Here is a 53794-nt window from a genome sequence, read left to right as displayed (position 1 = left end):
CTAACCCACAAATAGTGAGATTTATCTTAATTTTCTATAATATCTAGGATAGACTTTTTGCATCGCCTTTATTAAAAGGGCTTGCAAGCTGAAAGTTGCCTTTATTCCGAGGTCATGGGAAAATGACTTGATGGCATGGAATTTTCTATAAGAAAGATTTTATCCTGTGTAATAACAAATTGTATCAGACAAAATATGTTTTAATCTTATAAACTTCTACCTAAATACATAAAAGAAAAGTACAATAATCATGAGCATGCTTGTACAGATGGCTAACCAATTACAAGTTCCCTTTGAGGAAGGACATTAAAGGGACAGGACCACAACTATCTTGGAATGTGATGTGCAAATTTCAAGCAATGATTTGATCCTGTCATTGTGCTGTCCAGAGTACACTGATGTTGAACGCCAAATACTATTTTGTACACGTACAGATAAGAATTCAGATTTTCTACAGCCAACAATCCCAAGCACTCATGTCGTCGGTACATTGGTAGTCGTTGAATTGAAATAAGATAGTGTAGATTTCAAACTCGGTACTTTAGATTTTTTTTTTTTTTTAAAATCAAATATGAATTGAAATTTGGACCGTCAAATTTCAATCCGACGTACAAAGTATGGTGAATGTGTGGGGGATTGTTGACCACTGATATCCATATTCTATAGATATAGACACAACCTTCTCTCAAATGATCTTTAATTACTAATAAATCAGACGTTTATGTAACCACTTCCACTTGTTGTTGTACAAGTGGCTCCACAAGATTCAATTGTGCATGCAACATGGCATGCTTATGGACTTTGTCATGTGAATATGGTACCACAGTATCAAATTCGAATACTGTCAAAAAATTAAATCTTAGTTCCTATACACTTTTTTTATAGGTAATTGGCAATCTATAAAGCACGGATGCACGGATACGGACAGACATTGGACACGACACGGACACTGACACGCAGACACCGCTGATAATTTGAGAAAATCACATAATACAGTGTAATCATACGTGTCGATGTCATGTTGTTGTTGGACACCGGGACATACCTAATCTGAAGGGTGTTCTTGCTTCATAGCTGGCAATGGACTAATGAGTACGTTGACTTCTTACATTGAGGGTGTGTTAGCTAATTTACAGTTTATTTGATCTTATTTAGAAGTTTATGACAAACGCTAGTGTAAATATTTAGAAGTTATGAAAATAGTTTGTGCATGTTCTTGAACTCTTTTTTCAGCTTATTTCGATAAACTCTTCATAATTGTTTATGAAAACAGCTTATAATTTATATTAAATAGTTTTAACTATAATGTGAACACTTATTCAGTAAGTGTGTTTAACGTGCCCTAAGAATAGATAGCACTTGTATTGGAGATTAAATTTGGAATTGCATTCTTTATCAAGTATCAACTGGTGTTACTAAAAAGATATTCTGCTTTTTGCATTAAGATAAGGATTCAAAGTAGAATTGCCACAAACCAGTAACTAAAGCATGGATGCCTTTTAGTTCTACCACTTCCACTTATGATTTTTTTTCGTCATCACTGGAAAAAAAAATAAAGATCGAATATTAGATTCATTCGATACATTTCCGGTCTATTCTAGGAAAATGGTTGGTTCTCATTTAGTCCTCTCTCTTAATGCCTTATCCTAATATAGCAATATACATACAAATGATCCATTGATGTGATTTGATTAGTGAGTATAGCTTTCAACATTTTCTGTGACTCTAAATTTCATAGTTGTGTGGTTTTCCATCCTCCTGACATTTCACAAAAATGCCATCAATGGGTCTATTTTTGTGGACCTTGATTGATTCCTCCAAAATCAACCATACAGTATTGATTATTTCTTTTAAGTTTGTAAAGTTTTAATTTCACTATCATGGCCCAATAAAAAAAGGTTCCACTCAAAATTAAACACCTAGCATAGTATATTACCAACTTAGCTATGTAAGAACATGTCAAACTTATTGTGAATGAAGGAATCAGATTTCATTACAATGGTAGTGTGATCATAATATTGATATTATTGAAAAACAGATAAGTTTTTTTCTTTTGATAGAATAAGAAACAAATATATAAGTTAAACAAACACAGGAAATATAGAAAACATACTGAAATGAATCACTTCAGAGAATTCCCTTAGAAATTTGCAACCTTATACTTTAAACAAACTTACAAAGGCACAGTTTGAAAATATCAATTTACAATTCAGTGCTTCTTTCACCGCCAAGCTTCGACTCGGTCTGATCTTGTATCTGTGCTGCTCAAAGTCCTCATTCCCTTTTTCTCGACCGACACTTTTCCATTGATCACAGGTTGTTGTCCTCTTGTCTTTTTGGACCCTTTTCTAGCATTTGAACTACTTGATTGACCAGACTTGTTATTCTTCCCCACGTTTCTTTTCGGAGGAAACTCACAATACAATTCCTCATTGCAAATTAGATTCTCAGAAGTGCTTATCAAACTGCCAGATTTTCTTTCAGTTGAGGAGTTTTTTTCGAGTGATTCGGATGTACATTCTAAGACAGTTTTTTCTGTAACAAAAATTTCTTTAGCCTCTTCATTGTCTGCTGCTGCAGCATCTTCTTTCTGAAATGACTCGAAAAGTCTACGGTGTACATTCTCATCAGAAGGTTCTAAATTCAATCTTGGATTAGATTCGACGATAGAATCCTTTCTTTCTCGTAGCGTCCTTAATATAAGCATTTTCAAGAAATTCATCACTTGAACTGCGTACATCAATGCAGTGAATGGATCTGCCATCTGCAATCAGAAAAGCCAAATACTGTGATTAACTTGAACCTAAGGTATAAGTACTATCAGAATAACCATGAACTAATAATAGTTTAGCAAATACTTCATAGCCAAAATAAAAAAAAGTTTAATTGGAACAGACCTGAGTCATGTTTGGCGCAAAAACCATGGCAATGTTGCGCGCGTTCATCTTATTGAGATTTTCGTGTTCGACTACATCAGCCATTAGATTGATGGCCCAATCCAAGAGTGCAGCTTCAGCATGAGGTAGATGCCTCACTAGTTCAATACAGTCTTCCTCAGTTTGGCATTGCATTACTTGCTCTTGTGATAATGAGTCCAGAACGCCGCTAGGAAGTTCCCGAAACCAAGCCTTGAAAAGTACAAGAATATCAATACTAAATCATCATAGTATATAGTATAAAAGCATTAATGAAAAAGGAAAATATAGAACTGTTTATCTGAATTTTCAAAGATGAAAATGCATGGTGACAATGAAATTCTTGTCAAATACACATGACATTAGCATCATAAGACTTCTGCTTTGTGCAAGATCATAAAACTTTACATATAGGGTAAAGGAGTTGAAGAAGTTAAAGGACCAGTGTTCAAACTCCGGTGAAGGAGAAAAAACGAACATAACATCTAACATACTAACATTTTTCTATAATTAAAAAAAAAATGTCCATTCATAACTACAGGATATATCAGATTCCCAATTTACCATCCTAAATATTGCATGGTGTAGCTAATAGTATTAATTTGATGAAATTAGCCAATGTGTCTTGCAAATGATGTTTTGTTTGTCTCATTTATTAGACTTGGACTGACAACTGTTTAAATTGATAATGTCCTTTCTCCAATCAGTTACATGATGAATCAATTTTCTGCATCACATGATTCTATCATTAGTCAGATCTATAGTAATTTATTTTTAACAGATTTAGATCCTTTTTAAAAACGTAAAAAAAAATCTTGAAAAACATAAATTCTCCTATAGCAAAACTATTCAACATTCAGATCACAAAAGAGACTCAATTCTCGCAATATCACCATTCAGATCAATTCACGAAACAAACATTCACAAACACATCAACATGAACAGAAGAACTAGATGCAATCATCTAGCCATGTCATACCTTAATTAGTCCTGCCAGACAATGTACATCAATGTCTTCAGGAACCAATCCTAAGTTCAATTGATTCCTAACATGTTCCTCTTGACTATTGTCTGCATTAATTCTGAAAATCCCTTCCACCTATACATGTACAAATTCAACTTTAAAACCAAGCAATATAATTGAACTAGTCATTTGAAAATTGAACATGCGCTTATAGCATAAGCACTTATCATATAACTGATTAACCTGCAACCCTTCTTGAACATACAAATGCCTTTGCATTAACAGAAGAATTGTTGGCACACTGTTCCCTCTTGAATCATAAGATAACTGCATAGATTCTGTTGAAACTCCAAAAACAGTTGCACTACATGTGAAAATCAAACAAAAAAAGAGAGGAAAAAGTAAAACAAAAAGGACATATTAGATCAAATGAAAATGATTCGTTCGCTAATTAAAGGCGGCATCTAAAAAAATTAGCCTATGCTTTTCTTAGCATAGTTTAAAACATTTTATAACCAAAATCTTAGATAGCTTTTGAAAGAAATAAACAAATCTTCTCTTGAAATTAATCAAAACCAAGCATCCAATTTAGTAATGCATTGTCACCCTTATTCAATCCAAATTATGACATATAAATGGTAAAGAAGTAAAGTATGTTTTGTAATAATAAAAAATGTAATAGAACATCATAACCATGAATTATATACACACTACTAAAAAAAATTGAATTATTAACAAAAATCAGATATGGAAAAAAATAAAACTGGTCTCAAATTTTGACAAGGAAATTTGAGACAAATTTCATTTTTTTCTGTCGCGAATTCGTGTTGCATATACCTAGCACTAGGAGGCCTTCTGGGAAAATCAGGTTCAAACTCATCAGGCAAACCCAAGAAACCATTGAACCTATCAAAAGTAACGTGTGCGACATGGCGCACGTTTGTTGGAGGACTTATGTCCATGTTGCAAAGGTCTTTGTTGCCACTACTCTTGAAAGGAAATAATGATTTTCTGAAAAGAGTTACTAGTAGCTCAAAAAGTGGAAAATGTGGTTGTGAAGGAGGTTGAAAAATGGCATGGCAAGAGAATGAAGAGAGAGGAGAAGAAGAAGTTGAAGTTGAAGTTGAAGGTGTTGGTGTTGTAGTTGTTGATGATGAAGTAAAATGAGGTGGAGAATGGAGAACTTCTGTCATGGTGGCAATGAAAAAGGCTTTAACTTGTAATATACAAAAAAAATATAAAAAAGAAAGGAATGTTTAGAGATATTTTCTGAATTAAGAAAGTGGTGAAATGCAAGATTTGTTGAGAAAATAGTTTAAGAAATGAGAAATAGTAAGACTTGGTTTTGAGTATTGTGTTGAGCTGGAGTTAGAATGAAGAAAAGTGTGGGACGTGAGAATCATGAAGTGAGTATTTTAAGGTTTTATATATTATTTTGTTGCGTGTTTTGGAGAGTTGAACAAGCAAATGAAATGAAACTTGTTTTGTGTGTTAGATAGAGTGAGTGGAGAGAGAAAGACACCAACAACAACATGTTACACAACAACATTGAAAGGGAAACAAAAAGGAAGAGTAGAGCTAAAGGACCCTCAAAGTGGTGGGAAATAAACTCAAAGTGAAATCTTACAACTTATCTTTAAAGAGCAATAATAAGGTGCCAAAGTGGTTCATATTAACGTTGACTTAGGTTTAAGATGAGGTTCTCTTAATTTTTACTCCCTCCGTTTCAAAATGAGTGTAGCCAATTGCACACATATTAAGAAATGGAATAAAGTAGTCAAATGTCATGGAAATTTTACCAAATTATCCTAATCAACTATTGGTTTGTTTTTCATTAAAGAAAAAATAATGGGGAAGTAGTCACTTTAGTCCCTGAATAGGAAATGAGTAGTCACTTTAGTCCCTGAATGCAGAGAAATTGCAAAACAGTAACTGAATGTAGACTATGTTGGTCAATTTCAGGGATTAAAGTGACTAACGGAGTCTACATTCAGGGACTAAATTGACTAACGTAGTCTGCATTCAGAGATTAAATTGACTAACAGAGTCTACATTAAGGGACTATTTTGCAATTTATCTGCATTCAGGGACTAAAGTGACGACTCATTTCCTATTCAGGGACTAAAGTGACTGATTCCCCAAAAAATAATACTTTGGAAGTAGTGTAAGATAATATTAATTGAAGGGTACAATTGAAAAGAAAAAGTTATTATTGCATTGAAAACTGAAAGTGACATTCATTATGAAACAATTTTTTTTGGCTAAAACGACACTCATTTTAAAACGGATGGAGTACTAAATTTATGATCACATATTTACAGCAATCCATTTTCATTAAATTTTGATTATAGGGGTGATGATTGTAGTTTTGCATCAAACAAGATAAGTATTTGTATCGTCTCCACAGGGATTAGTGCGCTATCAATGACAGTTTAACATCAAATATCATTCCAAGTATTAAGAGTACTTGTTTGTTTGAATTCTAACTAGCTAAACTAAATTGCAAAAAGTAAAAGCTGAGATAAATAAGGATTGAAACTTGTTAGGAGTAGAGTTCCTTAACCAAGCGTCACAAATAGCCTAATGATCCATACGAATTCTAGCTTTATAACCAATATTATCACAATCAATTCTAGACTATCCTTCGTGTCCAAAGCGATATAATTGACTCTAAGGTATCGTTTAAACATTCGTGTCCAAATCCCTTAAACGATCACAAAGACGATCGGATCACTTAATCGATCGTGTCCAGCCTGACTAAGTGTCCGAAAGCATTAAACTCTTGATTATAGTGATTATCAAAGATTAACAAAGATGTCAAGTAAGTTTAACCTAAGATATATTGCTACTCTAGCTCTAGATTCAAGAGTTCGTGTCCAAATCATCTTGAATCTCATTGAAAGCATTAACACAAGAATAACAACAATATTGAATATAAATTGCTAGAACCATATATTGCAAGATCAAAAGATTACATGTTAGCAAGGATTAAGTACCTCTCATCCCAACAAAGAATATTTAGCTACACATCATCATGGAAACCTTGCAAGGATGGATTGAAAAGGAAGGGTTCATTCACCTTGTGATGTCTCAACAAAGGAAGAAAGATCCAACTTCCAAAATCACTCTCACTCTATATGATCTACCCTATTTTATCTCTCTAAGAATGTAGAAAATATCTAATAAAACAGTCTATATCTCATTATCTCTCCAAAGAGAGGTAAAAGTTCTATTTAAATGGGCTGAGTTTTTACACCTACGCTAATAGCAAAATATACGCTATTAGCGAAGTAGGTCGGCCTAAGTTGTGGCCAATGAAATTGTGCCACGTTGGTCCTTTTGCCCTGCTTCGCCCAAATCACGCTAATAGCGTAGTCCCCTGGAGCATTTACGCTAATAGCGTAGATCACGCTAATAGCGTGTTTCTTGACAACCAGCTCCTGCTTCGCTCCAGGTACGCTATTAGCGTAGTTGTCTGGAGCTCTTACGCTAATAGCGTAGATGTCGCTAATAGCGACTTTCTACCAAACCACGCCCCAGATACGCTAATAACGTATCTCTCTGTACAGCTTTCTGCCATTTTGCACTTTTTCATGATTTTTGGTCTTTGCTCAGTGTCTTGGGGTAAATTCCTGCATAAAAGGATAGAGTAAGATATATAAAGCGTAATAAGGCATTTAACGCTAATTTCTCGGCTTTTCCTTCAATAACTTGCAAAACAAGTAACAAAAAGTGCTTAAAATATAACATGAAATTAACATTTTTTAGCACTTATCAAGGGGTTAATTTACTTTAGAAGCACTAGTGTTAGTTTATGATCACATATTTACAGCAATCCATTTTCATTAAATTTTGATTATAGGGGTTAATTTACTTTAGAAGCACTAGTGTTAGTTTGAAGTTATAAGTAAACCCCATCCTAAACTAATGCTAGTAGAGTGCTATAATTCTTTTATTAATTTTTTTTAGGGAATTCTTTTATTAAATTTGTATATTGTTTATTACAGCTGTTTACAGTATTCACACCTCATGATGGTTTTGGTAATGACATGCAAACTAACAAATATAATTAACATTTTTGTTTATGTTAAAAATACTTTGATTTTGTAATACGTTAAGATTACAATATACTCCCTCCGTATCTATATCTAAAGACCTATTTGACTTTATTTTTGTCCCTAATTGTAAACCTCTTTTCAAATTGTCAGATGCATTTATTATTATTTTTCTTAAACATACCCCTAATTAATACTACTAATTTGTCTTGAAATATGAAAAGTTAAATTTAATACACATACAAACAAAGGATAATTTGGTAATATTAACACACAAAACAGACAAATTAATTACACTGACAACTTTTCTTAAGTAATGTGAAAAATGCAAAGTGGGTTTACATATAGGGACGGAGGGAGTAATTGATTGGTATAATAAGAGATTAATTTTCAAATAGTTTAAAACTTTTACAAGCCGAAAAATCACAATCATTAATGTATGTGACTTTAGAAGTATGTAGTTATGATTAAAGTCAAATGTGTTTAATAATTTGATAGTTATGATTAGCTGACACTGTTAAAAGAGTACTACCAACAATGTACATAAATTAAATCGCACTAATGATAATGCTAGAAATGATTGAGTCAAATAAAAACTTAGTAAATTCTCTATATCACAATAACTTATATGTTTCTTAGGAATTTTATTTCTAATTAATGGTCCTTCATTAATTTATTAAACATCGGTTGAATGGTATTTTAACGGATTCTAAAATATCTGATCAATGAATATTGCACATCACATAATAAGTTTGGTTGAGTAGTGTAGTTTATAGTTAAGTAGAACCATGTTAACTTTTGATGGAAGGACATGATTTGATACTTACGCCTTTTTGTTTTTTTAATGGCAAATCTTAGTAATCAGTTGCTATGTTAGTTTTTTTTTGGGGAATTAGTCACTTTAGTCCCTGAATGGGGAACGATTCGTCAATTTAGTCCCTGAATGCAGATAAATTGCAAAATAGTCCCTGAATGTAGACTTTGTTAGTCAATTTAGTCCCTGAATGCAGACTCCGTTAGTCAATTTAGTCCCTGAATGTAGACTTCGTTAGTCACTTTAGTCCCTGAAATTGACCATGCAGGGACTGTTTTGCATATTATCTGCATTCAGGGACTAAATTGACGAATCGTTCCCCATTCAGGGACTAAAATGACTAATTCCCCTTTTTTTTTTTTCCTCTCATAAGGGGTTTGAATTCAAGACCTCCAACTCCTTATCCAAATATCAAAGGGTATCTAGCAAATACACCATCCGGTCACTATTATAAGCAAAATTTTGCATTTTAGATTCATTCATTTAATGATGTATATAGACTTTATTGTAGACCACATACATTATTTAATGAATGAATTTAAAATACAAAGTTTTGCTTATAATAGTGACCGGAGGGTGTACAAAAGAACCTTAGGACCTCTAAATATGACCGAATATAAAAGAGCGCATGACTCTCATATAGTCAACATTTCCCATATTTACTCATTTAGGACATTAGTGGTCGTTGATTAAGATCGAAGAATCAATGTTCAAACTTGATATTTTAAAATATAAAAATTTTATTAAAATATGAAATTTTTATATCTGCAAGATTCGACAACCACCAATATCTCTATAACCACGGAAAATTGGGTTCCCGTGATCGTAGTGAATACAAATTTTTTGAAAGGTTGTGTTACCTTTCCATTTCCCGATAAATGTATGTCTTACAGCATATGAACAATAACTCTAAGAACTCTTAACTCTCGTAAAAAACTTATATACTTGTAATCACCCCATCAAAAACTGAAAAACAAGAAGAGGAGTATCATATTTGATAATCATTTAAAAGAGAGATTCAACAGCATCAAATCAACATTAAGAAAACGTCTTCAAGAGATAGTAATTCTCATTCTTATTGTCATTATGTATAGTGTTCTAAATTCGTGCAGCTATATCCATAATAATTTAATCATTATTTTTCTTAATCCATTAGAATTTGTCAAATACGACGATTATTGTAGAGTATAGAAGGATTTTTTTTTAATAAGTTAAACTCAGACTTTTAATTACGTTTGCTTAGATAAACGAGTCAAGTCATCTATTTTGAAATAACGCAATATCAAAGTTTACACTAGTTTATTTCTCAAATCATCCTATTGTGTATGTTGTGCTACTGCTGAAAATGCATCTCTTCTCTTATTCCTTAAAGTTATTAGGTATGCAACCATTTAACCCTAAAGATTTGGAGCCAAATTAGCAGCAATTAATGCTAATGAGTTAACCCTAAAATAATTTGGCTCCAAGGTATTTGGCTGTTTGAATTCAAAATAAAACTTTAGGTGCACACTGCTCAAGTATTCCACCACACAATTGACCAATCAGGTTTGAGATATCCTCTCCTCCCAATTAGTATAGATTATAGAGAATACACGCTTCACCAGACAAAATCATCTCCTCCCAATAGTTCAGTCGTCATCTTTCTCTTTCTCTTTCTCTTCCCATCTCCTAATTTTTTGAAATAAAAAAATGCTGTGAAAACAGAAGAAACACAACCATTCCTTCTGGTTCGTTTCTGTACATCTATCACCATCTTGATCTTTTTCTCTTCCACCGGCGACCACCTCCCTCCTCATTTGTATGACAGTCATTTTATGACATCTTCGCCACCGCCACCGTCATCATCGTCGGAACCGGCATCGGAGTTAGGCTGTTGTTTTTCGTTTCAATGAGCTCTTCTTTCATCACCGCCGCCGCTGGATCCGTCAACTCCAATGGAGATAAATTAATGTTGTCGGTGTTGTTTTCTTCGCTGAAACCATCGCCGCTAATTAAAGTACAATCAAAACCCAGATGAAAAAAACGGAAAAGATTTCAAATTTACGAAATTCGTGGACGGCGGCGGACAGTAGAGAAAACAGCTGATGATGGTCGGCGGACAGCAGAGAAGAAGGATGATGATTGCAGCAGTGAAGGTTCCGCCGACATGGTTCAATTTTTTCACAGGTAATATTTACATTCATTACTAATACACACAGTCAAACAGTTGAATCTGTTTTTTTTTTTTACAAACCATGATTTTAACTTATTTATTGGGTGAATTTTAGTGATGGCACTGGCTCGATTGATTGAGCAACTCCTGAAACAAGGGAAGTCGTGTGCTGATTCAATTCAAAACTGCTTCACTTCACTAATGGAGATGAAGTAGAGGATGAAGACGGCGAGGATGAGGATAGTGACGATGATGACTCCGAAGATTACGATGAGGTTAATCTTTACAGTTTCTTCATGTATATCAGTTTTTAGTGTTTTCGTAGACTTATATCTCCTTTTGTCTACAAGGTTCTGTGATTAACATGTTCTCTTGCTGACTATGTTTATTAATATTTAACAGTTCTTAATCCTGTGGGTTTGTTTAAATTAGGACTCTGAGGTTGAAGAATATGAAGAAACGGAAGAAGAATTTCTTGGTATGCTAAAGCTGACGGGGCATTGGAAGATAGTTCAGTTATTATTAAAGAGGGGGATGTCGAAGATCAAGAACTGGATATGGAATTAGGTAAGCATGTTCCTATTTTTAATATTTGGTACTTGCATCAATTTTATTAGTTGTATATTGGTTTGGTGTAATTTAACTTAAGGTTGTTGAATCTCAGCATTCAGAATAGTTTATTTTTTAGTATCATTTTCAGAAAATTAACGATGTTGAGAAAATGATTATGTTTGGATTTTCAGTTCCAACTTTACTTGCTGTCTCCCAGGTTTAGTTTAAGGTTGCTTATTGATAACTTGATCATAGACTAAAAATGTGTGATTTTTCAATATTTTAGAGAGGGGTGCTTTCTATTAAGGATATTGAAGAAAATTCACCGTCATTTTAAGAAAGAAACTTTTGTAAACATATGCAATTTGTCATTTCTGCAATAGTTAGGAATTAGACTTGAAGTGTGAGTTTATTTAGTTCTAATTTGTGCTTTTTTGTTTCATCATCCCTCATTCTCTTTCATTTTTAATCCTTATTTATAATCTTCTTTTTCCTTTTTGCAAGAGAGTTGCTGCAACATAGCATACTGCTTAAGTTAATAAGGAGGTTCAAGCAGAGGCAGTAGGTTGAATGTTTCTGATTGTGAGGAGTGCCTTTTGGTATCTTTGTATGTTACTTGCACAAATCAAGGTAATTGTTCTTCACATATAGATTTATTGACGGTTTTTGCGGTGATTGCCTGCCGTGGCTTGAATCCTGATTTAGATTGAGTTGTTTCCTTCTTCCAAGCATTTAGTTTTATTGAAACATCTTTTATTTATGTTTTTTAGCGTTACATACTTCTCCTGTTACATGTTTGCTATTGGATTTCACTTTCGTCTTTCATGTCTTTTAGTGCTACAAGTGCGTGCTTTTAGATTTGAAATTTTCTTCATTCCTGTTATATTATTCAATGCCTAAATGTATGTTTTGAAAATTAGTTCATTCACAAGTCTAAATCCAACAAGTAATTTTTATCCACAAGAATATGCTCACTTGAGTAATTTTAGAATATGCATCAACAAGTCTCTTCCTACAACCAGTGATACAAAAGCTGTCATAACAAGCTTTAACTTCATTTTATGATTAAGAAATGGTAATTGAAATAATAACTATTTGTGGAGCAGCTTTTATTCTACTATTTGTTTTGTTCTGCAAGTGCTTTAGTACAAAATACAAGTTTTTAATTTATGTTTATGTTGGTTGTTGCATTGAATTCTTTTGCTTTTTGGTTTTTCTAACAGTTTGGTGATGTGTTGAAAGTTCAGATTTTCGTGTGGAAGCTCCTGCAGAAGAGGCTGCCGAAAATGTTGAATTTAATCACAAGAAACATTAGGCCTGCAGATCATAATTCATTCTTTGTATTCTGTTCCGACAATAATTAGAGCGAGGAACATCTATTCCTCTGCTGTCAATGAAGTGTTGTGGTTTGGTTGAAGGTTTATCAGTGGATTGGAGTGTCAATTGTAACTCATGTAGATCCTGTGGTACATTTGTTGCAGCATAATGTGTATTTGTGGGGAGTGAAAAACAAAAGGCTCAGTCTGTTGTTGTTGGGAGAGATTGTTTGGTCTCTATAGATTGCTAGAAATAATATATGAACCTCCTATTATACTCCTGATAAAAGTCATGCATTTGATTCAAACTAATTTTTTTCCCTCCTATTCTATTCAATATTTGAATTTCAAAAATCTTAAGAATAAGGTTTTTTGGTCACCGTGTTTTATTGCCCTTTGAGTTTCATATCAATTTGAATTTCAAATCTTCCATGCTTGAAAAACTAATTACAATTAATATTGTCCATTGGTAAACCACATGGGAAAAATACATTTCTCCACTCAGCACAACCAAAAGCGATTTCCCATGCATATCAGTCTACTTAACTATTCACTATCCTAACTATATTTATACATGGAATACATAATGGAACCATATCAGCTTGGTTGTTTAACACCATCAGCCGTTTCCAATGCATTGCTCTCTACCCTCCTATATATACATGCCAATAATACTGGAACTATACTCATCCTTCATTCATCCATCTTAGAAATGTCTGGACATAACATTGAAACAGATACCCACACATCCCACTTAAGTCTGTTTCCAACGCTTGGTTCTCTACACCCATATATACATGCCAATCATGTTGTAACTAAACTCATCCTTATTTTCTCCTTCGTAAATCCATCTTTCAAATTCACATATCCGTCTTGCAAATGTCTGGACGTACCTTTGAAACCTTGCTTGCATACCACTGCTTAACTGGTATATATCTCACCAAATACATGTTGATCTTTTTTATGTGGTTATTTTGTACGTAACATGTTGTTTGGTTACATAACATGTCCTTTGATGAATAATCATGTTTGTAAGATTGACGAGGTTGTCAACAAGCTGCGTTTGAAAATCAGCTCCATCCTTTAGAGAAAAAAAAAAAAAGAACCATTAATCCTCTCAACACAAACTTCAAACTGATTTTGTACGTAATGCACATTTTGTTTCTGTGACTTTTACTTGCGTAGGTACTGAAATATGAAGGTCGATGTGAGCAGATTCTGGACAGGGCGGCCACAACCCTGAAAATGGTGGATGATTGTGGAAACATTCGGGATTGTGTTTTGCTTTTTGGCTCTAACTCCGTATATGCACTGCAAGATAGGTGGCCAATGTAAGCGTTTTGTTGATGCTCGCAAACTTTATGAAGGTGTGAGGATGAGGATTGGTGCGCCGGTGGATGGAAGCAACCACACTATCTATGTTACTGTGATTGGCAATTAAGCAGAAATTAGATCGCGTAGTTTTCAAGTGTCTTTTGAGTTTTGTTTCCTGCTGTTTTCATTTAGTTGTTTTGGCCTTCTTGGGGATCTTTTTGGCTTGATATTTCAATTTTTGGCAATTATCAGTGTATTGAAGCATCAATTTTTGTTATTAGCCATATGCAATATTATTTTCCAGTATTGGTGATCACATGATTCTTAAGTTAAATCCTTTATCAATGAAGTGAATTATCAGTTTAAGTTATAAGCCAATGATTTACTTTGTTTAGGGATCAAATATTGTGCAAATTGCTTTTGTGATTATGTGCAAACACGGACTGAATCAGACACATTTGATTACAAAGTTAAAAAAAGTAGGCGAATAAGCATGCTACAATATCATAAATTAAAATGTTAGCCTCCAACCTATATAAGCATGGACTGCTCATAACAATTGTTCCAAATTGTAAGAATTTAACAATCTATCGCATATAATATACTCCTGATAAAAGTCATGCATTTGATTCAAATATTAAACAGTCATAAGTTACGTATTCAAACTAATTAACTTTAAAAATATTTGGTTCACTAGATTTTTTCCAAAAAAGAAACGTTTTGCAGTGGTCTGACCCAACGTGATTTATATTAGTTCATTAAGATATGTTATTAGTGCCACATTGGTTAGTTGTGATTGTTCATGGTAGGCAAATGTATTTGTTGTTCAATTTTCTAACTGAGTGCGCATATACGTGGAAATTAGTAGAAGAAGTTGAAGTGATTGTTGTTGACGGTGATAAATACAATGGATAAAACAATGAAGAAGCAATGGAAATTACAATGGCAATCATTATATATAGTTTTAGTTTCTATTGATGATTTTAAAAACAATGGAAAAAAATAGTTTTAATTCTTTATAAATAATTAGACTGATATTTATTCAATTTTGGGTCAGACGGCTGTTTGCTTCCCAAGGGCATTAATTTACGTTGTAGACAAAAACATAGTGTGGTGAAACATTTGTTAGCCTTCCTCTCACTGATTATTGATACAGACTTATTGTATTAATAGCTCTTCGTTAGGTGGGAATTCTCTTACTTAGGTTCATTGTTTGTTTAAAAGCATATTAGTTTACCAATGTGCATACGGATGAAGGGCTGACGATACTGATAACTAACGAAGACGACGAAGATACGGAATTATATACGAATTCGTTCAGCTTATAAGACCCGTGCGGCGCACGGGTCGGCAATCTAGTTTATCTTAATCTTAATAAGTTTACACATCAATCGTTAATTTAGTTCCCTATCTTCATTGCTTTATTATAAAGTCACAGCATCCCCAATTCAGCTTTGTTACAAAAGTACTAAAAAAGATTCAGCTTTGTTATAAAAAGTTACAACCAACATCCCCAATTCATGCCATCGCAAATACCATAATGTCATTTGTCGAAGGAGCATAGTTCCTAATTGTTGGGGTCTCGCGGAAACATAGAAAGCACGGCAAAATTCGCATATAAGGTTAATGTTAACAACACATATTTTTTTATGTCAAAAAAAAACAACACATATTTTTAGTGCATATTTTTTTAAATTTATATAAATCTCGCATAACTTAGTGAGACTCACTTAAATTTTAAACAATAAAAAAGGATAATGCTAACTTGTGCTCCTTGTATAATTTAAGGGCACAAGTTAATAAGTTAAAAAAAAGACAAATTTCATATTGAAAAGATAATTTTTCACAAGTTTTAAGATATTGAATATACAATTCCAATAAAATATTTTTTAATTTAGTTTTTTTTAACCTGTGTCCTTAGTATTTTTCATAAAACAATATGTATTAATAAGTAAATTGCAACATTGAGACACCAACCAAAAAGAGGGTTTGGATCCTCTCCAATCACATAAGAGCATCTACAATGGAGACACTCAATTTTGAGGTCTTAAACAGGTCTCCCGTATACACATCACTCTTTTATAATTTTTTAATAACAGTATCTAATAAGCACTCAATCACTCTAATAGTGACCCTCGAACAAAAAGTCTAAATGGGTCTCACCAATAACTCTTTATCATTTACATTTTAACAAAAGTAACAATACAATGATTATTTTAATATAATGTATTGTGGGGTCCACTTAAGAATGAGGGTCTTAAGTGAGATCCTAGGTCTTACAAGATCCCCAAAAAAGTTTTCCACAATGGAGGTACCTATTAAGTATCGGGTCTTAAGATAAATACTAGTGCGTATTTTCTATAAAAAAATAAAATAAAAAAAATACTAGCGTGTACTATACTAATTGGTGTAAGTTGGTTGTAGACCAACTTAATTAACTTTTCATTTTAGGGTCAAAATAGATTTTTTTGATAAAATGATTTTTCTAAAAATCCTAAACAAAATAAAATAGAAAGTGATTTTTTTAAGGAAAAAATAGATTTTTTTTTGGAAAAAATCTAAAACAAACGGGACCTTATAGTCGCAACACCATCTTGGACTGTAACTACAATCAAATACAACATGTAAAATGAACCAAACTTGTCAAAAATGAACCACAAACCGTCTGAATCTTGCTTGTAACATCACAATCCAATTTTTGTATTCATTAGAATTATATCATCTAAACACGCACCGAATATTCGTTCAGATTATATAATCTGAAATTGTAGAGGTTGTGCTAAAAGTTGTGATTCGGGAGGTTTGTCACGTTTCAGATTATATATTCAAATTGTGTTCAAAACACAGGAAATAATAAAATCTGTCATTAAACCAAATTCTACAACAACGTAAAACGACATAATTAAACATCTACAAAAAAAAAGCAAAATTAAACACAAATAAGATCATGGATCAACCAAAAGAAATTCTTCATCTCGTTTATTCATACAAGCTTTAATTTCTTCGTAGGTCATGGATATCAAACTTTCCCGAATATCATGAAAAGATCTTACCAATATTGAAGCGTCTAACTCGATCGATTCATCCGAATTATGTTGTCTAAATATAGAGAACATGATTCTCACGTCGTCGTTCTAGAGCTTAATCTGGGTGACTAGAACACACCATCTTAGTCGATTGACGAACGACAATAATCAACATTGTCGTCCCTTCTTGTGCCTCTATGGTCTAAACAACTATTAATTTGATCAGTATGCATTTTTAGATGTATCAACTATTTTAATCTTGGGAAATTGGTCCTTTCCTTTTCAAAATTACTCTTTCCCACCCCAAAATTCACATATTAACCCCAACACAAGTTAAATGTCATTCGATACCAACGATACTTAAATCACGTTGGGTACGAGCGACACTTAACTCTCGAGCGCAAGTTAACTGTCGCTGGTGCTCAAGATAGTTTAACTGTCGTTGGTACCGAGCGGCATTTAACTTGTATTGGGGTTAATATGAAAATTTGGGGGTAAGAATGAGCAATTTTAAAAAGGAGAAGAGCAATTTTTTTAAGGGTCATGTTAACCAGTGCCCCCGGGCACTGGTTAAGGAAGCCAAAAGAGGAAATTTTAAATAAAAAAAAATACTTTTCAGCTTTTAATGCACTGATTACACACCTCTCATTGCAAATGTTACTATATTTGATCCCTTAACCAATGCCCCTTCCTTTTTTTAATTATGTGGTGTTCAACTCATGTGGTTGATATTAAATACCCTTTGAAGCCCTAATAATATTTGTATTTTTTTTAGCTTTTTTACTTTTCACCAATAACATTACAAAGATACAATTAAGCATACTTTCTTGTTTGCATGTTTTTTTTTATTAAAAAAGTCAAGGAATAAAATATATCAATATAATTGACTTCCTTAAAAAAAATCAATATAATTGACTAAAATCGCACCATTTTTTTTTACAAAACTAAACTAAAATCGCACATGGTATGCTGAGAAAAACTGAAGGAAATTGAATTCAATTCAAGGAGTCACTTATTTAAATGTAGTCTAGTCATAGTAGAAATAATCAAATATATTGTTGATGATTCGAAAATTAGTCTTATAATAGGTCTAAATGACCTAAGACGTGAGAATATTTTGAGATGTTTAATGAGGGATAAGTAGGGGTGTTCGCGGTCCGGTTTGGATCGGTTTTGAGGTAAAAAATCAACCGATCCAAAATAAAAAACACGTGCGGTTCGGTTCGGTTTGGATGATTATGTTAAAAAAATCCGAACCGATCCGATCCAAATATATGCGGTTTAATTTGGATCGGTTTTTGGACATCCAAAGTGTAACATGTAATTTTTTTATTAATATTAATTACTCATACATTGTACCAAAAAAAAAAATATCACTCATACACAATAAAATAGTAGGTTTGATACAAAATATGACACAGATTTATTAAAAAAGTTAACATTACACAATGAAAATGATTGATTATATTTGAAATAGATGAAGTAGTAATAATATAGATTAAATTAATGCAATATATAAGATTAAAAATCAATAAGCAATATATTAATGCAATATATAATACTAATAAAATAATAAATAAGTATAAAAATTTACTTTTGCGGTTCGGTTTGGTTCGGTTCGGTTTTGAAAAGGCAATCCGAAAACCGATCCGATCATAGCGGTTTTTCCAAAACAACATCCAAACACATCCAAAAATATTCGGTTTTTTGCGGTTTTCGGTTTTTTTGGATCGGTTTGCGGTTTTATTTTGGATCGGTTTGGATTTGAACACCCCTAGGGATAAGATCCTAATCACGACGAATTAGAATGAAGAAAAAACACTTTTGTATTGATCAAGTGGTTAAATAACTTAGAGGAATAGTAGTTTTTTTTTTTAAGGTAATGTGCCTCCATGTGAAACAAATTTATTGAAAACTAGACCATCGACCCGTGCTAAAGCACGGGTCATATGGAAGGTAATATTTGACGGTAATTGGTAACAAAATAGTTTTGAATGTTATGATTGTCATATAGTATTTCATAATATTAAGAAGCATAGACGTTGGTACTGTACCATAACATAATCTTCCAAGACATCGTCCTTGATACCGTAACGTAACATTATAGGTTAAGTACAGGGACGAAGCTAGGTACTAATGAAAAGGGGCAGCTGCCACCCATGAAATATATAGGACCCCTATAGGACTGATGTGTATATTAACCGTTCGCCACCCATGCTTTCATATCCACTTGGTTCACTTATACTAAATTTTATTTTTTTAATTAAAAGTCCACTCATGTTCTCTTTTTCTTACCATCCACTCATATTTTTTATAATAATAAATATAGCATATTAAATTGATCAGTCTATTAAGTTTTATACCTATTTCCAAGTAGAAGCCAACAACGTTTGGGAAATTAAATTAGGGGTGATAGAGATACCCTAAATCATACATTCAAGAACAATTATATTCTAAAGTTCCAATTTCTAAAAATTTCAAGTAAAAGTATGCATATAATTTAGCTTAAAATTAGGGCAACAGTTAGCGTCCGGGTCAACTTTAATAAATATAGACTTTACACCTGTGCTGCCGCACGGGTCATATACAATGTAAATGTAGTAGGGAAAAGCAAAATTACATTGTATAGTTCCAACTTAATATTCAAATGTCGTAACTTTTCAATAGTAATTAAAGTTTTTAGTGTCTACGCATTTCGGATAATTTCTTTAAACACTACATTCGAAGAAATATCAATGCAAACACCGTCTTCGTCTATTAACAAAGTTTTGAGACCGTTTCTTTAGGTAGCCCTTGATATTGCTACATAAAGTTGACCATGTGATAACACTGGTTGTGGAAAGTATATATGAACTTGATTTAGTGACTGCGCTTGACTTTTGTTAATGGTCATTACAAAGCATAGATATATATGAAACTGTCTACATTAAATTGAAAAGAAATTCTTGTATCGGATGGTGCCAAGAATAGTATAGGTATATACACCTTATCACCAATGTTGCTTCCTGTTATCACATTTCCTTCCAGAACATATCACCCCCATCTTTGTGATTATTAACCTAGTTCCATTACATAGGCATGTAGTTGGGTCCATATTTCTCATTAACATCACAGAAACTCCAACTTTTAGTCTTATTTTGTGATTTGAGATACCAGAAGCATTAATTGTGTTCAAAAGGTGTTCCAAAAAAAAAGATACAATGAAATAAAATGCATCAAAAAAGACACAATGACATAAAAATGTTCAAAAAAAGCGTCAAATAAAGATACAATGATATAAAAATGTTCAAAAAAGATATGGATTTCAATAATAAAATGATTTATACCCAATCACAAATTAAACAAAAAATAATAATTCTATGTCCTCATCATGAAAAGTAGTAGATGAAGAAATTAAACTCGAAGTCCACCCAAAATTCTTTAACACTCAACAAATTCAAAGTATCCCACAGTGAAAGACTTTTGATCATGATATGGCAAGTTAAAAATGACATTCATAATACAAAAGAACATGAGATGTTGCATCTTTAATCTATATATTTTATAACAACTATTGCTTCTATAGAAAATATGGATTAGGACATGAAAGATTACAACGTGTAGCTTGTACACAATATATAGATTAGAACATCAGCAACAGAACACAAACTTTAGCTGCATCATACCAAAACAGGCGTCGAAATTTGCTTCTGAGACCATAAAAATGTGAGTTGATTCGGCAATAGAACTACACCAGAAGCGGAAAAAATGGCCCAAAAACTCTACAACAGCAAGTTAGCAAAACATGACATAGCAGCAGACATCTCAAATGAAAAAAGTGCACATGTACTCCATGAAAATTCTCCAATTCCTAAAAAAGAGTAGGACTCTCTTAATGTGCACTTTTGAGCATTCATAATTTCAATTTTGGGGATGATTTTATATTGACCTACATAATTTCAATTTTAAATGCCTAAGATTTATAACAATATAATCAAGTAATAATCACATTCACGAACGTCTAAAGTCAAGAAAGAGAAGGAAAGTAATGTATCAGAACCTTGCCATTTTCCTTTCAGGTTTAACCTCCGCTAATCACATTTTCCTTTCAGCTTAACCCGCCTCTACCTTGCCTTCTCCTATCGTTGTAAAATTCAATTGTAGAAATAGTTTAATACATGTCCATAAGCACTTGTGAGAGAAATTATAGAAAATTTTCCTCACCTTATTTTTGTTACAACGATAGCTTAATTAGGTAACTTATCCAATCAAGGTGCTTCATTTAAAAAATTCATCTTACGAACACTTAATACCTAAAAAAATGCGAGGGAAAAATCACAAAAATACTATTGTGCTTGTAACTATTAAGCCAAAAATAAGAGTACACAACTTAACAAAATAACTAATAAGTACTCCCAATTCATTTTCAATTTCAATTCTAAGAATCTGCAAAATCTAACTGGTTGAATGAATGTGAGTATGAGTGAACAATAGAATGAGAAGGAAGACTACCGACGTTAAGATAATGTCAATATATTGGGCTAGACTTCTGATATACATGGTTTTCGTCTTTGAAGAACTAAGCTCCCATCATCAGAGCAGTTTCCAATATATTTCCCTTTTATGTCAAAGCTAAGATCATAAACAACAATATCATGAGCAGAGAATCATTTCATATGCGATAAAACAAAGTCGCTTAATCAAAAGCAAGAGATTGGGCATAGCATTACAACATCTACAGCTGTTTAGCAATATATACATTCAGACTTTTATAAAGTATTTGTTATATAATGTAATAAACTCCGATTTTTATAACAACCACTCATTTGAAGAAGATGTCAAGCAGTTCAAATTATTTTAGTAACAACAAAAAGCTAAATCAATGTCATTTCTAAACATTATACTTCATAGAAATAACCTATGTACAAAATATCAATCAAAAAACTAAACCAAAATAGAATAGAAAGCTTAACCTATGCATTCAGTGGTTGTTGCTTGTCCTCATGATAATTTCCCAAGGCTGAAACGAACAAAAAATGGAACATATATTAAATAGCAGCAGTTTTAGCAGCAGACAGAACTGCCGCACCCCACACCTAAAAAACAGCATCTGCAACACCATAACAGCAAAACAGCAGCAGAGGGTTGTTGTCAAGCAACCATAAAAAAAAAAAACAACTAATGCATGTTTTCCTTCACTCTTGAGCATCTATTAGCAGCAGAGGGTTTCTATCAAGCATCCATAATGGATCCTCTATCAACAATTTACTTTGTAGATCTCAATATCAATAACTCCTAAAAAATTCGATACTATAATTTACTTCCCATTCAAATTGACGTATGTCATTTATCGAATAAGAGATGTAACTTTTCAGTATGCCCAAAAATAACTATCAGCGCACCAAAAAAAATATGAAGAAAAAAAGGTATAACAAAAAACATGTCAAAATCAATAAGTTGAAAGTATATATGTATCGTCGAGAATCTCATCTAACATAACTTGTCGCGTCATTTTTCGGACGGTCAAAAGACCCCTTTTTGATTTCACGACTGAACATTTAATTCTTTTCAAAAGAAAGTGGAAAAAGGTTCAAATACCACGTTTTTTAGGGATTAAGGGTTCGGGGGTCGGTTATATTTAGGGAAGGTGTTAGGCACCCTAAATATTCGTAGTATTCTACGAGAGCCTCTTGATTTTATTTAATTTTTGTGCTATAAACTTGCTTGCTTTTTAAAAAATGGAATTTGAAATGATAAAAGAAAAGAGAGACCTAATTATCTATATTTTATTGATTTGAAAGGACGAGTGTCCTCTGCCTACGTACCCGTGAGGGATCAAAACCTCGTAGTTCGGGGTTGAAATTGACGTTTGATTTGTTTTGTGTTTTTTATAGTTTTTTGAAAAAAGGTTTTAAAATGAAAAGCCAAATGGCAAATGAGAATTTGTTTATGTTTTTTTTAATTGAAAGAAAAATAGACTCGAAATAGAATTAGAATTGATTGATGATTTGATTAAGAAATTAATAAAATGAACGATCACTTGATTTAAGATCAAGGTTTGTTTATGAAAATATTTTTGTGATTTTGACATGTTTGCATGTTTTTGTTGTTTTTGAACATTAATTGAAAATTAAACTTAACGGAGCAATAAAAATAAAAGCGGGTGGACTTGTAGTGACGTTGGATCACTACATAGTCCCTAACCTAATCTTTTTGCATTTTTTAATATGTAAAGCTGTAAAGAAATAAAAGACCCACACACGCACGCTATTTTTCGTTTATGTTTACATTGGCCCTAATTACATGTTAAATTTTGCAATAAAATAAGTAACAATAATTTAAATGCATGCGATAAAAAAAATAAAAATAAATAAGATGAGATGAGATACGAACAAGAAATAAAATAGAAATGCATGAGAACGAAAATAAAAATGCTAGAGAAATTAAAATGCGTGAAAGAAAATAGATTTAGGACCAGAGCACTCTGGATTAATTTAATTAACAAGGACCAGATTGTTCTGGAGAATGAAATAATATTAATAGTTAAATTAGGACCAGAGCATTCTGGATTGATTTATATTTAATGACAAAATTTAAATATGCATACGATAATAGTAGATAATAGAATGTAATGCGAAAATAAAATAAAAATGAATGCGAAAATAAAAATGGACCAGAGCACTCTGGATTGATTTGTATTTAATGACAAAATTTAAATATGCGTGATGATATAATAAACATAAAGTAAAGGAATAAAGTGCAAAAGAAAAAAAATATGAAAATGCAAGAGAATGTTAAAATGCATGCAAAATAAATAGAGTTAGATGCTGGGGGGGGGGGTATGCAAGCAGTAAAGGGGGTGCAGGAATTAAAAAAAGCTGAATTGGGCTAAGGCTGGTGGGGCGCGCAGATGGGCTTTTATGGGTTTGGTTCAGACCGGTCCGGTTTAAGAGAACCGGACCGGTTCAGTGAGTAATATAAATACATGAAGGGTGGTTTTTATCATTTTTATCTTTTCCTTCTCTCTCTAACATGTTTCTAGAGAGAGAGACTCCCTCCTCTCTCTTATCTTCTTCTCTCGCCGGTGAAGGCAGGTGGTGGTGGTCGGAGGTGGCTCCGACGAGGCGGCCGGCGAGCCATCGCGGCGGCGCCGCCGCGTCGGAGCCCAAAGTGTTTTTTTTTTTTTTTATTTTTTTTCGTTTCTTGCTTATTTCTTCTTCTCTTCCTTATTCTAAACTCTATTTTTTAAAAATGGGTCTGTAACACCCCAGATCTAACAACACAGAATAAAAAATTACCCCTTTTGTACCTTTTGAATTGATTCAGTTTTTAGAGCTGTGGGTGTTTGGATCGGTGATGTTCACGTGTTTGTCGTGTGGGTTTATGGTTATGGTCGATTGTGTATGGTTGTTTTGTGATGAGGGTTTGTTGTTGTGATGATATGCGATTTGAATGCTTGGTTGAGGGATGTTTACGTGACTGTATTGTGGCTTTGTGAGGTTATGTGTTGATGATGTTATGGTTGTTTGTTCGATGATGATGATGGTTTTGAATTGGATATTTCTTGCTGTTGTTTCTTTGTTGGAAAACTCTTGTCTGTCGAAAAATTCCTTTCTTTTGCTGGAAATTTTTCTCTATCTTTGTTGGTTGCAGGTGTGTTTGTATTTATAGACTTGATTGAGACATTTGGTCCCTTAAGCAGCGACACAAACTGCCCTTGTTTAGGGTTTGAAGGACCTGACAGCCTGTTGAGCTATGGTAGATATTTTGGACAAAATTTTGGACTAAAAAAAATAAATGAATAATAATAATAATAATAATAATAATAATAATAATAATAACACTAATAATAATAATAATAATAATAATAATAATAATAATAATAATAATAAATAAAAAATGAGAGAAGAGGGCCCGACTCGGAACCAAATATGAGGTATTTTAAAATACCTCTCTGCCGAATTTTTCGCTGAAAAGTCAAAGACTGATCAGGGTTCGAGGACACGTGTCTGTAATATCTTGGGTCAAAAATTGGGGTATGACAGATGCCCCTATTTAAGATGATATGTCCGGCGATTTGAAGATGAAATATTTGATTTGACGGGCCGAAGAGACTTAAATACCGAAAGTGCACCAATTTTGACCTAAGATGTTATGAATGCAATGCTTATGAATATCATGGTATGTATGTATGCGATGCAATTATGAATGCAACAAAGATGAACGTATGCCGACTGAGGGACAAAACGGATAATGATTGTTGGGGAGGAGAGAATGCCAATTACCTTTGAAGTGGTAACAGTGAACATTACGAGGAAAGAAACCGTCTATTACTTTTGAAGTAGTAAAGACGAACGCAACACTGTCTATTACTTTTGAATTAGTAAAGACGAACGTAACACTGTCTATTACTTTTGAATTAGTAAAGACGAACGTAACGAGCAATAAAAGTGTCTATTACTTTTGAAGTAGTAAAAGACAAAGTTCGTTACCTTTGAACTGGTAAAGACGAACATGACAGGAAATAAAATTGTCAATTACTTTTGAATTAGTAAAGGACAATGTCTGTTACCCTTGAACCGGTAAAGACGAACAAGAACTAAATTTGTCTATTACTTTTGAATTAGTAAAGGACAATGTTTGTTACCTTTGAACTGGTAAAGACGAGCAAGAAATAAATTTGTCAATTACTTTTGAATTAGTAAAGGACAATGTCTGTTACCTTTGAACTGGTAAAGACGACCAAGAAATAAATATGTCAATTACTTTTGAAGTAGTAAAGACGCGTCTGTCACCGTGAATTAGGTGAAGACACACAATGCAGGAGAGAAACTGTCTATTACTTTTGAAGTAGTAAAGACGTGTCTGTTACCTTTGAACTGGTAAAGACGAACAAGAACTAAATTTGTCTATTACTTTTGAAGTAGTAAAGATGTGTCTGTTACCTTTGAACTGGTAAAGACGCATCATTAAGAAATAAAATCGTCTATTACTTTTGAAGTAGTAAAGATGTGTCTGTCACTGTGAATTACTAGAGATAAGATTTTGAACAAACACTGGGGAAATTTGGATAGACACTGGTAAAGATGAGTTTTTGGTGGGACCTGCCACTTGAAACGAATTTTGATTGGTGACACTCTTTGAATCAGTCCTATTGGGGATGACACTATTGAAATTGAATTGTGATTCCAAACTGTTCATTAGTTGGAACTGGCCGTTTGAAACATGATGAAAGTAAACCTGATCGGTCCGTTGGTGGACTTGGTGACTTGAAACAAGATAAAAAGGTAAACCCAAACGTTCGTTGGTGAATTTTGTGACTTGAAACAAAATAAAAGAAAAGTAAACTCAAGCGTTCGTTGGTGAACTGACAGCTTGACGTGATTGATATGTGAAGTGTTAATCTTTGTTCATTACCATGAGGTGATTTATCTGTGTGTACCGTTCGAGCCTTCCAGCGTCTAAATAAACGGTTATATTCCCCCTTTTAATGGTCATGAATAGTGAAAAGTAACCCCTTTTTCTTTCCCCCTAACGGCTACATTCCTCCCTCCTTCTATAAATACTTCACATTCATCTCTTATTTTTTCACAACCTCCATCCTCATTCTTTCTTAAAATGACTATATTCCTTCTCATTGTCATCACTCTCCTTGCATTCGTTCTTCTACTCATCGACATCTTCCATTATGAAGAAATAGATGAAGAAATGGCGTTTCTAAGAGAGATTGAAGTCGCAATAGCGGTATTGCTTGGTTTACCGTTACTGATCCTGGCTTGGACTATGGAGATTTGTTCTCGTAGAAATCGCGGTTAGAATAATAATCTCTGCTATGAAATGTATTTTTTCTTTTTTTTCTCTTTTTTTTTTTTTGGTGTGGCTGCTGGAATTTGCGAGAATCCACCCAGCTTGGTAAGAGTTCGCCGGAATCCAACGGGCTCATGACGAGTGACATCTCTGGACCAGACACACTGGGGATAACACTTTTGATGACAAGAAGGTAAATGCAAGATGTTCATTTATAGAAACTTGCGGCTTGACACCATGATAAGTAAAGACCGGACTGAGGAGACACGACCGAAATGAGATTCTAGGTGACTGATGTAGTTATGTATGAATGATGTTGTATACGTGTTATGTATGCATGAATAAATGAATGTATGAATATGTATGAGACTCATGATTGTAAGATTGATGAGACACAGCTGGGCAGGTCCAAAAGAAAATGGCCCGACATCACGCTACAATCGTTCAACACTCTTCATTGGAGATAACATTACTTGGGGATGAATCAAACATTGTCGGGGTAAGGCCCCCTTGAATAAATACTGGCAGAAGTCGCCGTTTCTAAATCGAGGCACTTTCTCAAATTCATGCTTCAAATAGTCATTGCTTCTTTTTTTTTTTATATATTTCTTTTCCATTTTTTTTGAAATCCCTAACTTTTGCCTGGATCGGCCTTTCGGGTTTTCAATCCACCGGGAAGCTCATTTTTGCCTAGGTCGCCCTTTCGGGTTTTTAAACTTAGCGAGCTCTCTGTTTTTTTTTTTTTTTTTTTTTTTTTTTTAGCAATGACTATGTCTACTTGTTGCATCTACCTACTTTCGGACCGAATGCTGACACATGCTCCTATGATACCTAGTTGTAAAGATGATATGTTTGTCCTTTTTGTTCTTCTCGAAGAAAACACAAAAGTTTCAAAGGAATTTTTAAAGTTTTTTTTTGCTTCAAGTACTAATATAAAAATGGAAGAAATTTTGCACATACAATAAACAAGAATTCCAAATAAAGAGGCACAGGCTCAAATTGATTTAATAGAAATGGTAACCGGCCAAAGGCATGTCTCCACAGATTACAGAATTTTGGAAAATGGTAATTAATATGGGGAAGGTGCATTGAACATAATAACCGCTATGTTCCCTAAACAACTTTGAATTCCACTGCTTTGATGCTTCGATATCGGAGAACTTCTGACAGCTAAGGTGCCCCAAGTGAGCGATGCTTATTCTGATGCAGTTACTTGTCATAATCCCTTAACTTTTGCATAGATCGCCCTTTCGGGTTTTCGATCCATCAGGGTAAACATTTTTTTTTTATGCCTCTAATTTTTGCATGGACCGCCCTTTCGGGTTTTCAATCCATCGAGACGCTCATTTTTGGTTTAGACCGCCCTTTCGGGTTTTCGACCTACCGAGCTGTTCTTTTATACATTTTTTAGACAAAGTATTTCTTGACTGCATCAGAATTCACAGGACGAGGTAACTCCTCTCCATCCATATTTGTAAGTATCAAAGCACCACCAGAGAAAGCTTTCTTAACAACATAGGGACCTTCATAATTAGGTGTCCATTTGCCCCTGGGGTCTGGTTGAAATGACTTGATACTTTTGACCACAAGGTCTCCTTCTTTAAGCTCACGGGGACGCACTCTCTTATCGAATGCTTGCTTCATTCTTGACTGATATAGCTGTCCGTGACACAAAGCTGTCATGCGTTTTTCTTCAATCAAGTTCAACTGATCATACCTATCCTGACACCATTCGGCTTCAGTCAACTCAGCTTCTTTCAAGATTCTTAACGACGGGATCTCAACCTCTACCGGGAGTACGACCTCCATACCATACACCAAAGAGAAAGGGGTTGCCCCTGTTGAAGTACGTACTGAGGTACGATAGCCATGCAAAGCATAGGGTAACATTTCATGCCAGTCTTTATATGTGACCACCATCTTCTGCACAATTTTCTTGATATTCTTGTTTGCAGCTTCGACTGCACCATTCATCTGTGGTCTATAAGGAGAAGAGTTGTGATGTTCGATCTTGAAATCATCGCACAGTTCTTTCATCATCTTGTTATTCAAATTGGTACCATTATCCGTGATGATTTTGTTAGGAACACCATAGCGGCAGATGATATTGTTCTTGATAAACCGGACCACCACTTGCTTGGTCACATTAGCATAAGATGCCGCCTCGACCCATTTGGTGAAATAATCAATGGCCACTAGTATGAAACGATGTCCATTGGAAGCTTTCGGTTCAATCCGACCAATCATATCGATGCCCCACATAGAGAAGGGCCACGGGGAAGAAATAACATTGAGCATGGACGGCGGTATATGGATCTTATCCGCATAAATCTGACATTTGTGGCACTTCTTGGCATGATGGTAACAGTCAGCATGCATCGTTATCCAATAATAACCTGCTCTCAATGCCTTCTTAGCCATTGCATAACCACTAGAATGAGTCCCGAACGAGCCTTCATGTATTTCTTCCATTAACAAATATGCTTCACGCCGATCTATACATCTGAGTAAAACGGCGTCGAAGTTCCTTTTGTACAAAATATCGCCATTCAAAAAGAAACTACTAGACAATCTTCTTAGAGTCCTCTTATCTTTGCGAGATGCCCCGGTCGGATACTCTTGTGTTTGAAGGAAAACTTTAATATCATGGAACCACGGCTTGTCGTCAAAGACTGCTTCGGCAGCAAACACATAAGCAGGTCGGTCAAGGAACTTGACGCTGATTAAAGGTACAATTTTGGGGCAATTCACTTGGATCATCGAAGATAAAGTAGCTAGAGCATCTGCCATTTGATTATCCTCACGAGGAATATGATTCAATTCTACTTTGTTGAAGAAAGTTAACAGACGTCTGGCATAATCTCTGTACGGTATCAACCCAGTATGATGAGTTTCCCACTTTCCTTTAATCTGGTTGACCACAAGGGCTGAATCACCATGTATCTTGATTCTTTTAATTCTCAAATCAATAGCTTCCTCAATACCCATGATGCAAGCTTCATACTCTGCAATGTTATTTGTACAATCAAAACGTAGCCTTGCCGTAAAGGGGATGTGGTTTCCTTCAGGAGTAACGAGGACTGCCCCGATTCCGCTCCCATAGACATTAACAGCTCCATCAAATATCAAACCCCATTCAGACTCTGGATTAGGGCCTTCACCGATCAATGGTTCATCACAATCTTTCATCTTTAAATACATGATTTCTTCATCCGGGAAGTCAAATTTGATAGGCTGATAATCTTCGATTGGTTGATGAGCCAAATGATCTGCCAGGATACTGCCTTTGATAGCTTTCTGAGTGCGGTACACGATATCGTACTCGGACAACAACATTTGCCAACGAGAAATTCTTCCTGTTAAAACAGGCTTCTCAAATAGATACTTGATTGGATCCATTCTAGATATTAACCAAGTAGTGTGATTAATCATATAGTGGCGGAGGCGCTTGGCAGCCCAGACTAAAGCACAACAAGTTTTCTCGAGTGCGGAGTATCGAGACTCGCAATCAGTAAACTTCTTGCTCAGGTAGTAAATGGCGTGTTCTTTCTTTCCAGTCTCATCTTGTTGACCAAGTACACAGCCCATAGAGTCTTCTAACACCGTCAAATACATGATCAAGGGTCTTCCTTCAACTGGAGGGATGAGAATTGGAGGTTCTAACAAATACTCCTTGATACTATCGAAGGCTTTTTGACAATCTTCAGTCCATTCGATTCCTTGATCCTTGCGAAGCAATTTGAATATTGGCCCACATGTAGCAGTCATGTGAGAGATGAATCTGGATATGTAGTTCAGTCGACCAAGGAATCCTCTGACTTGTTTCTCAGTCTTTGGAGCAGGCATTTCTCTGATGGCTTTGACTTTGTCGGGATCTACTTCGATACCTTTCTGACTGACAATAAAACCCAGAAGCTTCCCGGATCTGACACCGAAGGTGCATTTATTAGGATTCAGTCGGAGTTTGTACTTTCTCAAACGCTGAAACATCTTCAACAAATACTCAACATGCTCTTCTTCAGTCCCCGACTTGACAATCATATCATCTACATAAACTTCAATCTCTTTGTGTATCATATCGTGGAAGATTTTGGTCATACCTCTCTGGTAGGTGGCACCAGCATTGATCAAACCAAACGGCATCACTATGTAGCAGAAGGCGCCCCAAGGCGTGATGAAAGACGTCTTTTCTCTATCTTCGGGAGCCATCTTGATCTGGTTATATCCGGAGAAACCATCCATGAAGGAGAACACTTTGCACTTAGCGGTATTATCAACCAATACATCAATGTGAGGTAAAGGGAAATTATCCTTCGGGTTGGCTTTGTTCAAATCTCGGTAGTCGACACACATTCTGACCTTGCCATCTTTCTTCGGAACAGGTACTATGTTGGCTAACCATTGAGGATACTCAGAGGTGATTAGAAAACCAGCGTCAATCTGCTTTCGTACTTCTTCTTTGATCTTGAGAGCCATATCAGGATGAGATCTTCTCAATTTCTGTTTAACCGGAGGGCATTCGGGCTTCAGAGGTAGTCGATGTTCTACTACTTCCGTATCTAACCCTGGCATATCCTTGTATGACCATGCAAATATGTCGGCATACTCCCTAAGAAGCTCAATTATTCTTTCTTTAACTGTCGCATCCAACAATGCCCCGATCTTGATCTCTTTCATGTCTTCCTCAGTACCCAGGTTGACAATCTCGATTTCTTCCTGATGAGGCTGAATAGCCTTTCTTTCTTGTTCTAACATCCATCTGATCTCATCAGGAATCTCTTCATCCTCTTCTACCATAGCCTCGTAAACAGGGACTTCAAAGTTGGGAGGGAGCATAGGGTTGCCATGTTCAACGGGCTCATTTATGTTTAGTCTGCACATGATTTATGATTGATTTTAATGAGTAAATGCAGACTTTTGAATTTGATTTTTAAAAGGAAGAAAACAAAATAATAAAAAAAACAAATTTTTTTTTGGTTTTATGTGTTACCATTTTTCCAGAAAATGCGAAATAAAATAAAGTAACTGTCGTGATAGAAACGACGATTTTTATTTATAACAAAAGTATTTGAAACAAAGCCCTACATGATTTCACTTTCGTCTGAGGCAAGACGAAAGGAATTTTAAGAAAAACAAAAACAAGACAAACACATTACTTAGAATAAGGCATCACAGAAGGGACGTCCACTGCGATCCAGTTGCAACAAGTTCCTACGGGCGTCACAAAGACAGGTGTTGCTTCTTCGGGCTGATCCTCGAGCAGTGCATTAATCTCTGATGGAGCATGAATGAATCATGCACTATGAAAAGTACCTCCAGTAGGGTTGAATACCCCAGGCTTACTGTTGGGAAAACCTATTCCTTCTTTGCGTTTGTTCTCAGTCAGCTCCACTAACTGACCCCAGCCTTCAGTCTTACCTTCTTGTATTACTCTCTTGGCATCCTTCAGAGAAGCCATACAAGTCTCAACCTTCTCCACATTCTCTTCGGAAGAGAGTCCTTGAAATGAGGATCCATCTGTACTGTTACCACCAATAAAGGAGAAGGATGACAAATGGCTAACCAACAATGCTACCTCACCGTTCACAGTTATGAGTTTCCCTTGACTGACAAACTTCAGCTTCTGATGAAGTGTGGACGTTACTGCTCCAGCGTTATGGATCCAAGGCCTGCCGAGTAGGCAACTGAAAGAGGCCTGTATTTCCATAATTTGGAATTTAATCTTGAATTCATGTGGGCCCACCGAGATAGGCAATTCTATTTCCCCATATACAGACCTTCTAGTCCCATCAAATGCCCTCACCGTCACTGTGCTGGGTTTCAAGAGAGCCTTTGAACATGACAGCTGATCCAGGGTAGATTTTGGCATTACGTTGAGAGCAGACCCAGTGTCTATTAGAACATTTGACAGAGAGTCTGATTTGCACAGGACAGAGATAAGTAACGCCAAGTTGTGGTTTCTTCCCTCCGGTGGGAGGTCTTCATCGCTGAAACTTAAGTTGTTGCAGGCAGTCACATTTCCTACAATACTTCCAAACTGACTTAACGTTACGTCATCGTCCACATAAGCCTGGTCCAAGACTTTCATTAGAGTCTCTCTGTGGGCGTCAGAGCTTGATAATAGAGACATGATGGAGATTTTTGCCGGAGTTTGCAACAGTTGATCCACAATCTTGTACTCGCTTCTCTTGATCATTTTCAGGATTTCATCGTTATCCTCATAGGTGGTTCCACTAGACTGTCCCATGGTTTTGCCTTTACCCACATTCTGCTCCTTCATTGGTTCTTCTACCGGAGCACCAGCTTCCTTCTGAACCACAGAAGGGATAATACGTCCACTTCTAAGAATTTGACTACTTTCGGCGATATTATCCACATGGATTGGCAGATCCAGTGGTATCTTCTTTCCATCTTCTATGATTGCATACTCATAGTTGTATGGGATGGTCTTTTGAGAAGTGTACGGTATCTGTTCTGGAGAGCAAATTACTAGAGGAGTGCTGGTTGGCTTTGCCTGGCTGAGCATTATCACTAGTGGTTCCCGGGTTCTGAATACGGGCGTGATGACACAAACATCTTTATCCTTGTTTTTCCTGGTGACAATTAGCTCTTTTCTGTCTAGCAAACCCTGCACGTCATTCTGGACTTGTATGCAGCCACGAGGATTTACAGAACATATGTCACATGCTTCATGATCATGGTTGAAAAGAATCATCTCACACATCTTTATGTGTATCGGGACCAATGGAGTCTTGATATCACGAGAATTGAGGACTGGGCTGTCTTTTTGATATATTTGGATCATGTTAATAGCAGGCCCATGCGGTGGTAAAGGATTGTTTTGGGCAATAGGGTCAGGGTTTGTGAAAGATAAATCCTTGCTGTGGATTAGTTTCTGAACCGCATCCTTGAGAGCGTAACATTGCTCCACATCGTGGCCTTGTGCTCCTTGATGGAAATCACACGTGAGCTCAGGGCGGTACCAACGAGGTAAGGGATTTGGTATCTGGGGGCGAGGCTTAGTTTGTACAAGGTTTCTCGCAAGCAAAGAGGGCAGCAAGACTTTGTACAACATAGGTATGGGAGGAAAATTGTTTCTAGGAGGGCGAGCTTGTTGTGGAGCTTGGAAATGATGTTGTTGTTGAGGATTATGTGGTTGAGGGTGATATGGGTGTTGGTAGTGTTGTTGAGGATTATGTGGTGGAGGGTAATTGGGCTGGTATAATGGAGGATAATATGGTTGAGGTCCTTGAGGCCTTTGTGGTTGGTGATTTGGTTGTTGATTTGTATTTGTGGAAAATGGTCGGGCTCTTTCGTTAGCCAACATACCGACTTCCTGTTCTTTCTTCCTTGGAAAGTTGCTTCCATATTTCTTTGTACCGCTAGTAGACGCACCGTCTTTCACTATTCGTCCTTCTCGGACACCTTCTTCAACAGTTATACCTACGCGGACCACATCCGCAAAGCTCCTGGATGCACACCCTACCAACTTTTCGTAGTAGAAAGGATTTAGGGTTCTCAAGAACAACTTGGTCATCTCACTTTCTTCCACCTGTGGGCTAACTTGGGCTGCAATGTTCCTCCATCGATGAGCATACCCCTTAAATGTCTCTCTATCCCCTTGAGTTTCAGCCTGGAGGTCGCCTCGATCGGGCGCCATGTCTACATTATAGTCATATTGTTGCACAAAGGCATCACACAAATCCTGGAATTTTTGGATGCTTGCCTTATCCAGATTCGTGTACCATTTCGAAGCCGGGTAAGCCAAACTTTCTTGGAAAACGTAAATGAGGACCTTATCGTCTTTAGCAAACTCAGACATCTTCCTTACGTACATCGTCAGGTGATCATTAGGGCAGGAGTCTCCTTTATACTTTTCAAAGTCAGGTACCTTGAATTTGTGGGGTATCCGGACATCCGGTACCAAACAGAGGTCATAAGCAGATTTCCCGTAAGCTTCTTTTCCCTTTAGAGCTCTCATTTCCCGATGCATTTCTTCATACTTTTCTTGTAGATCGTCGACTCTGTCAGGCGCCCCCACACTCCCAGAATGGAAGATGAGCTCTTCTTCTTGTGGTGTAGCATGAACAGCAGGTGCTGCGTAGGTCGCCACAGCTGGAGGAAACATCGGGACTTGCTGAGGAACCTGAATTGTATGTTGTAAGGGAGGTGTTTGTGTTTCACAGGCAATGGGGCGGAGTATCTCGCCCGCAGTCATGGGCTGAAACCATGGTGTGGAATGTTGTGGAGCAGAATATGTTGGAGTGTCAGCACAGAAAGTCCATTCAGGAGTAGCAGATGTAGTAGCTTCGGTTCGAACTCTGATAGGAGGAGGGGGTGGCGGAGTATGCGCAACTGCCAACACCTTTACCAGAACAGTTAATTCTTCCATCTTCGTTTTCATGTCTGCCAACTCATCCAATTTGGTGTTTAGGGCTGCCACCTCATCACGAAGTGTCGCATTATCTTGCTCGATGCGTTCCATTTTTCTCTTAAAGTTTGCCCGAGTGCCGTATACAATAGTTGACCGGTAGCGAGTGCGTCGGGCCACAGTTGAGACGACTTAAATTCTGATGAAGAAGAAAATTTAGTGAGACTTGAGTTCGGAGATTATGAAATGCAGGATGATGCATGATATGTTTATGCAAAAATGGATATGATTTTTCACTTATCGAAGGACTTATAAAAGTAAAATTGTAAACAAAACAAACCAACCATTGATAATAAATAAAGTGTTTACAAGATAATTCCCTGGCTAACAACTAAGCCGAGGGATGGATTTATAAAAATAAAATGTAAGACATAAGGCAGCAACCAACTCGGGAGGAAGTTTCGATCTTCTATGGAGACGGATACGAACATGTGTTGGCAAAGAAAGCACTTCGCTTCTTCTTCTGTCCTGGAATCTGGCCAATTATGGCCTCCTTCTCTTCGTTCAATCTAACAATTTCCTTCTTCAGCTCGCTGATATCCCGATCCTTCCGTTCAAGTAGGCCCATTACACATTCGTTCTCGCGTACTACTTCTTTATACTCTTCTGTCACTTTTGTATTCTCGTCCATCAACTCAGCTATCTTTTTCTGATATTCCTTCTCAGTCTCAAAGGTCATTGGCATGGGTGGTGCTGGAGTAATTGTAGACAAGAACCTGGTGAGCTTATACGGCATTCCAAAGTCAATGGATCGATCAATAACCCACTGCGTATAGTCTGCATGGACGGCCCCCGTCCGCTTTCCTAACTGGCCTCTATCTCTCCTCCGGATGGCGTGCCAAGCTCGTGCAATTTGACGCCTCATTCTCGCAGTGTCACTCTCATTGTGGTAGTATATGTTATCTAGATGAACGCTGAGAGGCTTTCCTTCCATGGGGAGCCTAAACTGGCGTCTAGCAAGAACCGGATTATAACTGATTCCTCCATACATGCCGATGAGCGGTACATTGTTGAATATCCCGCAACTATCAATGATGGTTCCCTTGTCGTAAGCTGGTTCATACCACACCACCTCATTCGGAGTAAGGGCCATGAGTCTATCTGACCAACGGAGACCATCTGGATTGGTGGTGAAACGAGGAGTTCTGGGTAAGTGAGAGGCAATCCATCTATAGAGCAACGGTGCGCAACACTTGATAAGTCCACGACCCGCCAGGGTACGCTCATGGATGGAGTGATAGGTATCGGCTAACAAAGTGGGAGCAGGGTTTTTTGAAAGGAATATTCGGATGGCATGGATGTCGACAAAGTTGTCAAGGTTGGGAAAAAGCACTAGGCCATAAATGAGTAAGGCAAGGATGGCATCAAAGGCGTCAGCACTGGACATTCTGTAGAAATAGTCGGCTTTTTCGTACAGGAACTTGGTAGGGAAACCTAAGAGTTTGCTATTAGTGGTAATGTGGTCTCTTACTTCGGTAGTTGGTAAATGGAGAGCTTCGGCGATGGTTGAGAACTTAGGAGGATTTTCAAGACCGCTGAAAGGTACTTGATTAAGCACTGGTCGATCAATCCAAAAAGCATATTCTTCCAAAGTGGGAACCAATTGAAACTCAGGGAAACCGAAGCAATGATACTCTGGGTCATAGAACTGAACAAAAGTCCCAAGGAGTCCTTCGTCGACCTTCAACCGGACAATACCAAGCAGATTCCCATGGTCCTGATGGAAGCGGTCTGAGCATTTCACCTTATTCCTTAGATCCCTTAACCTTACAAGATCCAGATTCCTGAAGCTATACTGCTTAAGCTTCCTTGTCTTAAAAGCCATATCTACGATGTTTACAATAAAACTAATATAAATCCTTCAATATTTTAATGAATGGTAAAAGTTTTCATGAATGAATGCATGGATGTATGATCATGCAAGGAAATATGAGAATGTTTAAGATATACAATGTTGGAGCTTTAGGGATAACAACGCCACTTGGTAAGGGCTAAGGTTTTTATTTGCACATGTAACAAAGGTTCTACCAAGGTCCCCAAAGTTTTCAACCACGTCCGAACATTTGTTAGGTGACGAGAGTACTCTCGTTCCAACAATATTCATCGGTTAGTCTCGTTTGGGTATAGTATCGCGTGACGACCAATACGAGAGTACTCTCGACTAGCCACCGCACTACGTCCTAAAAGCCAAGATGGGTTAAAGATGACTAATGGTTCTCAACTTCGACGGTCACTTGAAAGTAACATGCCATACGCGAGTACTCACGTCGACAAACGTATACCTCCAAGATCCCTCCATTGAGTGGGTTATCACATGTACCAATACCGAAGAGTACTCTTGGCAAGGATACTATGATTATACCCGGTCCTATCTTAATTTCCCTCAAGTCCGGGTGTAGGACTTATCTCACCACTTACGTTTAAAAAGGAGATAGAAGAAAGAGAACGAATATACACATAATTTCCATCTTATATTTAAAACATTTTTTTTAGCAAGTTTATACCACAAATTTTAAATAACACCAAGTTAGGCTCAAACCTCTTACTTAAAATCCCCAGTGAAGTCGCCATTTCTGTCGCGTCATTTTTCGGACGGTCAAAAGACCCCTTTTTGATTTCACGACTGAACATTTAATTCTTTTCAAAAGAAAGTGGAAAAAGGTTCAAATACCACGTTTTTTAGGGATTAAGGGTTCGGGGGTCGGTTATATTTAGGGAAGGTGTTAGGCACCCTAAATATTCGTAGTATTCTACGAGAGCCTCTTGATTTTATTTAATTTTTGTGCTATAAACTTGCTTGCTTTTTAAAAAATGGAATTTGAAATGATAAAAGAAAAGAGAGACCTAATTATCTATATTTTATTGATTTGAAAGGACGAGTGTCCTCTGCCTACGTACCCGTGAGGGATCAAAACCTCGTAGTTCGGGGTTGAAATTGACGTTTGATTTGTTTTGTGTTTTTTATAGTTTTTTGAAAAAAGGTTTTAAAATGAAAAGCCAAATGGCAAATGAGAATTTGTTTATGTTTTTTTTAATTGAAAGAAAAATAGACTCGAAATAGAATTAGAATTGATTGATGATTTGATTAAGAAATTAATAAAATGAACGATCACTTGATTTAAGATCAAGGTTTGTTTATGAAAATATTTTTGTGATTTTGACATGTTTGCATGTTTTTGTTGTTTTTGAACATTAATTGAAAATTAAACTTAACGGAGCAATAAAAATAAAAGCGGGTGGACTTGTAGTGACGTTGGATCACTACATAGTCCCTAACCTAATCTTTTTGCATTTTTTAATATGTAAAGCTGTAAAGAAATAAAAGACCCACACACGCACGCTATTTTTCGTTTATGTTTACATTGGCCCTAATTACATGTTAAATTTTGCAATAAAATAAGTAACAATAATTTAAATGCATGCGATAAAAAAAATAAAAATAAATAAGATGAGATGAGATACGAACAAGAAATAAAATAGAAATGCATGAGAACGAAAATAAAAATGCTAGAGAAATTAAAATGCGTGAAAGAAAATAGATTTAGGACCAGAGCACTCTGGATTAATTTAATTAACAAGGACCAGATTGTTCTGGAGAATGAAATAATATTAATAGTTAAATTAGGACCAGAGCATTCTGGATTGATTTATATTTAATGACAAAATTTAAATATGCATACGATAATAGTAGATAATAGAATGTAATGCGAAAATAAAATAAAAATGAATGCGAAAATAAAAATGGACCAGAGCACTCTGGATTGATTTGTATTTAATGACAAAATTTAAATATGCGTGATGATATAATAAACATAAAGTAAAGGAATAAAGTGCAAAAGAAAAAAAATATGAAAATGCAAGAGAATGTTAAAATGCATGCAAAATAAATAGAGTTAGATGCTGGGGGGGGTATGCAAGCAGTAAAGGGGGTGCAGGAATTAAAAAAAGCTGAATTGGGCTAAGGCTGGTGGGGCGCGCAGATGGGCTTTTATGGGTTTGGTTCAGACCGGTCCGGTTTAAGAGAACCGGACCGGTTCAGTGAGTAATATAAATACATGAAGGGTGGTTTTTTTCATTTTTATCTTTTCCTTCTCTCTCTAACATGTTTCTAGAGAGAGAGACTCCCTCCTCTCTCTTATCTTCTTCTCTCGCCGGTGAAGGCAGGTGGTGGTGGTCGGAGGTGGCTCCGACGAGGCGGCCGGCGAGCCATCGCGGCGGCGCCGCCGCGTCGGAGCCCAAAGTGTTTTTTTTTTTTTTATTTTTTTTCGTTTCTTGCTTATTTCTTCTTCTCTTCCTTATTCTAAACTCTATTTTTTAAAAATGGGTCTGTAACACCCCAGATCTAACAACACAGAATAAAAAATTACCCCTTTTGTACCTTTTGAATTGATTCAGTTTTTAGAGCTGTGGGTGTTTGGATCGGTGCTGTTCACGTGTTTGTCGTGTGGGTTTATGGTTATGGTCGATTGTGTATGGTTGTTTTGTGATGAGGGTTTGTTGTTGTGATGATATGCGATTTGAATGCTTGGTTGAGGGATGTTTACGTGACTGTATTGTGGCTTTGTGAGGTTATGTGTTGATGATGTTATGGTTGTTTGTTCGATGATGATGATGGTTTTGAATTGGATATTTCTTGCTGTTGTTTCTTTGTTGGAAAACTCTTGTCTGTCGAAAAATTCCTTTCTTTTGCTGGAAATTTTTCTCTATCTTTGTTGGTTGCAGGTGTGTTTGTATTTATAGACTTGATTGAGACATTTGGTCCCTTAAGCAGCGACACAAACTGCCCTTGTTTAGGGTTTGAAGGACCTGACAGCCTGTTGAGCTATGGTAGATATTTTGGACAAAATTTTGGACTAAAAAAAATAAATGAATAATAATAATAATAATAATAATAATAATAATAATAATAATAATAATAATAATAATAATAATAATAATAATAATAATAATAAATAAAAATAACACTAATAATAATAATAATAATAATAATAATAATAATAATAATAATAATAATAATAATAATAAATAAAAAATGAGAGAAGAGGGCCCGACTCGGAACCAAATATGAGGTATTTTAAAATACCTCTCTGCCGAATTTTTCGCTGAAAAGTCAAAGACTGATCAGGGTTCGAGGACACGTGTCTGTAATATCTTGGGTCAAAAATTGGGGTATGACATAACTTGAGCAAATTTTTTAACATCTAGATCAGGTATTTTGATCTACTTGTATTCAGACATACATATATATACTTCTTCAAATCTGCCGTATATAAACAAATAAGAGTATTTGGCAAGAACATGCACCCAATTAGTGTCAGTAAATTGTTCTACAAATAAAATAAGTGCTTTCAGAATAGTAGTTCAAGGGCGTATATATGATACTTTCAATACATAAACATGTACATGTAAGTAATCCACTCATGCATATAAGAGATTTAGTTCAATTTGCACTATATAGTCACTTTAGGGACTATGTGAAAATATTGCCAAATGTACACACTGTTTCTTTGCATGTACGTTAGAAATTTAGAATAAAACAATAGATCATGGTATATACTTGAAGGATAGTGCTTTCAGGATCTATATCAAGATAACTTCTAAATTGGGTATAAGTCAGGATCTATATCAAGATAACTTCTAAATTGGGTATAAGTCAGATTATCAAAACAAAAATCAACACCATAAACAATTGTGAAATCAATAACCACTTAATCAAAAAATTATAAACTACAAAAAACGCATGAAAATGTTAAGAAACCTTCCATATTAGAAAACAGAGAAAGTGAGAACTGTTGCCATTGCACAACAGCAGCAGACATGCTAGAAACCTGCTCCAAACTATGCATAAAATCCTTAAAACTCGCTCCAAATTATGCAGAAAATTACCTTGGACCAGCTCCAAGTTATGCAGAAAAAAACAACCAAGAAAAACACCTGATTCAGTAAAGTTCAAACTCCTATAGGCAACTCAATATAGAGGATGAGTTTTGAGTGAATATATATTCTTTCGCTGCACATGTCTTTATTTCTTTCTCATTGGCCATTCTTCGACCAAAATCAATGGCTTCCAATGGATATAACAGTGCATCCCTTTAGAGATTTTGAACAACCTATCAATATATCAATTCACCTAGCAATCAAATGTTCAAAAAATTAAGAAAAATAACAAAATCTTAGAGAAAGCTGCTACCTTAACATTGTTTTTTTGAAGCATCGAAATTTATTGAAAGCTAAACCTTGCAACAGTAGGAGAAGGCAAGGCAATAACCCTTTGCTTACAGAGAACCACGCAGGGGATTAAACCAAACAGGATAATCTGTCAAAACCCCAAAACAACATATTTAGTGCACCTAATACTACACAAACATTCAGAGAAACCAACATTAGAACAACATTGTCATCTTCAGACGGGTTTACCAGTTTTGATGTGCACCTATTTTAAGGGACTGATTGCAGCTTTTATTTTTTTGACTGGAATGTGAATCTATAAAAGATATATAATTTGGTTAAATAAGAGATCCATTCTAATGATCAAGCCAATCATCCTATTAAAGAAATTCCCTAATCCCTGTCATGAAATTAAACAAATAAAGAACACTTCATTCAATTACCAAAGTTTCAGAGAAAAAATAATAAATATATTGAGGGACAAAACATCATGCTCTAAATGTCTAGACATGGATTAAGATCTCCAAATAGTCGGGGAGGACAGACTAATAACTATCGCAATCCAAACCAAGATAAAAAAAAGAAGCCACAAAATATAATCCGGATTTTTTAGAAGCAATAACACAATGAAGCAAAAAGGCATATGATACATAGTGAGTCATTTTATCCAAAAAAAAATCTATTTTTTCCTTAAAAAAAATCACTTTCTATTTTATTTTGTTTAGGATTTTTAGAAAAATCATTTTATCAAAAAAAATCTATTTTGACCCTAAAATGAAAAGTTAATTAAGTTGGTCTACAACCAACTTAAACCAATTAGTATAGTACACGCTAGTATTTTTTTTATTTTATTTTTTATAGAAAATACGCAGTAGTATTTATCTTAAGACCCGATACTTAATAGGTACCTCCATTGTGGAAAACTTTTTTGGGGGTCTTGTAAGACCTAGGATCTCACTTAAGACCCTCATTCTTAAGTGGACCCCACAATACATTATATTAAAATAATCATTGTATTGTTATTTTTGTTAAAATGTAAATGATAAAGAGTTATTTGTGAGACCCATTTAGACTTTTTGTTCGAGGGTCACTATTAGAGTGATTGAGTGCTTATTAGATACTGTTATTAAAAAATTATAAAAGAGTGATGTGTATACGTGAGACCTGTTTAAGACCTCAAAATTGAGTGTCTCCATTGTAGATGCTCTTATGTGATTGGAGAGGATCCAAACCCTCTTTTTGGTTGGTGTCTCAATGTTGCAATTTACTTATTAATACATATTGTTTTATGAAAAATACTAAGGACACAGGTTAAAAAAACTAAATTAAAAAATATTTTATTGGAATTGTATATTCAATATCTTAAAACTTGTGAAAAATTATCTTTTCAATATGAAATTTGTCTTTTTTTTAACTTATTAACTTGTGCCCTTAAATTATACAAGGAGCACAAGTTAGCATTACCCTTTTTTATTGTTTAAAATTTAAGTGAGTCTCACTAAGTTATGCGAGATTTATATAAATTTAAAAAAATATGCACTAAAAATATGTGTTGTTTTTTTTTGACATAAAAAAATATGTGTTGTTAACATTAACCTTATATGCGAATTTTGCCGTGCTTTCTATGTTTCCGCGAGACCCCAACAATTAGGAACTATGCTCCTTCGACAAATGACATTATGGTATTTGCGATGGCATGAATTGGGAATGTTGGTTGTAACTTTTTATAACAAAGCTGAATCTTTTTTAGTACTTTTGTAACAAAGCTGAATTGGGGATGCTGTGGCTTTATAATAAAGCAATGAAGATAGGGAACTAAATTAACGATTGATGTGTAAACTTATTAAGATTAAGATAAACTAGATTGCCGACCCGTGCGCCGCACGGGTCTTATAAGCTGAACGAATTCGTATATAATTCCGTATCCTCGTCGTCTTCGTTAGTTATCAGTATCGTCAGCCCTTCATCCGTATGCACATTGGTAAACTAATATGCTTTTAAACAAACAATGAACCTAAGTAAGAGAATTCCCACCTAACGAAGAGCTATTAATACAATAAGTCTGTATCAATAATCAGTGAGAGGAAGGCTAACAAATGTTTCACCACACTATGTTTTTGTCTACAACGTAAATTAATGCCCTTGGGAAGCAAACAGCCGTCTGACCCAAAATTGAATAAATATCAGTCTAATTATTTATAAAGAATTAAAACTATTTTTTTCCATTGTTTTTAAAATCATCAATAGAAACTAAAACTATATATAATGATTGCCATTGTAATTTCCATTGCTTCTTCATTGTTTTATCCATTGTATTTATCACCGTCAACAACAATCACTTCAACTTCTTCTACTAATTTCCACGTATATGCGCACTCAGTTAGAAAATTGAACAACAAATACATTTGCCTACCATGAACAATCACAACTAACCAATGTGGCACTAATAACATATCTTAATGAACTAATATAAATCACGTTGGGTCAGACCACTGCAAAACGTTTCTTTTTTGGAACGGCGGAACGAATCGTCGGAGGAAAATTGAAGGAACGCTGAAAAAATGTAATTACCTTCATTTCAAAACCCACGATTTGTAATCGTACGCGCGTTCTCATCTTCTGCTCCGACCACCAGTATTACGTCTTGACCTTTGTCGTCGCCGCCGATGGATGGGGGAGAAGATTGGCGGTGGTGATGATGATAAGAGAAAGAAGAAGAAACGCGTGTTGTTTTGCTTTGGTTTCTATTCTATTGTTTACGGCTTTTTTTTTTCTCTTCTTTTGTTACTATAGTTGTGCTAACGTAATTAAGGTTTAGGTTAGGGTAAAACAGGAATTTTATTCATTAGGGCTTAGGTTTAATTAGGGCTAAAATGTTGGCATGGGTTAACTTTTATATATAGAAGATAGATAAAGTAAAATAAAAAACGAAGAAAATAAAAATATGAAGAGTGTTAACTGCTTGAAAGAGCTTGTAAATGAAAATTGCTCTTGACACATTTGGTTTGGCTGAGAAACACAAGTAAATTACTCAAATACCCCTCGGCAGTTAACTGCCGAAGTTTAGTAGAACCGGCTGCAGTTAACTCCCGAGGAAAACCTCGGCAGTTAACTGCCGAAGTTTTGTTATAAGAACAGAACTGGCATAGGAGTTTCCAAAACTCCATTGTTACTTTTTTGGTTCTCCAAAGTGCGATTTTCAGCCATTTCAAGCCATTCCGAGCCCATTTCAATCACAAAAACAAGTACGTTGTTTGAATCTTATTGCATTGTTGTTTTGTTGTTGAATTGTTTGTTTTTTTTTTTTGTTAAATTTCGATTATATAGGTTTTATTGATTTTATGATATGTTAGATTTATGTTTAGGTTTTATTGCTTTGACGATTTGTTGTAGAATTGTTAAAATTGTTAGAATTGTTAGGTTTATGTTTTATGATTTTAGGATAGTTTAGGTTAGAATTGTTAGGTTTAGGTTTTGATCAATTGTTGTAGAATTGTTAGAATTGTTTAGGTTTAGGTGTAGGTTTTGATGATAGTTTAGGAATTGTTGTAGAATTGTTTAGGTTTAGATGTAGGTTTTGATGATAGTTTAGGAATTGTTGTAGAATTGTTAGAATTGTTTAGGTTTAAGTGTAGGTTTTAATGATAGTTTAGGTTTAGATTTTTTGATTTTATGATTTTATTTCATTGTTGTTTAGTTTAGGTTTTGATCGTCAATTTTTTCTTATGTAGACATGTCTCAGAATCAGAACCAGGGTAACGTTCAGGGTGATGAGAAGAAGAAAGAAAAATTGTCTACGACATGGCACGGAATCATATCTGATGGTTCCGTCCAAAAGAAGGATTCGAAGGTACCGGTGTACAATCAGTCGAGGTTGAGGAGGAGCTGGAGGACATGCTACTTTGGTCCTCAACCAAAAGCAGGTGTCGCAGGGATTGTAGCGGGCAACCCGATTGACTTGTGTGACGATGAAGATGAATGAATGTAATGGCTTGTAATGCCTAATTGTTTTGGATCTTTTTTATGTTTTTTTAATATGTCGTGCACATTTTGCTACATTTTCCTTAACATTATGGTGCTTTTGAATAAAAATCACTTTTTGAATAATTTCAATTAAAGTCCCGTTTTGAATTTGGAATAATTACGTATTCGAATAAAAACTAATTAAATCTAACGTGAATTCGAATAATTAAAATTGCGACAGCGTGAATTCGATTAATTAAAATTGCGACAGTGTGAATTCGAATAATTAAAATTACAACAGCGTGAATTCGATTAATTAAAATTGCGACAGCGTGAATTCGATTAATTAAAATTGTGACAGCGTGAATTCGATTAATTAAAATTGCAACAACGTGAATTCGAATTCAAATTGCGTATTGAATAAATTCGAATAAAAATGTACATTACATTACATTAATTATATTACATTCGGGTTGCACCTTCAAACTACAACAATTATCTTACCCTTGAATGGGGTAAATTCAAACTCGCTAAGCAGCAGGACTCCAACATCCGACCGGCAGTCCCATCGTTCCATTCAAAAGATTAAATTCTTGTTAGGTTTGGTTTAAATGACGGTATTGAAGTGTCAAAAGAATGAGGTCCAGTCCTTGACATTTCAATACCTTCATTTAAACCAGCCTAACAAGAATTTAATCTTTTGAAAGGAACGATGGGAATGCCGGTCGGATGTTGGAGTCCTGCCGTTTAACGAGTTTGAATTACCCCATTCAGAGGAAGACAATTGTTGTAATTGGAATGTGCATTCCAACTACAACAATTGTCTTACCTTTAAATGGGGTAAATTCAAACTTGCCAAACAGCAGGACTCCAACGTTCGTCCGGCATACCCATGGTTCCATTCAAAAGATTAAATTATTGTTAGGCTTGGTTTAAATAATGGTATTGAAGTGTCAAAAGAATAAGGTCCATTCCTTGACACTTCAATACCTTTATCTAAACCTGCCTAACAAAAATTTAATCTTTTGAAAGAAACAATGAGAATGCTGGTCGAATGTTGGAGTCCCGTCGTTTGGCAAGTTTGAATTACCCCATATAAAGGAAGACAATTGTTGTAGTTGGAAGGTGCATTCCCTACCTAATCACAATCTTCTGGCGGAATCAGACTCTTGATGATATCTTCAGTTGATCTCAGCAACTTTACTCGCATATCGATCCACTGGAACATGTTGTGCTCCCAAAACATGCTCGTCACGTTTTCGTCGTTCTTTAACTCCACCCAAGTGAATGATACTCTCCTCCTGTCGAGCGTTGGACGTTTATACCGAACGTTTTGCACCCTCCTTGTGTCTCCGGGGTTGACTCCTTGGTTGAATTCATCCAGTTCATCCTTGAGACCTCTTAACGTTACACCAAGGCACCGAACCTTCAACCTATGAGGTTCTCCGCCGTTGAATTGTGCATGAACGTCGATCCATCCGGCCATTGTTTCAAATCTACACAATAACAAATTGAAAACAATCAATGAAAAACTTATTCAAACATTTCATCAAACACTTGAAGTGTAAATTTTACATAAACTCTAAAAATCATAAAAATAACACTAAAATGTTTTACCCTAAAAAAAACATAAAAATAATGTAAAATATAACAAAATTATTCAACTTATATTTAATCTTAAAATAAATCACATACTCTTACATGTAAATATACTTAAAAACTAAAATAAAAAAATAAATATAAAACACCAAAATAAAAAATAACCCTAAAATTCTAAATTATAACATAAACATCATGCAAACATTTTAACAACATTAATCAACTAACATCTACTCTAAAAATGAATTATAACATGTAAATCTACTCAAAAACTAAAGTAAAATAAATCTATCAAAACCTAAATAATAAAAACATTTATAACAACTAAAATGTAAGTTAATAGCATTATAATTACTTACTTGTGATTTTGTTGAATTAATTTGGTTGGATTTTTTAGAGAGATTTGGAAAAAAAAATTGTAAGATGAGATAAATAATGGATGAGAGAACTTCTGTCATATTTGTAGCAGAAGATCATCGGCAGTTAATTGCCGAGATTTTTCTCAGTAGTTAACTGCAACCGATTTTGAAGAAACTCGACAGTTAACCGCCGAAAAGTATTTGGGTAAATTACCCGTGTTTATCAGCTTTTACATACGTGTCAACATCAATTTTCCTTGTAAATTAATTGTGACCTAATTTCGGTCGGTAAACTCGTATGATAACTTACAAAAAGAAAAGACCTCAAAAAAACAAAATACCTTTTACCTTTTTTCTTGAATCATTTTTTAGCAACTTGGAATTTTGTGATCCTTTACAATACTATCCGATTTAAGTAAGTATTACGCGCTTAGTTGGTAACTGAGTCACACGTAACAGAGCACCTGAACCAGAAACTTCCATCTCGTGTTTCTTTTCTCTTCTTCTTTCTTCTTCTCTTGTTTATATCTCTCTCTGTTTTTGTGGGCTTTTCTCTTTCAATTTCAACAACAACTCCAGTCAAATCAAATCGAACCTACACAGTTATCTCCCATCAATGTCTTCCTACGGCAGATACAATTCTCAATCATACGCTCCATCTGCACCTGAATTACCACCACCTTCTAATTCTAACTACACCTCCCAAAATGCCAACTACACCCAACCCCCACCTCCCTGTTACAACAACTACACCCAACCTCCACCTCCTTCTTCAAACTACAACAACCACCCTCATAATTACCCTTCCGCACAAGTTTCTTCATCTGGGTACACTTCATCTTCATCTGGGTATCCTCCTTCTTCTTCATCTGGGTATCCTCCTCCTTCTTTATCTGGGTACCCTCCTTCCTCTTCTTCCTCTGGGTATTCAAATTTTCCACCAGGAACAAACCAAGATGTTATAAGAAGCTTTCAAATGGTAGATAGAGATCGAAGTGGTTTCATTGACGATCGAGAATTGCAACAAGCTCTTTCTTCTTCTTTTCATAGCTTTAATTTAAGGACTATTCGTCTTCTTATGTTTCTCTTCAAACATCCTCATGAATCCCTTAGAATTGGTAAACTTTTATTATTTTTATTTTTTCTGATTTTGTTTTTTTTTTTTTGGGAGGATTTAATTGATGTTAATTTTTTGTTGTTTGTGTTGTTTATAGGGCCAAAGGAATTTACAGAGCTTTGGAATTGCCTTGGTCACTGGCGAGTAAGTCTCTTTTTCATTCTTTGATCAACTTGGAGTAAAACAACTTAATTAAGTGTTTATAGCATAGAAGCTTGTCATATAAGTGCTTATATATAAGCTAGTATTTCTATAACAAAAGATGAAATAAAGCCAAATTGTTTTTATACGAGATATAAGTTGTTTTGATAAGCTATTCTCGAGTGTTTGTGGAAATTAGCTTAATACAACTTATGGGTGTATTATAAGGTTTTTGCATAAGATCAAATGATTTAATCCATACATGTACTTTGTATATTCTCTATTCTCTGCAGACAAATAGTGTCTGTCTGTTGTTTCAGCAGTTTAGGTATTTTTGTGTGAATTAATTTAGTTGCTTGCTTCCCTAGAGCAGAAGCCATGTGGGTAGAAAATAAGGTTAGATGCTATAAAAAGAAAGGAGAATGCTAACAAGTGTCTTGACTTAGGGGCATATCTTAAGAAACTTAATTTAGAAATATCCGTCTTAAAATCTTGCATTCAACTTTTAAAAAGTCAACATATTGTTTCCTTCAACGTTAAGTTCCTAGATTTTGGGTTCCTTACCAAGACCTAGAAAGGAAATTCGGTTAATTGTTGGCCTATTTTCATGTTAAATGGCTTATGATGAATGAATTGGGCAATCTTTCTCCCTTTAGGTTTTGTTTGAGAGTTTGGAGGAAAGGGGAAGGGGAGGGTTGGAAATATAGGGGAAAATGGTAAAATTCACATTTTTTGAAAGAGTAATTTTGTAGAGAATGATAAATTAATGCTTATGATTAATATATTTTTAATTTTAAGAATATGATAACTACATAGATTAAATTTAAAGAATTCATGTAAACCCTCCAAAACCCCCCCAAAATCCTCCTCTAGTACAATTTTTTAGTTCCCCCAAATGAGGAGGGTTTTGTATTATGAAGAAAAATAAACCCCCCAAAGCCTTACCCTCTCAATGTCATCTATTTCTTCCACTTGTTCCTTCCTTTTTTCCAAACCCCTCCCCTCCAAACTCGCAAACAAAGCCTTAGATGGTTTTCTGAATTGAGTTAGAGCTAGTCCATTTTGAATTTCGATGTAGTGATGTAAAGCCTTATATGGTCAATGCAACATGGGAAGATTGTTGATTTGTTACGCTGGATTCTAACAGAAAAAGAGGAATGATTTTTGACATTACAATTTTGATGTTGAATATGTGTTGTTTGATTTTTTTTGGGCTTATTCAATCACCCGGTCCTTTAACTTAATTGATTGTCTCAATTTAGTCCCCTGACTATAATTTGTACCAATTTGGTCCCCTATGTTTTGCTCCGTTACTAGTTTTAGTCTTTTCTGTTAACTTTTTTTGAGAGAAACTAACAGAAAGGACTAAAACTAGTAACGGAGCAAAACATAGAGGACCACATTGGTACAAATTATAGTTAGGGGGACCAAATTGAGACAATCAATTAAGTTAAAGTTAAGGGACCGGGTGATTGAATAAGCCTTTTTTTGTCTATTTTTTTAATGTGTTTGGGCTGTAGAAGATAAAAGGCAAGAGAGATAGTGATAAACACACACAGTGTCCCATAGGATGTCCGTGTTTTGATGTTCAAATAACACAACTGAAAAAAAATAATTCTGGTGCACCATATTTCTTCCGGTTCATATACTTGTACGGTTGTCAGCTTCCATCTAAAACACCAAAGCTTTTTTTTTTTTTGTTATATACTTTCCTGTCTGAGTTGTATCAAATTTTGTTACCTGGCTAGCTTCCATCTAAAAATCTAAGCATGTTTTGATGTTATGTGCTTTCTTTTCTGAATTGTGGCAAATTTTTCTTAAGGAATTGATTAATGTATCACATATCTTACATCATAGTTGTCCAGTAATATGGACTTTGGAGGTTTAATGCTATATATATTAGTAGTGGTTCTTATTTCAAACATTGTAAAACACTACCCCTCTTCTTCATGTACATCCTGAACCGGAATATAGTTTTTAAAATTGTTCCAACGTGAAATATTTCACTATCACTAAAAAAATGTCACACCATCTACCAAGATTGTAACTTTCTAAATAATTGCATCATATAGTTCAGTGACAGTGTAAAAGTGGATCAGATTTAAACCCTACTTTGACTACTTCATCCATGTTGTGTGATAAGCCATTGACTCCTCTCTACTGCAATTAGTGATAAGTGACACGATTCTTGCTACACCTCTATTTGTATTTGAATTTGACAGGATGTTTAAATTTTGTGCTTTAATATAGAATTTCATCCCATGTGATTCCCTCTGAATTTTTACTTTGCTTGTAGGGCATATTTGAGAGATACGACAAAGATAGGAGTGGAAAAATTGATCCATTAGAGCTAAGAGATGCTCTGTATGGTATTGGATATGCAGTACCAGCCTCAGTTCTACAACTTCTGCTTTCAAAGTATAGTGATGGAAATAATAGGAGGGTTGAACTCGGTTTCGACAGTTTTGTCGAGTAAGACATTTTATCTGGATCTCTCAAGTGCTTATTTTTTTTTACACTAATTTATTTGAAAAGAGTAAACTTCAATTTTGGTCTTGAAAGATTTTAATTTGGTCCTGAAAAGATTTTTTGTACCACATTGTTCTTAAGATTATGCATGAATAGCTAATGGAGTGAAATGTAACAGATTGGTATGAAATTATCATGTTCTTATTTAGAATTTTTATGATGAAATAGAAAACTGTTTCCTTATCATACTTCCCAAACAAGGATGGAACGAAATCTATCAGATTTCATTTCATTATATCTTGCTTTAAATAATCCAAACAACATATTTTAGTATCATTTCATTCTACTCCATATCGTTTCCTTTTACCAATCCAAATAGATAATTTTCTTACATTAAAATAGTCGAAAGACTTGCTATTTACATTAAAATATCATGCGACGATAACAATCATCATCTGAGGACCATTTTTATATCGCTAATATTTCAAGCACCAAATTAATATTATGAAATCTTTCACGACCAATTTGAGGTTTATTTTATTTGGAAATGTCCTTATATATCTCATGTTCTGTTTTTGGATGTGTGCAGGTGTGGGATGATTATCAAGGTAAAACTCATTGAGCTTTTGAAGCTGAGGACGTGCTTCTCATATCTATATTTCTTCAATTGTGTTTATTATTGTCCCCTTCCATACTTGCTCCACTGTTTTAGTTCACATATTTGGTTTCGGACGAAGATTTTTATGCCATTACATTCATGTGCACCGTCTTTGATTATATCTAGCTTTGGAAGCTAAGGACATGCATCTCATATCTATATTTCTTAATTTGTGTTCCTTATTTCCCCCTTCCATTGATATATGCTGATTTACCTGCTTCATGGTTTCAGTTTGAATATCTGGTTTCGGACGATGATTTTATCCTGTTACATTCACGTGCATTGTCTTGATTATGTGATAGGAAATAAACATTAGGGTGCATGTGATAAATTTTGCAAAAGAGAATAGGACATAAGCATTTTGGAAAAAGATTTATTCCCTTCACTTTTTAGAAATTAGCTTTTTCAACTAAGTGTTGCCCCTCTGATTTACTTGTTTGTTACCATGCTAATTACTTGTTGCACTTTCAGGGTTTGACCGACAAGTTTAAGGATAAGGACAAGCGTTACTCGGGTTCAGCTACAATTGCTTATGACGACTTTATGTCTATGGTCATTCCGTTTCTTGTATCTTATGATTAAGAAGTTGTACTCATCGACAAATTTTCTTAGTTTTTGTGTGCTACATTCAATTGATTGTTTTATGTGTTTGGTTGGTTGTCCATAAATTTTTAAGCTGTAATTATCTGTTCTATTTCACTTTGATTGAGCAATAATAAGGCAAGAAAAAGTGATTAAAAACAGGTAAATAAGCAATGTAATAAATTGGATAGTAGTTAATAGAGCTGAAATGTGTCTTTCACACTTTTTCTTTTATCCTAAACATTATCTAGAAGTTGTGCATGAGAAGAGATATGTAACTTTGCTAGTACAGAGAGTTATGTTTCAGCACTGGATTATGGTTGTCTATATAGCTCTATTTTACAGTTCTGTAATAAACTGCATCCATCTCATGATCTTTGTCTATAATTTGAATGATGGTAGTGGAGTGTTTTGTGTGATGGTGCTTGAATTATTATGTAATGGCTTTGCAAAATTTTATAGGGAGCTCCATCTTCATGAAGTTTTACCTGGTTTGATAGACTAGTTTTTTGTAGTTTTTTTTTTTTTTTGTCAAGTAGCCTAGTGGCTAGAGCTCACACAATTAAATTGTGGAGAAGTGGAGTGTCTGGGGTTCGAACCTCGGCCCCTGCATATATGATGTATGAGGGTTTTATTAGTAATTTAGTAGTATTTATTATTTAGCCAAATTTTAGTAATTTTCTAGAACTTTCTATTATTATTTCGTTTTATTTTATTTCAGTCCACGGGTTTGTTATTTCTTTCACTATATAAGCAAAACTTATGTAGCCTAAGAGGCACCTTATAACTTTTATTCAATCAATAATACTTTAGAGAGTCTTTCTCAATATCTGGTGGATTCCGGAACCTTATTTTCACAAGTTTGTCGCTTGGAAACTTGTTCTTTTCAATTTAGGTTTAGCGCTTGCTAGCCCTTGCTTCCATACTGCGTCAATATAATACGCAATATCCCTATCAACTGAGCTAAGTTCACAGGGATGACTAGTTTTTTGTAGTTACTGATGTGATATTCGGTCTATAAAAGAAACAAGTGATACAGTTTGAACAACCTCCTTAAAAATTTCAAACATCTTAAATTTATTTTTGTTACTATTAATTAATAGCGTCATTGTAAAATAATTTTTTTATTATAATATTAGTATTTGATTATCTTCTACTCCTTGATTTTGTAAATTGGCAAGTTGGTTACGGTTACCACCATTTTCCTGAATTTATTTCATAAGAAATGGTATATATTGACTAATTAATTTTATAATACAAACAATTTATAGCACTGATCAGCACGTAGCAAATTAGCAATCACAGATGGAATTGTCTATCTACAAACTGAATGCAAAACGTATTTGAATAGAGGTTTACCTCGGTAGATAAATAATTAAGGGTCAGTTTAAAGTTGTTTTGAAAAGCTATTTT

General features: G+C 34.9%; 4 protein-coding genes and 2 long non-coding RNA genes across 10 annotated transcripts; 2 read left to right on the top strand and 4 right to left on the bottom strand.

The window, feature by feature from the left end:
* Window positions 1-1988: 1988 nt before the first annotated feature.
* LOC146950223 (rho GTPase-activating protein 5-like) lies at window positions 1989-5273 on the bottom strand. Its single transcript, XM_085746154.1, has 5 exons — window positions 4717-5273; window positions 4123-4243; window positions 3895-4014; window positions 2898-3128; window positions 1989-2764 (listed from the first exon to the last, which is right to left on the bottom strand). Exons 1-5 carry the CDS (start codon window positions 5070-5072, stop codon window positions 2222-2224), a joined length of 1371 nt encoding a protein of 456 aa, XP_085602280.1. The 5' UTR covers window positions 5073-5273; the 3' UTR covers window positions 1989-2221.
* Window positions 5274-10106: 4833 nt separating this feature from the next.
* Window positions 10107-13057, top strand: LOC146950222 (uncharacterized). Of its 4 annotated transcripts, none has more exons than XR_015027466.1 (5): window positions 10107-10914; window positions 11016-11175; window positions 11333-11467; window positions 11957-12082; window positions 12700-13057. It is a non-coding gene; the product is annotated as an uncharacterized LOC146950222 (long non-coding RNA). The 4 variants fall into 4 exon arrangements; XR_015027468.1 differs by having other exon boundaries at window positions 12676-13057; XR_015027467.1 differs by having other exon boundaries at window positions 11303-11467.
* Window positions 13058-20665: 7608 nt separating this feature from the next.
* On the bottom strand, window positions 20666-22584 carry LOC146950221 (uncharacterized). 2 transcript variants are annotated; one of them, XR_015025465.1, is made up of 4 exons: window positions 21600-22584; window positions 21312-21400; window positions 21148-21226; window positions 20666-21036 (listed from the first exon to the last, which is right to left on the bottom strand). It is a non-coding gene; the product is annotated as an uncharacterized LOC146950221 (long non-coding RNA). The 2 variants fall into 2 exon arrangements; XR_015025464.1 differs by having other exon boundaries at window positions 20666-21226.
* A 9603-nt stretch (window positions 22585-32187) lies between these two features.
* Window positions 32188-35379, bottom strand: LOC146950220 (uncharacterized). The gene has a single exon (XM_085748615.1). The coding sequence runs from the start codon at window positions 35377-35379 to the stop codon at window positions 32188-32190; it is 3192 nt and encodes a 1063-aa protein (XP_085604741.1).
* A 355-nt stretch (window positions 35380-35734) lies between these two features.
* Window positions 35735-37150, bottom strand: LOC146950219 (uncharacterized). Its single transcript, XM_085748614.1, has one exon. The coding sequence runs from the start codon at window positions 37148-37150 to the stop codon at window positions 35735-35737; it is 1416 nt and encodes a 471-aa protein (XP_085604740.1).
* Window positions 37151-47853: 10703 nt separating this feature from the next.
* LOC146950218 (Calcium-binding EF-hand family protein) lies at window positions 47854-52603 on the top strand. Its single transcript, XM_085746150.1, has 5 exons — window positions 47854-48532; window positions 48629-48675; window positions 50969-51144; window positions 51731-51749; window positions 52271-52603. Exons 1-5 carry the CDS (start codon window positions 48031-48033, stop codon window positions 52379-52381), a joined length of 855 nt encoding a protein of 284 aa, XP_085602276.1. The 5' UTR covers window positions 47854-48030; the 3' UTR covers window positions 52382-52603.
* The last annotated feature ends 1191 nt before the right edge of the window (window positions 52604-53794 follow it).

Source organism: Medicago sativa, chromosome 2, assembly GCF_051527215.1.
Source record: "Medicago sativa cultivar Bolivia chromosome 2, Bolivia_mono, whole genome shotgun sequence".
Taxonomy (NCBI): Eukaryota; Viridiplantae; Streptophyta; class Magnoliopsida; order Fabales; family Fabaceae; genus Medicago; species Medicago sativa.
This window is presented reverse-complemented; position numbering and strand designations above follow the sequence as displayed.

Bases quoted from the DNA above. Each gene is read 5' to 3' on its own strand.
- LOC146950219 (XM_085748614.1), bottom strand. From the start codon at position 37,150: ATGGCTTTTAAGACAAGGAAGCTTAAGCAGTATAGCTTCAGGAATCTG.
- LOC146950218 (XM_085746150.1), top strand. From the start codon at position 48,031: ATGTCTTCCTACGGCAGATACAATTCTCAATCATACGCTCCATCTGCA. The intron at 48,533-48,628 runs GTAAACTTTTAT...TGTTGTTTATAG, and splicing joins TCATGAATCCCTTAGAATTG to GGCCAAAGGAATTTACAGAG. The intron at 48,676-50,968 runs GTAAGTCTCTTT...CTTTGCTTGTAG, and splicing joins ATTGCCTTGGTCACTGGCGA to GGCATATTTGAGAGATACGA.
- LOC146950220 (XM_085748615.1), bottom strand. From the start codon at position 35,379: ATGGAACGCATCGAGCAAGATAATGCGACACTTCGTGATGAGGTGGCA.
- LOC146950223 (XM_085746154.1), bottom strand. From the start codon at position 5,072: ATGACAGAAGTTCTCCATTCTCCACCTCATTTTACTTCATCATCAACA. The intron at 4,244-4,716 runs GTATATGCAACA...TTTCACATGTAG, and splicing joins AGAAGGCCTCCTAGTGCTAG to TGCAACTGTTTTTGGAGTTT. The intron at 2,765-2,897 runs GTCTGTTCCAAT...TTCTGATTGCAG, and splicing joins TTGCGCCAAACATGACTCAG to ATGGCAGATCCATTCACTGC.